The sequence below is a fragment of the Glycine max genome, chromosome 11 (genome assembly GCF_000004515.6).
Source record: "Glycine max cultivar Williams 82 chromosome 11, Glycine_max_v4.0, whole genome shotgun sequence".
Lineage (NCBI taxonomy): Eukaryota > Viridiplantae > Streptophyta > Magnoliopsida > Fabales > Fabaceae > Glycine > Glycine max.
This window is the reverse complement of record NC_038247.2, coordinates 2957159-3026139: the sequence shown is the minus strand read 5'-3', so window position 1 is coordinate 3026139 and position 68981 is coordinate 2957159. Positions and strand designations below refer to the sequence as shown.

The following is a 68981-nucleotide window of genomic DNA, read 5'->3' as shown; positions in this document are numbered from 1 at the left end:
ATGGGCCAAAGAAGACATTGGCTTTGAAGCAACAATATGGGGGCATCAACGACTTCACTACTCACTCCCCCTAACTATGAACATAAGCAACACCACAGTAAATTTTGACGTCTCAGCACAATACTGCACACTAACATGAAGATGGTGTTGGCCATGTCATAGAGTGAACCAGTACAGTGCGAGTTGTGTACACAAACTCAGCGAAAGAGATCACATTATAGCGCAGCGGCTCTTTTCTTCAGTTGGCTGTGAGTTTACTTGTTGGAACCTGTTAGACTCAGATGGGTTGTATGTAAATTCTGAAGTATCAAGCCCATACTGAATAACAACAATAATAGTGTTAGACAGTAAAAACCACATACAACACCATAATCAACTAACAAAACTAATAATAACGTGTGTATATGCATGTGTATTTTTCAATGAATCCTAGTAAAAACAATAAGAGATAGCTTAAAACAGGAAGACTAAATGAATAATTTGAAAACACTGATTGCTAACCAACAGAGTTTATTGAAACATGTCCTATGCAAAAGAGGTTTCCCGCTTTGCACTTTGTGTGACATCAGAAAAACATTAGATATACAGGTTTAGCCAATCTTTGAAGACATGAATTTAACAGAATGATGAAGATTGAAAACTTCATACATAGAATCACATGAAATTCTATAACAATGCTATTTTAATGCTTCAATATTCTTCTGAAAATGGAATAATATTATAATCAGAAAACTCTTTTAAAATTAAAATGCTTAACAAATTCATAGACCGAAAGAAACTTGTATATATAGATGATCAAAATTAAAGTTATTCCATAATCAAATGACCACTCAAAAAGTCATGTAAATTTATCTTTTAAACTTGATCATTCAAATTATATCCAATGATTAATATTCATACATTGTTTTCATTTCTTATAATATTAAATTACTATCACCTAAATAGCTCCTTTATATCTATGTATGTATGTATAAACATCCTGGGTAAAGATCATATCTATTGGCTCTTATGACCTCAACCCTGAGAAGCCAAATATCTGTGTTTGTATGGGGGAAAGGTTTGGCAACCACAAGGCTAAAAAGTCAGGATTGCACCAGACACACACAAGTATGGTACTATCCAGCACAATCCAGGATTACTCAAGTGTGTTAAGACAAAAGCCTCACATGAAAAAACGGCATAACAATATTAGATAAAGTCAACTAAAGAGAAAAGGATTGCACCTTCTCCCTCATCCGTGTACTCCATGCATCATTTCTGCTTGGACGCTGGTCAATTGTTCCAGCAACCGGTATCCCTGTTGCTGGGCCTGCTGGTAGTCTGTTGAGCAATGGCTGTTGTACTTGCTGCCTTGGATTAATGAACTCCTCATCACTATCATAATCTGCTGGCCTATTTGCAGCCCTAACAATAAGGGCTAACAGGAAAAGAAGGGCCTGCAATTTCATACACATTCCTTAGATATATGATAAGAATTCTACCAAATTTTATGTTCTACAAACATAATGATAGGAAAATTACATCACACACACGTATAAGGCTTTCATTATAATAGGCCCCTCCCCTCTTCTTCTGGTGGTAGGTAAGTGGGGATAGGATAAGACATTTTCAATAAGCTACTCAAGTACATTTGAGAACTAGAAGTAATATTGTATTATATCACAACAAACAAAGTGAGGCTTCTCACAGGCATATTGTTTGCAAAATTCCTGAATTTCAAAGTTGATTGTTACTTGACAAGCATATTTCAACCTTCTCAATCCGTGATATTTTCTCACTTTGTCTCTTCCAGGTTTCTCTTTCTCTGCTAAATATGTTGGTATCAAAACTGCATCTTCATTTTTTTGGGTCAAGAAATTAAGTCCCTAGATATACCCCTATCACTTCATTTCTCGTCAATAAAGAAAGGGGGAGATAGGGGGCAGGGGAATCCTATTGTTGAATGTCGATGACGAGTGACTCCCATGAAATTATTAACAGGATGGTGGTAATAATCAATTCATTTTCCTTGTCTTCCTGGTATCTAGATGTTCCTATCAAATATCAAATTATCAATAAAATAAACAGTGTATTCTCCTTATCAAGAGTTCAAGCATTCTCAATTTGTTATTGGTCCAATCTAGTTAAATCCTTTATAAAATGGATAGTTTGATTAGTGAATTATAATCCTAGAGACTATTTATCTGTGGGCACAAGCACAAAGACATATATGACTGCAAAACAATATAGCTTTCTTTCAATTGCCAATCATACAACTTCTTAGCTTACCTCAAAGATAACAATTCCAAGAGCAACCCATTTCATGATATTCCAATTCTCAATCAGAAATCCATATATCGCATCAAACTCTCCAGTTTTGTCAGTTGGTATTTGCTGAATTAAAATTATGAAATATAATTATAAGATGATATATACATCTTTCATTAATTTCAGATCACATATTACCACAGACAATTTTACTTACTTCTTTCCAGTTTTTGTCAAAGAATATAAAGGCTGCACATCCCAGCTCTACCAAGATCAATAATGCCACCAAAATTGAATACTTTATTGGCTTAAGGAACTTAATAACAATTCCTTTTATTAGTACGATTAATGCATATATATATGCACACACAGCTGCACATATACACAGGGAAAAAAGAGCATAAACAAATACTCATGTTTTCTTTGTATATGAGTGCAAATTTATGAGACCATGAAATATTTTTTACTGTAGCATAAGACATGCTAATAGGATACACAGCTCAGGCAGCATCCATTTCGTGCTGCAGCTCCAATACAACCAAAACAAGAAATAAGAAAGAGAACCACTCCAATACCAATAAATAAGTAAATAAACCTGCCAAAAAATGAAATAATGAATTAGAGTGAGATTGGTCTTTGTCCACTTCAAAAGTAATGAAATGTGTTGAGCATGTGCACTAACTGATTAGTGATGTACTATGAGTGAAAAATGGGGCAGTTTATCATATATAAATGTAATATATCAGTCATAACTCAAGAACGAACAAAATAATAGAAGAAATAAAAGGACAAAATACTACATGTGATATTTTATTGGTCATTTTCTTTTTCTCACACAAATAGATTAGTCAGTAAAAAAATACTACACCATAAAAAATAAAAGATAATTCAAATTCACATTTTGTGCACCATTCTAAAAAGTGCATAAATTTTATTGAAGTTTCTTTTCTTAGTCAATGGCAAGAATAATCAATGATGGACCAATTACGCCAATGAAAGGTCAAGCATGCTTAGCCTTCAACTTTACCTTTTGAAGCTCCAATTCTTTCATAACCACAAGTCCACAGTCTATTGACCAACCATTCCAAAAGTTTCACCTTGACAATCTCACTAAATGTCACCAAATTCAAACATAATGATATAGAAGTACACACTTAAAACTAGAGGTCATGCCTTAAAATCTAATTAAGAGGTCGATTCCAACTCCAAAGCCCTGTTATCTCTGGCATAAAGTACTGAATGCATTTTAACCATATTTTTTCTAAAGCAAGCTAAACTTGTTTTAACTTAACTATGCATTTCATACAATACTGATTATTACATGGTTATGAGTCATTCAAGCTAATTCCCCCCTACCCTTGGGAAAAAAAAAAGCTTTGTCAGCATGAATACAACCTGCAGCCAAACTAGATAACAGATAGCAAACTGATGCAGCAAATATAACCAAAAACTAAACCATTAGCTAGTTAAGAATAAACATAAATCAATCTATATGCCCCAAAAGTAGCAAGGAGAGAGCAGCATACATACCAAGCACGGGGCAAGTTATCAAAAAAGTCGTTGGATAGAGACACGGCCATAAGCACAGGCCGGCCAAGTTGAATCAGAGAAGAATCATCGCTTACAGGAGAAATTGCCGGCATGTTGTCATCATCTGAAGCTTTAGAGAATTCAACAAAAAGATAGATTCCATAGCCCACAATGGCAAGACCAGTGAGGGTCAATATGAAGTTAAAAAGCTTCAAAAGGCATTCCCAGCATCCCCTACATGCCATCTCTACCAATAACAGTACTTTAATCCCTCAACCACAATTCAAAAAGGAGACCAATGCCCTGTATATATTTTCTGCAGAAACAGACAGGCACATCTCTATAGTATCAGATAAGAAATAAATAGAAACTATAACATCAACGATAACACCTGCAGTTCAATTAGAATTTTAAGAGACATGATAACTTCAACTTCTCCGTTTACACTTTACTGTCTCAAAAAGACAGAAATTAATATGCATATTTGAATTTCAATTGAGAGAGCTCAAAAGTACTTCTACTCCCAAAATAACAATGTTTTCCTTCTTCATTTTGTGCACTGGAATTCAGAATTATGAATTAGAATTCGCAAAAGCAATTTCTCTAACTTTTATCCTAACATAACTTTAAATGTTTGATTTCCAAAAGACAAAAAAAGGAAAACCATTTCTAAAACGTAATAAATGCAAATTTATATCCGTAATTCCTTTTTTTCTGAAAAAAAATGCTGGCGTTGCTTAGAATGCAATTGAACCCTATACACAGTAAAGTGTAGTTCAGAAAATTAACAAGAGCTTCGGCTATTAATTAAACGAAAAATAAACAAACAAATAAATGACGAGTAGAGATGAGTGATTGGGTCTAAGCTGCCAGAACATACAGAAGAAATCGACGATTTCGGGTTGAAATTTGCCAAGGTTGGCTTTCCAACCTCTTCAGTTTGATGACAATTGTCCAAAATAGTAATTTAATTATTCCAAGTTTGGGAGACGCGCTGGGTGTCTTTGTGTTATAAAAAAATTCAAATTCTAAATCTGACACACAGCCACAAAGGATTTGATCCTATGGCTTAATAGTAGATTGGATAAATACTAACCATTGGACTACAAAGCTCATACGCCAAACATAAATATATCACTAATATTTAATAACAAAAATGACAGCAAGAATGAATAAGAGAAACAAAAAAATGACAAAATATAATAAATAATTTTAATAAAATTAAATGCATTTGTTAACCACATGTTTTTTTTTAAAAAAAATATTTGAACAACAATAAATGCTTAACTATTTAATATTTTTTTAAATGGAAAAATAATGATTATTAATTTTAAATAATAAAAATTATTTTAAAAATATTTGAATGTCTTTTTACTATATGAATAATATCATAGGGCCAAATTTGTTTATAAATATATATTTGGTAATTAAATTATTTTTAAAAAATTTTGAAATATAAAGGTTAGTTTAAATGGTGAAATATAATAAAAGAATTTTAACATAACTTGATTATTTAAGGCCTAACATAATTAAAATTATAGTTTTAGTGATTAATTTATTAATGTATTTTGATGAATATTATATTTATTAATCTTATTCTCAATAAATAAATATTTCAATTATTAATTATATAATCAATAATTTGATTGTAAAATTTTTGTTATTTTGAATTTAGCATTGGATGTTATAATATCTGAGATTTTAAAATATGCATGGCAAAGAATTATGAACCTTTAGGTACGCAATCGATCTTGTTATGACTTTGAAGGAGAATAATCGTTTGATTAAGTACGAATATTATTTTATTTTCTTAAACAAGAATGTATATACAATTATTTGTCCCGTACCTGTCTTTGTCTTATTATTCTTTTACATTTTATTTTTTTTAGAATATATAAATATATAACCCAAGAGTGTATTAATGGGGACCAATTTTTTTTACATAATTATTTAAATATTTTACTTCTAATAAATAATAAGTTTTAAAAAAATTCAATATTCAAAAACTACTAAAATTTTAAGCAATCATTAAATCAAAAAAATATTTTTCTTATATATTTTATTTTATTAATATTCTTTAATTTTAATTTTTTTTTCATCATTTTTATACAAAGGGAAACCCCTCGGATCTGTCCCTGTATATAAGCATATAATATAATGTAATATACATGTATATATATACATAAGATTTTTAAAAATATTATATATATATATATATATATATAAGAATTTATTTTTATATTTTCTAAAAAATTTAAAATACACATTGATTAGTTTTATAGTTAAATAATTTAAATTCTAATAATAATTTAATAAATAACATAAAATTATAAAAAATACTGTATGAATAATATCATAGGACCAAATTAGTTTATAAATATAAATTTATTTAATTAAATTATTTTTTTGGAAATTTTTAGTATAAAGATTACTTTAGTTGGTGAAATATACTAAAAGGATTTTAACATATCTTTATTATTAACATAAATAAAATTATAGTTTTAGTGATTAATTTATTTATGTATTTAGATGCATAATAGATTTCTAATATAATTTTCGATAAATAAACATTTCAGTTATTAGTTACAGAATCAATAATTTGATTGTAAAAGTGTTGTACTTATTTTTAATCTTATTTTCGATAAAAGTGTTGCACTATATATATATATATATATATATATATATATATATATATATATATATATATATATATATATATATATATATATTATAAAGTAATATATTGATTCTATCTTTAAATTAATTTATTCATGGTATCATAATTAAATTAATTATAATTTTTTATTGTACATATCATAATTATCATTAACAAAAGACAATTCGACTTTAGACTATTATCTATAATAAAAATACTTTTTCAATATTTCATATAATTCATATAAGTACATGCTAAGGAACTCAAATATTATTTATAGAAGACAATTAAGTTCAAGATCACTATTGACAACGAAGATCACAAATGCATTTTATTAAAAATATATTTATTAAAATTTATTTTTCAACAATATTATAAATTGAATGTTTTTAAATTCTCTTTTATTATATAAATATTCTTCAATTAGGAATGACAAAAAAAATACAAACCACATGAATCCACAAATATATATCTATGTACATGATTCTTTAAATGGTGACAGAAATATATATCTATGTACATGTCGTTACCTATTTTATTTAAAGGATTAATGTTAATTTTGGTTCATTAAATTTTATATTTGTTTCATTTTGCTACATTAAATTATAATTCATTTAATTTTGTACCTTTATATTATTGAAAGTTTCATTTTTGATATTTTTTCTTCTTCCATGCAAAATGTTAACACTCCCTCAACATTCAACTTTCAAAATAATCAATGTAAAGTAGCCGCGATTAGGGACCGCCATTATTTTTGTTTTTATTTTTAAAAAACAACTAACAAAAAATTCAACGTGACCTTTGCGATCCAAATCTTAGATTTTCAACAACTTTCCACAAACCCAAACAAATTATCAAAAAGCGCAGATCCAAATCCAGGGATCCAAAAGAATCCATCAAACCCCAAATCAACCAAAAGCCCCAAAGGCATCAAGGGAAAAAACCCTCACAACAAAAAATTTCAATCTTTGAGATAAATAAAGCAAATGGGTTAGAGAGATCCAATGATGGTCACGAAAGGGGGGGGGGGGGGGAATCCAATGATGATCATAGTGTTGGCTACGAAGCTCGTCGTGGCACCGTCGGCGTTGCATCAGGTCGCGAAGCAGCATCGCCGCCGCACCATCGTCCTCGCGGATTCGCACCAGTGTTACCAGTACTATGATGTAAACAAAGAATAAATAGCAAGATTGAGTGCAAAAGAGATACCTTATTGTTAAGGTTGAAGTTCAGGAGGGGAACGAAAAAAAAACATGGTTCAAATCAACCTAGTGACAATGGTCCACGATTTTTTGTGGACAGAAATAATCGTGGACCATTAATTTTTTCCTATGGCCTGTAATGATTTTTTTAACAGAATGGCCTGTAATGAAAATTAACAATGATTCAGTTAATAATTTAGTCAGCTTTCATTATTATGTTATTTTACTTTTTTTAGTTTAACAAAAGCTTTATAATACTATCTATATATAAAAATCATTTTTTAGAATATAAAAGCCGCCTATCAACTCCTAAACGTAAAAGTTGTTCATCATTTAAATCAATACTGCATGGCTGTTAATTATTAGGACTTAAGCTGTGGTTTTGACTCGAGTAGTTCCAACGCATGCGTGCATATACGTAAAATCAATACAACTATTAAAGCATGTTTGGAAACAATATTTTACCCTCATTTAACGTGAAAAACGTATTCACAGAAGAAGCTAGCTGTTGCTTCACGTTTTTTATCCTGTGGAATTTTTTTTTCCAAACACCCACTAATTGCAAGATCAAATTCCAAACAGAACTGTTATCCATCATGTATCGTATATGGACCCGGTGTCTAAACCGACAATACATGTAGTTGGGTTGCCATTGACCCATATAAGAATTACTATTAACCCCTACCAATTTTTAAAATCCTGGAGAAGACTATTTCATCCCTTAATTCAAATCCGCCACACCCTCTCTTTTTTTTTAAGTCAAATCAAATACACAATGAAAAGTGATTCTGCGTACAAAATTTGAAACGAAATCATGATTCTATCATTTTTTACATAGAATCACATTTCTGTTTTGTTTTTTTAATCAAAACAAATACACAATCCACGCACAATTTTTAGAATCACATTTCCATTTTATATCTTATTCGCACCCACTACACTACAATAGAAATGTGATTCCGTGGAAAGGGTATTTTTGGAAAACAAAAAGATTTCAACCACTTGTAGGAACCAATAGCAATGGAGTTGCGAGTTGGAACTCCCTTCTAATTTGGTGTATGGGCTATCAATTATCATTGGCCCACATAATTTGTGTGTAACAAGTAATACTGTTCATTTTGTTTGACCGTTAATTCAGCCGCAATAATTTTTCTTTCCGTTGACCCAAAAGAAACCTTTTTGTCCAAAATTATTTTCCATTTTTTAATGATGGATACCTATCTACTCATTATTAATAGATATTTTTATCATATTTTTCCATCAGTTGCAAATTCTCTTTCTATGCGTACGAAACATTTTCTGTTCTTTTAAGACCCAACTCTTTCATTTCAAAATTATAAGAATTATAGTTAAAAGAAAAAAAAATTATATAACTATATCGTTCGTTATTTTGTGGTGGAATTAAATGTTTAAATAGTTTAATTTAAAAATAATCAATTTTTCTAAAAACTCTTTTATTTAATTGATTAATGATGTCAATAAAGTTATTTTTTCCTGTTTTTTTTTTATGAAATTACAGCACTGGAGTCTAGATAATTATTACTTTATAAATGACGAATTAAAATAGATCCACGAATTAAGCGAAATAGTATCCAACTAGAATTTTACTCCAAACACAATTTTTTTCCGACAACGTTAAGCATTTGGCATTGTTATGTTTCACTAGCATATTCTTTTGAGAAAATAGATTATGTATGATCAGTGTAAAATAATCTTATAGCAAAGTAATCTTATATAATATTACTTTGTATTTAATTGAAATATTGACTGTCAATCTGTCATGCAATAATGAATTTTATACGATTGAAATTATGAATTTCTATAATAATTATTTTTAAAATTATATTTTAAATAAATTATAATTAATTGATAACAATAATACATCAACATTAAACTTATTTTAAAAAGAAAATAGTGATCATAAATTTAGCATGACACAGCACATAATCCAGTCCTGTAAGTAAAAAAAAAATTAGAAGAGGAATTCGTATTCTATTCTCTAAATTTGCAAAATCTTTTTTTGTTAGCATCAATCAAATATCGTAAATAAAATTGATCTCTAATCCAATAGAATTGAAAAACACCGGTTATCGATATCATAGGAAAAAAAATTCATAGCTTATGCCTCGTAGCTTAGAATTATTTTCAAAATAAATTGAGGAAAAACAAAGGGACAAACCCAAAGCGTGGTAAGTAGAAACATCTGAACAATGCACAAATTAAGTGTTGTTCTCAATGGTGAACTTAGCTGAGTGAACAAATTAAATTGGGAAAAGAACAAGTTAGCATCCACCAAAGCCAGGACTCATTTTTTATTCACAACATTATCCTAACTACCCTTTTTTCCATTATTAGACACCTCAACTAGGGGGCCCTACCCAACAACACCAACAGAACCGACATCCAATCCCTGTCATGCAATTTTTACGTGGACCCCAAAGTTGGTCACTTACAACCCAAAACCCCCCACCACCATTATTATCTTTCTTTTCAGCCACAACAAATGCGTGGCCAGTCCTCAGCTTCAACAAATGGTGCCATGCACTGCATTGAAACTTAACCTTTTTTTTAATGTTTTGTTTTGGCAAGTGGCCATGGAATAGGATCAATGTATTATTGTCCATTTGTGATGCATCATGGTGGTGTATGACCAGACCTGATGATATCATATCATATCAACCATCATCGCTCAACAGCTTAAGGAGAGACATCATGAGTGGTCGGTGTAGCGGCGGGGACCACCAGGCAAAGTAAAATGGTCCCAACTTCCAGCCAAATCTACCACTGTAGTTGCAACCTGGGAAGGAAATTTGAGAAACAAAATAATTACAAGAGTCAACAGGGCGTTGATATGTAACTGGCTGGCCCCATCATCAAAACCACTACTATGTGGGACCCGGTGGCGGGGTCGGTCGTACATCTCGACGGGGTTTAGGAGTAGAAGAACCCTTGTTGCCAAGAGGGATGCTGGGTATGCCTTGTTTGGAGAGTTCAGCCAACACACTATCCATGGAAGGAGGTTTGAGTCCTAAGGGCAATGGTAGCCATGGCTGGCTCATTGCTTCCTTCACTACCTTGTCTACCACCTCCTCTGCCTGCATGCATGCATGCATGGAACACACTATATGAGGAACACTTCATTGCATAATTTGGACCTTTTCACAAAAAGCCACCTTTTTTACGTGCAAAACTCAAACATTTGGCTAGTCCATTAAGAAATGGACAATTCAATTAGAACAAGCGAACAACCATGTGATACGATTGAGCACTCGAAGCACATTGATCTAAATTAAATACATGCATAATTAGACACAATTGGTTGTCTAGCACTCTATAAAAAGTATTTAGATAAATGGCTTTATACGACTGCTGTCATTTTAAGATACATGCTTGATACAAAATATTTGAGATATTTTCCCATCTACATACCTTGCTCGATATACAATTCTTATTATTTTTCAACTAGAGAAAAAAATTCATGACATGGTAGAAGGAACTGAAAGGAAAGTACTGCCTTACCGGATGATGCTCAAAGGAACTTCGTGGCATGCTGAATCTATAGTCAACTGCTTTAGGATTGTGCAATCCAGGTGTATTCTGTCATTTGATGAGAATATCTAATTAGCATCACTCTGGCAAATAATTTAGTTAACTAGTAAAGATAAATTATATAAATGTGGTTATATTAACATATAGAAATAGCATTGAAATTGAGTTCAATTGTTCAATTCGTAGATACTTACTTGATTGTAGGGAAAACAAGGAGCTTGAGGAGGTGGCACCAACGGGCATCCCCAAGCATCCACATGCACCTGAAACATCAAGTTAGTAAAAATTAAACTGCATCTACAATTTCTACCTAACAGACCACAAAGCAAACTGCATCAAGAATTCCGTCCGAATAGATACCCCCGGATAAGGCTTCCAGTGCCAACTTTCTGTAGGATGCCACATGGGATAACCAGGATGGCCCCAAATCTGTACACCGGCTGTTTGACTGCCAGGTTGTCCCCACATAGGATATATAGGAGCTGGAGAAAGGGTGTGATGTGAATGATATGGAGGGTATGCCATGATTGGTCTTTGCATATAATAGTTCCTTTGCATTGCATCCCCTTGATTATGCCATTTCCGATCTTCTTCCCTGGGTGCACTTTGTCTCTTGTGTATTCTATATTTCTGTTCAACATAAAGTTGTTACTAAGTCATACCTATCAGGACAAACGTAAATGGTTTATTTTTTGCTATCAGAAAGGTGTTGAAAATAAAAATAGTCATTCTACTGGCAGTTTTGGGATAGAAACTGATATATCTATAACCAGCAAGCAAAATAAGGACCTGAAGATGGCTTGCCACATTGTGCCTTGTCAAACCTTCCACTTTCATTATCTCCAATATTCTAGAAGGAATGGCTTGATCAATACCTAGTTGTTCGACAGCCTTTACAAATTTTTTATGCAGCTCAGGTGTCCAGTCTACCTGAAACCAAAACCAATAAAACCATGTAGCATAACTGTATTCAGATAATCATACTAGCAGATCATTTGTACAACCTTAAAAACAGTTATTTGGAAAAATAAGGATAAGAAACAAACAACACAAAAAGATACGATTTTACAGAAATATTTACTAAGACTCCTTGAGACCAGATCGAAGTCTTTCAGGTGAAATAACAGTTCATGGATAAGATGCACTTGAAATATATAAGAAGTTCTATAACTGCCCTTTTCAAGTTCAATAATTATTATGGATACGTAGATCATAAGATACAGATCCAAGCCTCAGAATTTTGCCCTAACCAGACAACACAGTCTATTTAAAACTGAATACAAGGAAAGGAGGTGATGATTAGAGCCATGCTGTTTTATCAAAAGCTATTTTAGTATGAAAGCCCATTGGAAGTGTCCTTCTAAGATTCACAATCATAGAGTAGTTAATATTTGACAATCCCATTATGAAATTTCGTTTACTCGCTTCATGATGATGGAGAGATGTCTGGTACAATGCTTTCATTAATAATTCAAATCATGAAGATACAACATGTAGGAAAACATTGACAGGTGAAACAAAATTTTGAAATAATTTGTACTTATATGGGCCAAACTAGTGCCATTGATATCAACTTTATGAGCATGCATTAGAAAATGGTACGGGGCAAGAAGGTGGGGAAAGGTAGTGTAAGTGTTAATGCTGGTACTTTGCAACTCAGGGAAAGAGGTTTACATCATATAGTTGTGTATATGATAAGAAGAACTAATAGTCATAATTCAGCTTACTTTCACCTTCTTCCGATTAGCTTTAATCTCACATGAATCATTAAGTACACCCGTTTTATTTGGAGATGTATTACCATCGGCATTGCTGAGAAACTTTTTATTATGTGGATTCAGTGAAACAGCGCTCTCACCCTTGGAAACATTGGCAAAATCATCTTCCTCCCTAATCAGAGTCTTATCAGGTTCCCTTGGCTGAGGAGAACTTTCGGCATTCAAATTCCCACATGAAGTTTCGACAGATTTACATTCCCTATCATGTTCCCCACTTTCTTTTTCTGTTGAGCAATTAGTCTGCTCATGGCAATCTCCATCATCCAGTAACCTTGTCCCCTGCTTTAATTGAGGGGTTGACGGAGCCGGATATTTATCACATACAGCAGACTGCTCATGGTCATTATCACTAAACCTCGACACATTCTCTAAATCAATTGAAATCCTACTTTTATCTTGTCCAATGTCTGTTTGGAGCTGCAGCATGGATTCTACAGATTCTTTGACAGGTTTTAGTGATTCAGAAAGGACATTTTCCCCAGAATTAAATGCCTGCTTGAAATTCAACCACATTAGAAACTACTTTGTTCATATTATTTTAATAATAAATGCCATCAGAATATTGCCAATGCCAACAAACCTTGTGAACAACATGCTGCCAAATATTCTTGAGCTTGTCCTCAGAGAGTGGTTTACTGAGAAACTCAACTGCACCAAGCTTAAAAAGGAAAATAGATCACTGATTAAAGAGGTATGCATCAACAATCAGGAGTATATATAATCAGATATTAACTCATATATGCATTAACTTGGGATGACTAAACCAAAAGCTTACCGCAATGCACTTCATCATGGTGTTCAGACACTGGTCCTTTGAAGTCACTACATGAAGAATTGTAAGTATCACTGGTTAGAAAATTTACAGCAAAGTAAAACAGCCTTAAAGTAACCTTTTTTCCTCATATTTCCAATGTCACATGCTACCTTGTAGATCATTTATCCATTTCAATTGTTTAAAGCTTCAAAAGGAGAGAGAGAAGTTGCCAAATTATATAAAACTAAAGCAAGCAACGATCACAAAACAAATACTACATTAAAATCAAATTGATCTTTTTCTGTTAGGAGAGGGGCAAGGGGGTCATAAAATTACAAGAATTTAAATCAGAAAAGTTACGCTTGGCTCTGTGCTTACTAATGGTAGGCAAGTCCTTTGCATTCTCAAGAAATTTGAAACCTCCAAGGCTACAGCTTGTACTCACCTACAGTTCAGATAGATGCACAAGGTTACAACAATTCACATCATCAAGGATAAATTACTAACATCTTTTTTTTTTATCTGCAAATTACTAACATTGTTAAAGAGATCAACTATAAGTACAAAGTGAGACAAAAAGTGCCAACATATTATTAAAAAAAAATGCATAAGGTGAAAAAAGTTTTCACTTATTATTAGCATTTTACAAATTACAAGATAAATGATTCCTCTGATGACAGTATGTTTTACATAGTAAAGTTTGGAAGCACCTAACTATAATCAATAGAACTATCAACTTCTTGATATTCACCTCATTTTAAACTAGCATACTAGACAACATCTATTTTTTTTCTGTTCAAATTCTACAACTAGAACATAACGATTTGTCACTTATACTGAAAACAAAGTTCATTACCTCCACTATGGCAACATGGAAGCCTTTAGGACTACTTGAGAGTGCTGACAAGGCTTCATTCTCGTCGTAGAAAGTGGAAACTGTACAGAAATTCTGAGGCTTACTTAACAAATTAAAGGAATAAAGATATAGAGAAAACAAGGAAGGGTCTAGTAGCAGATGAAAAGATAAAAGACTGCTGTAAATTTAAATGTATGAAAGTTAAATTATACTCAGGTTGGTTCTCGAGATTTAATTAATTATTTCAATTACATTTGGATTTGTGGAAACTTTAGTCTTCCATAATAAATTCCCATCTTATGCAGCCAACTAATTCGTATTCACTTGGAAATTAAAAGGCCATCAAAATCCAAATGCACCAAAAATAGAATAGATTCAGTAATTCAAAAAGTCAGATAGCTGGCCATTCTTTTATCCTTAATACCTTTAGAATTTGGACCACTTCCAGTTTTCAGAACTCTTAGGGGCATAGTCTAAAGCAAAAATGAAAAGTTATGCACCTTAAGAAACCATCTAAAGAAATACCACAAATGCTAACATCAAGCATCGAGAAAGGAGGGAAAAATCTTGAATTTTTTCTAGCCTCCAATAAAATAAAACCTCAGGCCACTATTTCCCAAAGAACCAAATAAGGGCTATCTAAAGAAGTGCCACTTCAGAAGATGCCATTCTACAAGATGGGGACCAACTTTACCCACTAATTAAGAAAAGTGGGATTAGCTAGGCCGTAATGTCAAGTGGATGAGGAAGTGAAACATACCAAAAATAAAAAAAATAAAAATTAAGAGGGAATCCAAAAACAAAATGTCTCACCCTTATAGTCCATGGCCTCAAGTTGTTCTCTTATCTCAGCAGCAGAACTACTATCTCCTTCAAGCAGAAGAACTCTAAGTCCCTTTGGGAAATCTTTCCATCCTTGTAAATCATTGGCAGTGCAAACCATAGCTGGTTTGGCATTCTTACTCGGTCCCCTACTGCAGCAACAGATCAATATTGCTCATCAACACCGAATCCCTTCTGCAAGATCCATGAGATCACAAGCTTGAATTTTCCACAGAACACAGAAAAACAAAGAAAAAAAGAGAAGCAGAAACTGCACAGAAGCTTAAACTTGTTCACATGGTAAAAAGCTTCCAAATGTGGAACACTAACATGACATCTAAACTCAGAAGTTAAACTTAAACCCAGAACAAGGTTCAGTTTGAGAGTCCCAAGTTCTGATCATTCATGAAACAACTCTTAAATAAATAAAAAAACAAAAAAAAAACAGAATATTGCTACTAATTTTTCCACCATGTTTCCTCAGAAAAAAGAAAATCAAAACTTGTACTCCATACCATAAACTGTAAAGATCTCATTTTCTAATGAAATGAAACCTTCACAGAACACTAACACAGACAAAGGCATGGGTGAGATGATTAAGACCTTCAACTACCACAGGAAAACTTGACAAGAAACAGAGTCAGGCTCAGACAGCAATGCAAAACCGTGAACCAACCCAGAAAAAGAAGCAAACAACCTCAAAGTGGCAAACATGACATGACATGCCATGCACATATTATAATACAAAAAAGGCAAAGAGAAAAAAAAACGAAAATAAAACCAACTCTCTTCTCCAAAACTGAACACATGAATCAAGGGAGAATCAGCATGCACATGAAAAGTGGTTCTTTTCAAAGCCTTTTATTTTATTGTTTCCTAGCTACTACCTTGGCTGAAAAGAAAATGCCCCCACCAAGTCTTCTGGCCAAAGTTGTGTTCTTTCTTTCTGCTGTTCTTATTCCATTGAAGACAAACAAAGCAACTAGAGTGAGTTAGGAGGTTTAACTACGGTCGTTGAAGGGTGTCTGTGACTACTGAACAGCTGTCATCGCTCCTTAATAAGAACCACGTAATAATATGCAGAAAAAAAGTCTTACAAGGCTCATTTCCAAATCTACCCTCATTTCTTACCATTTTTTTTTCTGTAAAATAATAAAAAAAAAAAAACATTAGATGTTGTTACCTATAATTTGAGTTTTTTTTTTTTTGGGTATGTTTCCTATAGTTTGAGTTGAAAATAAATGCATTGTCTTCTACTATATAAGATTTGAGTCTTCTTCTTTGTAATGAAATTTAATACTTTATTCTTGAATTTCTTACGCCAGAATAGTTTGTTCCTGTACAATGAATTTTGTCTATTTACCTCATTCTGTCTTGCATCATTACGACATATTCATTATTATATATAATTTCCTTTCATTTTCTAATAAAAGATGTATGTTAAAAGTGATTAAAAAAACATGATTTAAATATATTTTTGTTTCTAATATATATTTAATTTTTGTGTTTAATTTTTTATAAAAAAATTTCGTATTGCATTTAATATTTGAAATATTTTATTTTAAATCTGTATCGTAATGAGATATCCTTTAAATACTTGATCACATGATTCATGATTATTCAAAAATCATTAATATTTATTTTAAAATCAAATTTAAATTTAAATTTTCTTGACGATTTTAATCCGAAAATCAATTAAAGTAAAAAAACCCTTTGTCCCTCTATGAGCAATTCTCCGTCCCCTCCTCCCTTTCTTCTCTGTCTCAAATCTCTTCCTAAATCCAACACCTTGTCATCTTCAGCCGCAACAACTGCACACTCTTCTTCTCCGAGCCCCTTTTATCGTCATCAACCTCTCATCTCTTACCCTAAGCCATGCATGCTTCAACCCCCCTCAAGCTCTTCAATTCATTCCCTCTCTTCTTCAAATCTTCACCATTTCATTTTTACAAAGTTTCTCTCTCAATCCCATTACTATACACCCTCCAAAAATGCCTTATTCTTTCTATTCCCTCCCTCGCTCGCTCTCAATTAATTAAACATCATTAAGCTTATTCCTCTTAACTCCATTCCTCTGAATAGTACCACTGCAAAGTTGGTGCTTGTTCGTCTGAGAAGAAATTACAGGCCTCCTCGGCTCTAAGAAAATTATGCTCCTCCATCTTCACATACTGCGTCGTCGTCTGGTATTGTTTCTGGAACTGGAAACAATTGTTCATTCACGAAGAAGAAGGCGACGACAAAAGCCTCTCTCTGCCGGCAGGGATTGCTCCGGCTCCGGTGTCGGCGCCGAAGAGGTGTAGGGGTCGGAGACGCAATGGCAGAGGACAGGGAAAGAGTCGCGAAACCTACAACTCGGGATTCCACCGGTTGTTGGAGCAAATTTCGCAGATCGAGATCAACAGCCTCACAGATCGTTGTAGTTTTGGGGTGATTTTTTGAATTTACACCCAGGAGGAAGAAAGAAAGAGTAGACAACCAAGTGAAAGAGGAGAAGAAGAGAGGTGGAACTGGAGAGGAGAGAGAAAGAAAAATTATTTTTAATTTGATTGTAAAATAAATACAGATTTTTTTGAGTTGTCACAAATCTTAATATTAAATATTTAACTGATAGTCATTTAAATGATATAATAAAATTTAAAATAAAACTTTTTAAATATCATATAATAGAAAGAAAATTTATCAAAATCAAAATGCAAAAATGAGATATATATTAAGAATAAAAAAATATATTTAAGAAAAAAACATTTTACTCTTTGCAATTTGGTTTAAATACACTTTGTCAGTTTATGTTATGAAACAAACCAACATAGTTTTAGGAGAACGAAATCACAAGGTATCAAAGTAAAACTGAAATACTTTTTTTTTACAGAAAAACTGAAATACTTAAGAGAATGAATGTTCATATATTGCTGCAAGGAAGTTTATGTAACCGTTCAGGACAATAAAGAAAATAAAGCTTAAGATAACGTTAATTAATTACGCGAATGGATATACTTTTTTGATATCTTCCTATCACTTAAATGGCTAATTACGGAGGAAAAAAACAAAAAGCAAACAAATTTGTCTTTGTAATAACTTTTTTCAATTTTGTACAAGCTTTTCATTTTATTTTATATTTTCTTTGTGATTTTATTCTTCCTAGAAAAACTTTATTTTTACTATATTTTTTTAAAATTTGAGATTATCCAGCACAATATTTATATTATATATGTACTAATAACAATTGATATAAATAATAACAATTTATATTTTTTAACCAAATAATTTAAAATTTGAATCCTAATTGATTTTTAAATATAAAATAAATCGTATTAAAAAAAATACTCACTTTGGCGTTTCCCATCTCCCGTGAAAGTTAGTTTTTTTATGGGTCTATTTCATACCATCACCATATTCCAAGAAAAAAATATGGATCCAAAGTGTGCGGTAGTACGGTAACAATGGAAAAAAAAAAAAAAGATAATTGTATAAATTCGTAACTCAAGAAATAAAAGCACTTCCAAAATACACTGGAATTGGGTAAAATGTAATACAGTATGTCATTATTAAGTGTACCTAGCGTTAGAAAATTGCTGAAAAATACACCACATAGTTATGCCAATCTGTGGAAACAATGTAAAGCAGGGTAGATAACAATGCTAATTTTATAGAATTGACAAAAAGTTTTGAAGTCAAATCCCGTCAAATTTTACAACACATACGATTCTAACTTAATTGCTTGAGGAAGATACATACTGTTATAAATTTTTTGATATTATATTAAATCCTTACGAATAAAAAAATTATTTTAAAATTATTTATTTTAAATTTAAATAAATTGATTTATGATCACATTTTACTTAAATAAATTAAACATATCAAAAATAGTTTATAACCAATTCAAATGACCCAACATCAAGAAATTAAAAAAACTAATATAGTGATTACAAACTAATATACACGTCTTACATAAAAAAAGGTTTTTAAATTTTTCTAGTTAGTTTTTAAATTCAAAATTAAAATTGTTTTTAAACTTTGAATCAACACACAATTAAAGTGCTTTACAATAAATAAAAGGAAAAAAAGGAATAAAAATTTATCTACAAGTTGAGCCGTTTAAATGCAGAATCAAATATATTTGTTAAATACTAGCTCACCAATATTGGACTGAGGAACGAGTGGAATTGCATACCCACCACTACACATGGAATAAAGTGTTTTTAGTCAAGATATGGAAATAAATTGTAATTCTATTAATTTTTATCGGAAAAAATTAATTAATTTAAAAATTAAATACTTCATTCCCTTAATTTTTTTAATTATTAACTGAATAAAGTGTTAAATGCTTTTATGTTTTTAAAATATAAGATATAAGATGATATATTTTGGACATAGACGTCAAGAAATTAAAATCAAGAGATATAAGATTAGTTAAATAATTAAGAAGAGAAGGAGAGAAAAAATCAAGAATTTGATTATTCTTACTAACAAAAACTAATCATTAATCTTTCCTGATAAAAAAAGTTAGAGTGGAATTGCATATCCACCACTACACATGGAATAAAGTGTTTTTGAGTCAAGATATGGAAATAGATTGTAATTCTATTAATTTTTTAAAAATAAATTTAACAAATCTATCGAAAAAAATTGTAATTAATTTTAAAATTAAATAATTCATTCCCTTAATTTTTTTAATTATTAACTGAATAAAATGTTAAATACTTTTATGTTTTTAAAATATAAGATGTAAGATCATATATTTTGGGCATAAACATCAAAAAATTAAAATCAAGAAATATAAAATTGGTTAAATAATTAAGAAGGGAAAAGTGAGAGAAAGATCACGGTTTGATCTTTTTTGCTAACAAAAACAACTAATCATTAACCTTTCGTAATAAAAAAATTAAATTAATTTTTAATTTTCAAAATTATTATTTAGATTCGATTTAATTCTCTAATTTTTAAAATTAATTTAATTTGATATTTCCGTTTAAAATAAACTAATGATATTAAAAAAATATGTATTTTATAACTATTTAAGATCATTCAGTGATAATTTTAAAAAATCATAAAGTGTAATATGTTAACACCGTTAATCCAACTTATATTGTATCATTAAATTAAATTGTTTCAAAAAATTAGATACTTAAATTTAACTAAAAAAAACTAGATGACTAAATTAAATTTTTAAAAAATTAAAAGATAAAAAACTAATTTAACCTAAAAATAGAAATTTAATATTTTTATCTTAACAATTTGAAATGAAAAATGGTGATCATCCATGATGACGAGCATTTCACGCAATCCAAATGAAGAACTTTACTCAAAAATGCGCACATGCTTCTTCTTTTTTTCTCTTCCTTTCACAAAATATTAAAATGTATTATTTTTTAAAAAAAAGCTTAAAAACCTACTAAATACCAATTACCAAACCAACTCCCAAATTGAATTTGCCCCACCCCCAAAAGGTGCAAAAAGATAATATTTTTGCCTGGGCTAAGTGGTCTCTTCAAAAGACAATGATCACTATATTTTCTTTCCTACTAAATCAATGTTACAATAATTGCAAAGGGAATCTTGGAAAAAAGAAATTGCAAAAAGAAAATTGATATGACTTTTGACCTGCCTTAACAGTGTTTGGCTACCCTATTTCGTCCCATGTGACTATGATGTAAAATTTCGAGTGAGGCAAATGCTAGGGGAGTTTCCCTTTCCCCATAGACTTTTCTTAGAGTCTAATAAAACTAATCACGTCTCATAGACCAATATAGATCTTAAAAATTGACTCTCAGGTGCACATGCAATAAATCATCAAGTTGATGGATAAATATGCCATGGGGCAATGTTTTCTACTACCTGTGTAAATGATTATTTCTCACATTATATCAATACAAACACTTTACAATAATATTTTATAAATATGAAACTTGTATATCGAGTATTTTTTGTAAATTGTACTTTACAAACTTATTTAACATTTGTCTCGGCAGGAAGAAAATATTAACCAGTTATACCCCGACACTTGAAAGCCATGTGGGTACGTACGTTCAGCAGAAGAAGGGCATTTTGGTAATTAAATAGTTGGTACTTGCTAGCCCAAACTTTAAGAGTTGCTTAAACATGTCTGGGCAGTTAGTTTGTAAATTATAATGTAAGTTAATTGTAGTAATCACATGCACCTGCTTCCACTTCACTTATAGGCTTATAGCAAAGCAACCACTCAAAAAACAAGTTTGTGGTTGCAAGTTGTAACAAACAAAAAAATGGCATGTGGAAGAACATACGGTTATTTTACTGTAAAACAGAGTGAAATGTAAAGAAAAAAATTTAATAAATTTATCATATATAATAATTTAAATCTAGATAATAATATAAAATTATTTTACAATATCAATGTATAAAATTTTTCATATTAAAAATCGGGGAAAGGTCTTAAAATTTTGAAAAACAAACTTAAAAAGTAACATACATGGAATACACGATTAAATATAGTATAATTGGTTAAATTTTTTATTTATTTGACTTTAAAATTATTGTTTTTAATTATCATAATTAAGACATTTTACTCTCTAATATAATTTTGAGTTATTTCTACAAGTTTTAATTATTTAGATCGGTTATATAACTAATTCTTAATATGGAGTTTAGTCAAATTTAAAAGTTCATCTCCATCTTTCAATAATGTATTTTGTGGATATAACTTTAAAACTACTTTAAATTTAACATAAAATATAAATTAAATAAGTATTACATATGATTTTAAGAAAATGATAGAATTATTTATAAAAATAAAATAAATTTAAGAAAAGTTTTTTCTTGAGGTTTTACTTTTCGGATAACTTATTTAACTCCTATAACTATTTTTAGGCATGTTCTTAATTAAACACTTATGTCAGATGAAGAGCCTTAAAAAAAAGGTTTTAAATCTAAAAGTTTTAAAAAATTAAGTCTAAAAGTTTGGGATTACCTAAATTGAAAATGAACTTACTTATTAATAATTTAATGAATAAATTGTGTTAGTAGCTGTATGTTATTTAACAATTGGTTTATACTTAAGTTGTTTAATCTCATTTTAGTTGAAATTAGTTAGACAAAACCTTAAAAATTTATTGTATTATATCTTAGAATAACTACAAAATTCATTTTTTAATGTGAAAATCTAAAATAAAGAGTTGTGATTCCTCTAATTTAGAAAAAAAAAACAATTGATTTTCTTTTGCCACGTCACACTAAACATAACCAAACATACTATAAGTAAAATGGATATCTTTTTTTTTTTAATTTGGTTATAATTTATTCTTTCACATTAAGCATTTCATGCTAAAAAATTATTATGCTATCTTCATTATTTACTTTTTTTCCCCTCTATCTTTAATATGGATGGCAAGGCAAGTAGACTCAAACTTAATAACTAATAGGTATCCATATATCTGTCAAAAAAAAAGTATCCATATATAAAAATCATCTTAATAGGTAAGCTAACCAATTAAATGCATACAGGTCTATGGCAATTATCTATATAATTTTGTGAATGTAAGTAGGTACAAATGTATAATGCTACCAAATCTTATCCATACGTACATACTAATAAGATAAGTTTATTCCTCTTAATAAGTTGCGTTTTTTAGATCGTGAAACAAACGGTGGAAACTCCAATGTATTGTATGAAAATACTGGTTTTTCCGTACAGTTAGAATTTAAAGATTTGCAATAAATCGCTTGACTATAATTCCACTTCCACCCACTGCGATTGGATTCAATGGATTGCCTCCTTAGCTACGTGTTCATCATCTAAGTCACAAACACTCATACCAATTTAGGCATGTCACTTGTCCGGTATTACAATGACGTACAACAAATTCAGACTTCCTCATCTATCCAACTTTTTTTTATTAAAAAATATTAATTATTAGTTTTTATTAATGAGAAAATTTCAACGTATAATTTATCTTTTTTTACCACCAAAATAATTTTATATCTCGACTTATCTATCCAAGTACTCACCAATCAAACCATTAAACATTAAACCGATGTAAGATTATTTGAATTTAATTAATAATTCTGAGTTTTAATCCTAATTATAAATACACTCATAATGAAGAGTATTATCACACAAAATAAATTAGTAATCCTTTATAGTCTAATAGAATTGAAAAAAAAAAAACCTTTACTCTATGAAAAAACCCAAAACCATCGCCCACGGTTTGAAAGGGTGGATAAAAACAAAGGGCTTTGCTTATCTAATTATCTTCTCTCTGTTGCTTTTTTTATTTTTTATCTTCAAGGTAGTGGAAGTCCCACATACACGATCATTCATAGATCTTTGTCTCCTCCACCCCCTATTGTCATTGTTCAACATTGTCAAAGGCTCAATCATTTTCACTGTTTTGAGACCCAAGAGCGTTCTAGGAGCATATGCAAACACCCAGAATTAAAAAAATGGGGCCTAATTTAGGAACGTACGTGTCCTTGTCCTCTCATGGTTGATACTTGATAATTCGAATAAATTAAAGAGTCTCATTTATTTGGTTGATTTTATTGCCACATCATTACCCTGCTTTTTATTGGGCTCTTAATTTCAACTTCTTTTTCCACTTTGCTTCAGAACCACATGTGCATTGCCAACCGGGGGATTTTTATATCTCATGTTTGGTTTCCCTTTTGCTTGTTTCTGTCAGGAAATAATCTCACGGATCAAACCTTTCACTGTTGGCACAATACTGATCTTGTCGATGATGCTAGGAATGTAATAAAAAAATTAGTTTAGTCTAAGTATTTAGAATTGATTATTCATAGCAGATATAATTGAAAATTCTTGCGTGAGCGTACATGCTAGAAGCATAATACAAAATTAATACGCAATGTATGATTTTGAAATGAATGCTTCATGATATGACATTAATAACATATTAGAAAATGAATGAGACCTAACTCAATCCTTAAAAATTAGTTTTTCAAGAAAAAAATATCAAAATCTTGTAAAGAATATTTTGATTATATTCATAATGAACGTAAGACATTTTAACACAAGCTTTTTCATACCTGAAACTATAGAGTTACAGTGTAAAATTTATAAGATTTACTACACATTTATAGGTGACTCAATATCCAGATTGTAGAGACGGTGTCACAGTGAAAATACATGAATTTGTTAAATGTTATTCCTTATGCAACCACAAAGTTTGTCTTGTTTTGGTATCCCGACATAGGTAAAAGATGAATAATGTGTTTAGAAATGCTATAGAGGAAAATAAACAGAGAGATCATGAACTAGAACCTAGAAGTTATAAAATGAAGTGTAAATTCCTTCTTTCCAATTCCAAGCACGCACAGAATGAGAAAAGTTTTACTTGTTCCCTGAATAAAAGTGATATTTGAGTAATTTTTATGAATGTTTCAGTTTCAAATTACGGATTTTCACGCTCACGTTACCATGTTGTAGGTCAAAGTAGCTTGCAGTTGCGAGATGTTCTGAAACACGGCACAAGTTGAGACTTGAGAGAGAGAGAGAGAGAGAGAGAGAGTGTAGAATATAATTTTAAATTGATAAAAATAATCAGAAGATGTGCGATAAAAGCCAATAGCTAATACATGACTTATGTAAAGTAGAGAAACTAATTATTAAGGAGGTGAGCTTAATTGGTTAGTCTTATAAATTCTGTTTAGTTTCTACGATAAAAAAACTAATTAACTATGGTATTAAGTAACGAAAAAAAAAATACTAACAAACATAAATATGTATATTATCTAAACTAATAAGTAACCCAATTATATACTACAATATTAGTTTAATATTCGTTGCCGTTGTGCCAAAAAAGGAAAGAAAAAAATTTATGTATGCACGTGAATGAATTATAAACGGTCCATAGGATAGGAGCATGTGACATCAGAGGCAAAATTAATTAATTGCCTGCATTTTTTTCAAACATTTAATCTCGTGCTGGTTTTATGGCAAGAGGGGGATGTTGATTTGATTAATTGGTAACCTATAGAAAGTCGACAATAAGTTGGCTACTCGTATGTTGTAGAAAGCTTGTTGGTAGTGATGCACTGAATACTGAATAGGTTGTCTTTTTATGCATGGCATCGAAGGGATGATAGTGGGTAGGAGACAAATCAAGACCAAAAACACACTCTGGCGTTCATCAGTTTTGGGAAACTCTCCGGTTTCAAACTCAGAATCCATAAATCTAGCGGTGCAGAGATCAAAAACTCGAAAGAAAGAAAAAATAATAGAAAACGCCCACCGTGGGGCTCGAACCCACGACCACAAGGTTAAGAGCCTTGCGCTCTACCAACTGAGCTAGACGGGCTTTTAATCTTAGTTTCAACATCTTTTGTATTTATTCACTCTTAACTTATAGTTGCTACATGTTTTCACCTCCTACACCTTAGTATAATGTTAACTGTTAAGTAATAGTATTTTCTATGCTGCTTAAGGATAAATGGATAATAATGATTTTAATTCTCTCTAAAGTAAAAAGAAAGAAAAACCACTATCAGATGCAATTTTCACCCCAACCACACCTATTATTTGGCACAAATTATTCAGACCTTTTAAATTTTCTATTAACATTGAAAATAAAATTAAAACAATTCTTACTTCTAGGGTGTTTAGATATCTCCTAAAATCAATTTTGACCTTCAACATGGTTTTCAAATTAATTTCGATAAAATTAAAAGCTAATCCAAATACACTGCAGTTCTACAGCCTTCTGAATCTAAAACAAGTCTAGCTTAAAAATAATTATATTTTGTTTAGAATGAATTACTTATTACATTAAATATATTTAATGAAATACTTCTTTAATAGTCCTATAAAAAAATATTTAAACAATATAGGTAAAATGTACGAGTAATTTCATTAAATTAAAATATAGGTAAATTGCATAAAAGAAAGAAAAGAGCCAAGTATTGATATTCACTACTACAATCTTTATGAGTAATTTCAAATATTTTAAATATATATTCATTTAATAAATGAAACATTATTTTACTTGATAATATAACTAGAGATATTTAAAACCTTTAATTTTAAAAAATATCACAAATGAATTCACTTAATAAAATATCGTTTGGTTAGGGATTACAAATGCTACTTTATGTTTAGTATTTTTTAAAAAATAAAACATTGATAAAAAAAATAAGAAAAGTAAAATTCCCTTTTGAATCATTAACTAATTAAAGAAAAAAAATAGTAAACTGAAACTATGAGACGTATTACTAAATAATAAAGATAATATTTGCGTTAAAAGAATAAAAGGAGAGTATATATACGAAGGTTATCTCGTTTTTAATGATAAGGATTTAAATTATTATTATGTAAAAGTAGATTAATTTAAGAGTAAATTTGCGAAAAGAACAATAAAACAAACCGCAAATATTATAGGTTTTTTTTTATTTGATAAGTATAACAATAAATAAATAAAAGACCACGTTTTTTACGTAGATAATAAAATGAATGCTTAGGTTCATATAAAATTAACGGGCGGAACAGTCAGTAAACAGGATTAGAATATGCTAACGCCGCAAATATAATGGGTCCGAATTCGTAGTCACATCCATATGCCTTGACTTTACTACAATGTCATATAATAACATTCTTTGTATGCTATAAATATTGGATTCTTTCGCAAGAGAAAAAAATGCTTAACTAATTTAGTTAGCACTAGTACATAACTAGTTTGTCAGCCGTCAATCCAGAACCGCGGGTGTAAAGGATTTTCAAGGACGTGAGTTTCCTCCCTAAGCTATTATTACTCTATAAGACATAAGCACATTCCTTAATAAGCATGCAGATCCCATGAATCCACACTTGTTTTGGTGAAAAATGCTTCATAAAAAATGCAGGTCACACTCACAACCAATGCCGCACATATTGCCCTCTGCTGCTGTAAACATAGACAACATAAGCTTACCCAGAATTCTTTGTACAAACAAGGTAAGACAACACTTGAGTCTTCAGCTGAGTCAACTCACAAGTTTAGGCCATCACAATTTACAAGGGAAAGTAGTCACTGTTGGGAGGAGTCTCCAGATCAAAAAAGTGGTACCGTAGGCTCTGCATCAAATTGATGGCACGACAAAACAATTTTACTACATCAGGAAACAAGCATGATTTCAAACAATATGTTAATAAGATAACCACTGACCTGTTTTCATTGCAGGGTGCTGTTGATGATTCAGGTCCGTGCTTTCATTGACCATCGTTTTGCTTGCATCTCTTCTTTTCTTCATCTTTGAGGCGCTCAGAGAACCTTCTACTGTAGAGTATGGGGTAAGAAAACAATATAAATCATTAGTAATGCTTAAGAGGAGTAATCAGAATGTTAGCTTAAAATACAGCCTCGCAGCAATTCATTAGAATTTTATCAGTATATTAAATTACTCGCACACCCATGTACCTTGCCATTCCCATACCACTTTTGATTCACCCTTCACCAACTTTGGATAGCGATCTATTCGAGAATCTTCTTGAACCAATTCTTCTAACTGTCATCCCAAACAAAGTTAATAAAACAACAATCATTCGTTAAGTTACTTTAAAAATCCATTGAAATATTTAACTTTAATTACAGGACAAAGTGATTTCATCAACAGCACTTCAACAAATAGTTGGGGTCAAAGATAACCTTCATCAATCAATAAGTGGAATGAATGAAAGAAAGAAAGAATAACCAACTCTGTTGATTTACAAGGATAATGCCATAAGAAAGTGTGACATATCCTTATTGAAATCCTCAAGAATAGAATGGCTTCTATTTTCCGGTGGAAGGTTAAACAAAAGGCAAATCAAAACCAATGCTAAGGATTTTTTAATACTTTATTAAGTAATTGAAAACATTTAACAGGATATACTAAATATTTAAACAGTGCCCTTAGGGAACTCATTAGCAGAACCCTAAACAAAATGTGGATAAACATAGAGAATGAGAAAGCAGGACCCCATCACAAATAAAAATCCTAAAACTTAATTATAAAATCAGCTCATGAACAAGGGTAACTTCAGCAGAAGTCCAACTGAGGCATGGAGTCAACTAATACAGACAAAATGAATCAGCTTGTTCTGCTTTGATGACAGATTAATTATTATTACAATAAAACAGGATAATCAAGTGCAATGAATTACAAAATAACTTTGAAAGTACCTTTTTCCATAATAAAGGGTTCTTCCGCTCTCTTGGCAAAAGCAGGTGATCGCGTAACCTAGAAGCAACAACCCAGGGTTCACATTCACCATTTGCACTCTTTGACGTCAATGCATTGTCTTCAAGTATTTCACAGACCTAAAACATCAGCAACAAAGAAGTTTTAAACCGAGATGGAATCAGAATAAACGTGCAATTAGCCATCCAGTCAAAGAACCCTTGCACAAGTGCACAACAAATGTAAATGTAATTGTAGTTAACAGGAGACAAGAGCCACACAAATTTATTTATATATTTGTTTGGAAATAACCACATGATAAACTTTCTTTACCATTTGAGTTATCGGTCGACTGCATTGTTCAGAATCCTAGTTTATCCACACTCTACCAACAAAAATTAGGGAGTATGGATATTTCTTCACTAAGCTAAACCTACAGAACTGCGACAAGTATCAAATTTTAAAAAGTGGGGTATATGAACCCTATGGTTGCTGCACACAAAACTTCCCTCTTAACAGATCATACTATTTTGTTAACTCAAATTAACATAAGTATTCTATTAGAATCTATTCAAGTGCTTCCATTCCAAGCATTCTTTAACCATTGGCATTGCCCATCACAACTTCAAATTACACTTATTAAACTGGGGGGGAAATCATCAATGAAACATGTAATAATCACATGTGCCTGTGACTCTGAGTGTATCCCACTATACCTTGTCGTAAAGCTCCTCAACTCGTCTTGACATGCTTAGCTTCTGTCGTACATTCCAGCACAAAGCTGTGCATCCAACAAGCTGTTAAATCTCAACACAATTAACATGTTTACTCATCGATAACAGAAATATATGCATTAAAGTATGCCTTTTAGGAAGGGATACCATGGCACAAATGGGCAAAACAACTAGAATATGCTGTGAGATCCACTGACGAATGCAGCAGGTATATGGCTTGTAATGCTCTGCCAGCTGATCTGGACACTTGAACTCCTTCATCCTGTATGAGACATATGTGACAATGTGACATCCTAAGCAGAAGTTTTAGCCTCTTAGGAAACACGTAATTAAAAGCTCCATTTTACTTGATCAAAAAGCAAGAGAAGAGGATATACCCATGAGAGCTGTTTAACCTCGTCTCCAATAATTTGCCCATTGTCTCAACTGCCCTTTGTTTTGTATAATTATAAAGAGCATTGTCCACTTTGACATTTCCCACTGGCTCAAAATAATTCCATAAATCATCCTCATGAACCTGAGATGGGAAGTTGTAACCAGAAACACTAAGAACAACTCAGGCAGTAATATATACAGCCAAGCATACAATACAAAAAATACAAGTAAACTGCAGAATCCAAGGGATAAAAGTGAGGAAACTAACCCAAATTATTCCAGTTCCAGTGCACAAAAATTGAGCATATTTTTCACAGAGGTGATGTTCCACTCTCTCCAGCTGTGGTCAAATGCCAATCAGAAAGATACAAACAAAATGCAAAGAAGAACATGGAAAATGTAATAGACAGTATTTATTTCCCAGAACTAGTAAACCACAAAAAATCAAATTCTAGGGACGCACAAGTTTTCGAGCTGATTCATTAATATCTCCATCTTCTGCACACAAGTTCCCATGCCTTTGGTAACCCTGATGACATTCCAACTTGCCATCATTGCATTCTCCATTACTTGGACAAGGTTGACAAATATCTGTAACAATTCCAAGTCAGGAGAAACTATACACAAGAAACAAATAATTACACAGCGAGACTACAATATGAAACAGTGGGGCGAGGCTTGCATTAGAAAGTCATCACTATCCCCACCAAATTAAATAAAAGAACAAAACAATGTATAACATTTGAAAACAAACATCAAAATATATAAGAAAAACAACAACCATGCATAAAGCCATGGTATATTTCAAAGAAAAAAGGAAAACAGATGAATTTGTTCATTTTCGTCTGTAACTAACAGCTATCGACTGCTTTATCCTTATAGAATTCAGTCCTGAAAGAAGGCTATCTTATCCTAATTTTCCTTTTTCACGGTACTCATTCCCTCTGGTTCTAATATTGAATTGGACATTATTGCAAGAAAATTCAAATGCACAAAACCGCCAACGAAAAACAAATAAACAAAAAAAAGAAGGGAAAATGATACAAAATCGTCCTGAGAATACATGGAGACTTGTTCAGCGGCAGAGTGAAATTTGCTAAATCAAAGTTCAATTCAACAACCTAGACCTAGTGGAGTGGCTTGTTGAGTTGCAACATTACATGGGAGAAGATCATAGTCAGAACATACAGCAATTAGTCACAATCACACAGAGAAGCAAATGAGAGAGAGAGACCGTTACCGAGAAAGTAATCGGGAGAGTGGAGGTTTGTGTCGCAGAAGGGTTTGGAAGGGGGATGAAAGAGAGAGGTAAAGAGGAAGTTGCAGGTCCAAGCAACTAGCGATGCGAGTGCAATCACGAGAACCAGTCTAGGGAAGTCGTGTTTGGAAGGTAACAAATTCTGAGGGGGTTCTCTTCCCATCAATGACAAAGAACAACCTTCAGAATTCGAATTAGACAAACACTCCCTTGGCCGATCATTCTGCTTCATGTTTCCAGACACATCACTAAACAAACAAACCTCTACTGCTTTACTTCTCTCTTCCTTTCCTGCTTATAGCTAATTATAATCACGGTATCAGATCAGGTTTATAACACTCATACCTTAATATATTACTATTGTTTATATTAATTTACTTTAAATTAGCCTTATGATAAAGTGACTATGTATTTTATCGATGCAAAGTGACTATGTATTTTATCGATGCAAAGATCAACTAGAACATATTTACATATGCTAAACACTAATGATTTATTTTGGAAATCATCAAGATCTATTTTAGATAAGTATTTATTTTTTGATCATCTCCAAAAACAATTCTAAACTATGAGCTTATCCTAAATTCTAAACTATGAGCTTATCCTAAATGATACTATTTGTATCACCATCAAATTTTTATCGTTAAATTCATTACAAAATTACTTATAATATTTTAGACTGTAATTTAAGATAATTTAATATTAATTTCAGAATTGTTGAGTACCATTTACTCATCTATAAAAGTTGTATGATTCACCCATGAAAGGGATTACAAAATACAAAATTGGTTGTAATTATTAGAAAAAGTATGCAAAAATTGGCTATAGAGGGAAGACTTTTGTATAATCACAAAATTTGGAAGTTGAAACTCAAATTATATTTTAGTTTCCACATGCAACATCTAATTTTATTTTATTTTAGTTTTGTTTGTAATTTAAGTACATTATATTATATTAATATCTATATACTTTTTGTTTATAACTCTTTGTGATATATCTTATGCGAAATGATGCTTGAAATATTTTTGTTAGAAATTTTTTTGTTAACTTATCGTTTTGTAGAAAGATATTTTATTATATAAGATATATTGCATATTCTAATTTTATTTCATTCAATTTTCATTTACTTCTTTTTAAGATTACCTATGTTTATTTTTTGAGTTTTTACAACTTTGAGTGATAAGTTGTGTTATATATAATTATAGTTAGTAATTAAAAAAATAGATAGAATATTTTTAAAAAATTACAAAACACAATATCAGTTTCCAGAAAAATCGATATTGTTGCACAAAAACATCGATTTTTTCTAAAAATCAATATTTTTGTTTACTAACAACGTCGATTTTTTTTTAAAACTGATGTTGATAAGCAAAAAATAATATCGATTTTTCAGACAATCAATATTGTGTAGTTTAGTTAAACATCAATTTTAAAAATATCAATGTTAATATTGATATTTTTAACGTTGCTAATTTTGACGTTGATTAATAACCAATATTAAAAATCCTTAATAAACGATGTTAAAAGTTTTTTTTCTAATAGTATTTATCTATACGATTTTAATTTCTTCAATATATAATATATATTTCTTATCCAAAGTGGATGTTAATATTTAATTTCTTTAAATTTTTATAAGAAAAATACTATATTTTTTTAAAATGTCATGGAATTTGAGTCTAGTTGTTATCTCTTGAAAAATATTTTATTTTATTTTCTTAACCAATTTTCCAAAAATACCAATTAGTATTCATCAAGTTTCGTTCATATAGTTTTATGAAATAAGAATTTTGCAATTCACAAAAAAAAAAAATGCAATGATATCTAAAAGGATTATAACAACATTTATAAGGAACAAGAATGTAGGACAATGGTTTTTGTTTTGTAGTTATCCGGTGTTGACACTAATACAATTAACACGTGACCTGTGACATAATTAATTTTCTTTTCAATCCATACTCAACCACTACACATGTGGTAACACTGGACAATATAATCTCTATGTATCGTATGAGTTGTGTTCTTGCAACAAACATCATAATATGACACAAAATGCCTTGAGAATAAACCAATTAACAAGGACGAGGGAGAAAACTAGTTACTACGATTGGAATAAACACATATATTGAAAAATGAAACTTTTAATGCATGGATGAAACTATATAAGTGGGATTATTTACAAAAGTGGTTTAAAATTTGTTAGTCTATTTGATTTAAACTTGATGGTTGCAAACTAGAGATAGCTTAACTACATGGTTAAGAGTCTTATGTTATACCAATTCAGTTAAATTAATTTTAATATAGAAATAGAAAAAATAAAGCAACCTCCCTATTATATGAAATTCACATCGAAAAGGATGAATCGTTTTTGTAAAAAGATCTATTGATTATTTCTCAATTGGTCGTTTATTTTTTGCTACATAAAATCAAAATATAAATAAGATGGACATTTATTTATATGGTTTCTAAGATAATATTGATTTTAATTTTCCATAAAAAAAGAAAATAAGATGCAAATGTAAACACAATGGCATGCTTTATTTGCCTTAAAAAACAGAAATGTCACTTTTGTCTTTTTCAAACATGCACCACCTTACGAGATTTCCAATGTGGGAGTGGTAGAGCTGAGTGCCAATTAAAAATGTGACTTGATTTGATTTAAATATAAATATTTTTTACGGTTTGGTTTGATTTAATATTTTTTATTAATTTATTATGATAATGTAAAATCCAATAATTAAACTTACATCATTATTATATCATATTATTATTTTAAAAAAAACTATATTTATCTATTAAATTTTATTTAACATGTTTTAGTCTTACATCATTATTATACTATATTATTATTTAAAAAGAAATTATATTTATCTATTAAATTTTGTTTGACACATATTAACTGAAAAATAATTTTTTTTACTTATATTTAGCATTATTACAGATCTCATACTATAATCACAAAAACTTGAAAATAATACTGACTGCATAATGTTAAACATCCATTCAATAATGAAATCAATATAATTATAATATGTGATTTGTTTTAATTTCATTTCTTATCACTATGTAAAAATTGATCTAAATTACAAAAGTATGCCGTTTTTGAGTTTTTTAATTTGTGTTAGTTTTGTTTTGATCGGTTTTCGTTTTTTATTGGTTTCACTTTGGTTTTGAATACCGCCCATAGATTATAGCGCTGATTTGATTTATTATTTGACAAAACTTATTTTATCTTTTTAGAGAAAATAATAAATACTAATATTGTAATATAAAATCAGAAACTATCATGATAAATTTATTAATTTAAATAATATTATCTTTAAAGTCAAAATATTTTTTTATTAAGTAAAGATTATTATACTAATTTTTTTATTTCTTTATAAATTTTTTTTTCACATGTAGGACTACAGGTCATATATTTATACGCATGTCCATATATTTAAGAAATTCAATTTATCAAGCTTCCAAATTAAAGTTGTAAACTATAAATATATTCATAAATACATTTTGAAAAAACACCAAATAGTTACTGATTCAACTTGTAAATATTTTTTTACATACTTAAAATCATTTTTCATTAACCCTTAAAATTAACATGCATAAAGTATTATTATCATTATCAGATTAAAAAACACGGAGGGAAGATCCTGCTATGATTGGACCGCTTGATTGTTCGTTTTGTATCTGATATCTCGGTCTGAGTGGCAGATCCGCGCCGATGGTGTGAGCGAAAACGTTATTGGGGCAGAAATAAAAAACCATAGAATAGATAGAGGTACGTACGATTTTTTTCATCTGAATCTCCTTTTTCGTTTCTGTTGCTTTATCCGAATTTCTTCATCTCATCCTGTATATAAATAATATTACAGAAATTAGCGTATTATTTTTGTTTTCTGTTTATCCTCACACTATCATCTATCTGCTTGGATGAGCTTCTAGTCTGTTTATATAATTAATTTGCTCCATCGATTAAATTTCGTAATTAAATTATAGTATAAGGCGAGCGTTGCTGCTGGTTTTGTAGCTTCGAGCTGGCTATAGTCTAATAGAGTACGAAATGTGTGATAAATCTATTTATTGGGTTCTACTATCCAATTAATCAAATTGGGGAGAGTGTTGTTTTGTATTGACAATGGATGTGATTTTGTGAAACACTATTGTGCTGGCAACTGCAAGCATATGCAATGTTGTGTACGCTTTGGTTTGAGTCTTTTAGATCATTTGATGTTAGGTCTTTAAATTTCTCAGATTATGCTCTGGCTTGTAAAAATATGTTGAAATGTCATTAGATTGTTAAATTGGGGGATTCTTGTATGCCAAATTATGGTTGAATAAATGTGTTTCATACACAAACTGGGATTGCTTTTAGTTACTGGGGTTGGCTCGCAACAAAATATGGCTTTAGTTCTCTCTTTTTGACATTATTAGTTTACTTGGTTGATGTTGTTGTCTAACATGGTGTTTGACTTGCTTGTTCTTGATCTTAAGCTGTGTACTCTGTATAATCAATATAAGAATTGGTTCTGATATTATAAAGACAAACTTTTGAGTGCGTTTGTATGAATGTATACAGCATTAAGTTTACAAGATTAATTATGGTTAAAATTGATTTTAAAGTGAAGGGATCATGCCTGCATAATTTTATGTTATAAGCAAGTAAGCGGTTAAATTCTGTCAACGTAAGAGTTACTAAAAGTTGTTTCAACTCAATCATATAAACATTTACCTAAAATCAGATACTTAGTATTACAATGTGATTTTGAATGTTTGAATGTGAATCCAAAACGTACTGAATATAGATTGTCACTGTTATTTGACTCCATCTCATTTATCATGTATTTATTAGAGCTGCTTCTTCATTTAGTATTTTATTCTGATCTAATGCCCTTATAACTTGGTGCCAACGGAATTTTTGCTTCAGTTATTACTCCCTATAACATGTGGCAGTGATTTGGAGATGGCAGACTTACCAGGGTATCTTCATGCCTGTTTGAACACAGGGAAGCTTGCCTCCTTGGCAATTTTGGTGTCTGGAGGAATCGTCTTGCAAATTTTGGTCTGGATTGCATTTTATGTTCTTGTTTTATTAGTGCATAAATAGATGACAACTTCTTGGTAAAAATACCACTGTTTACTTACATCTGTCATCTGTGTTGTGTCAGGCATGTGCCTTGTATAATAACTGGTGGCCGATGCTGAGTGGTGAGTTAGAGCACCACTGAAATTTGAAACCAATTTCCAGTGTATATGTTTTTATTCTTTTCATTGATGAGATTTTTATGGGACAAGAACATCCTGGTAATTGTTTTCTCTTGCAGTGTTAACGTATGTGCTTCTTCCAATGCCTTTGCTGTTCTTTGCGGGGTCTGATGATTCTATATTTTCTGAATCTGATAATAGGTAAACTCTTATGCTTGAATATAATTAAAAAGTAAGATCATTCTACTTTTATCATACAACTTCTTAACTTAGTTTTATCTACATTCAAGTTAGATTTGGATTTTATCAGACAAGAAACTAAAAATATGGGGGATTAATCTTTCAACCTTTTCTTTTGTGGTCTTGTAAATGATGGAGCAGCTGGGTAAATTTTACTAAGTTCTTGACTGGAGCCTCAACTGTGGGAGGCATTGCCATTCCAAGCATATTAAAGCATGCTGGGGTTATCGGTTGGGGAGCCTTTGCAATGGAACTCTCTTCCTACTTTGTGTTTGGAATGGCCGTAATATGTTACCTTTGGATGAGTGGTGATGATGATTACAGTATCCTATGAGATGAGACTTTAGCGGGGCTTGCTTCGTCAGTGTAAAAATGGATTTACTCCTTTCATGTGCTATTATTGATTTCCTTGCTTTTGTGAGCTTCACTTCAACATATTTCTTTTCCCGTTTAAAATTTTTTGGCAGCCTCAACAAATCACAGTTAATGATTTGTTGATGCCCAATTGTAAAGGAGCTTTCAGCCAAATATACGGGAATTGTATGTAATAGATGATTTAATGTCTGTTAAGGAATGAGGCAGCTTGGTTGCGCCTTCTTATTGTGATTTTAAGATTGATTTTTCATTAAGCTATTTGATACCATTGGTGGAGTTCTTCTGTACACCAAGAAGGAAGATGGATTTTTCAAATGCTTCTAAAAAATTCAAATCTAAGAATTTCTTCTTCTTCTTCTCAAATATAAAAACTCATGAAATCTGACAAACGTGCACCTATACCAAAAAAGGTTATACTTTGCAAAAATATTCTTCTAAGATATTTTTCAAATTCATTTCTGAATGTAAATAAATTTTTAACGAACTTTTAAAAGTGATTCCATTCAAATACTGTAGTGACTTGCAGCGCTTACAAGGTCAAATTTCCAATTTATGTCGAATTATGTATTCTCCCCTACTCAAGAAATGCAAAATGAAAAAAAAGTATCACTTGCAATCGTGTTTGTGATTACAATATCAATAAAAATACAAACTTGAAGATATTTGTATTCATGTTTGCTTATCGCGTTATTTTTAAGTAAATAACTTGATTAGGTATGGGAATAAACAACTTAATAACTTGTTACAGCATGAAATACAGAAGATTAGGTATCGGGACAAGCAATTTAATTAAATATTTAAAAGCTCATCTCCAGAGAATATTTTATAAACAGTTTTCTTTTGTCAACAATAAACAGTTTAAAAATGAAAAAAAAAAACAGCTGAAATTGAGAAGAAAAAAAATGTCCCGACCATGTTCTAACAAGTTAAACATGATGTAACAAGTTAATTATTTATTTTTGATAGTGGAACGCAAACAAATGTACAGAAAGATACAACTAATCACGAACAAAGGTCATTCACTTGCTTTGCTCCCATTTTGGCCAAAAAGTTGTGTGCCAAACTTAACCAACCACACGCTACTTTATAAACTATAAACTTAACCAAACTCCTTTAATTTTTAACTTATAAATAAGTTCCGTAGACTATAAAGTTCTGGAAAATTAAGTTACTAAACCATGGCAGTAAATTACTAAACCAAAAATTAGAGAATTAACTGGTAACTTAAGTTTTGAGGCCAAAGGCATTTGGCACGAGAAATCTTTTGTTTTCAGCTAACCCATCCAATTTGTCCTCCCTTAAAAGTATAATCAGTTGTTTTTTACATCATTGATCCCAATGACACAACAGGGAAAACGGTGCAACTTAACATAACACTCCCAAGTAAACCGAAACATACCTAGTATTATTCTGTATGTGTGCGTTTCCAAAGTTGTTTGGACCCATGTGATAGGTATTTTGGGATTCTAACTCCATTGGGACTGTAGTAAAAAATGTCTAACCCAAATGAAAGGGGACGATTTATAATTCATCAACCTGATAAATAGTTACCACGAATAAATGGAACATAACAGTGACAGTCATGTAATATTGGGAGTAAAAAACCGAACAGGCGAAAAGAAAAGAGACACATAACATAACAAAAAGAAAAATGCGCTTAAACTCGAATGTTTTATAGCAAAAAAAAAAAAAAAGTAGATAAAATTGAATCCCACAAGCGGCAAAAGAGAGAAAAAAAGTTGGGTATCAGAATCAGAAGACCACGCGAAACTGGGGGGCGTTGGACTGAACGGCGGGGAGGATCTCCCAGCGGCAGGGCTCGAGGTCTTCGGAGACGGGGCAATAGCCGGCGAGCGTGACCTTGTCGTTGGAGGCGGCCACGGAGCCAAACTCGAAAATCGAGACGGTGGTGTTCGAGGGCCGGGGAACCTCCACGGCGCCGTTCATCCCTGGGGCCTCAGTGAGGGGTTTCGTTGAGTCTGCGCCGTTCGACTTTGCTTCAGGTTGGGCTTGGGTTTTATTCCCCTTTCGCCACCACAGTAAACCCATGCTTTCCTTTCCTTTCCTTTGCTTTGTTGTTGGCTAAGGTTGTGTTTGTGTTATCTGCTATGCCTCCTCCTCACTTTGCTTAGCTAGGGATTTTGAGCATTTCATTATGTAACGCAAACAAAACATATCCTTGTCTTGTGCCTCACTCAAATGACCTCATTGTCCTTTCGGTATTTTTTTTTTGTAACTACTGTTCCTTCCGTTTTAGATTATTCTAAAATATACGTTGTTTCACAGAATTAATATTACATTAAATATTTTTATCTAAGACTATTCTTATAGTAACAATAATATAATATATAAGAAAAGTAAATAAATTATTAATTACAAATAATTATGTATTAGAAAGTTATTTAGTATTTTTTAAAATTCAATAAATTAATCACATCCATAAATACTTTTATACTTATTCCAAAGCCTTAATATTGATATAATCCGAAATGGTACGTATTGTTTTAGGTATTATAATTAGATTAGAAGAGAAATACTAGTGGGTTACTCTGGAGTCTGGACATAAACTAGAGAGACAGAGACATTGAGAAGATCTCTATTTGTGTTCCGTCATGAACGAAGAACAATAGTCTCCGCTTCTCAGCTCAGCTTGTCGCTTTTCACTCCCTCAAGGAGTGAAGCCTATCGTATGGCACCGCGGGGTTCAGGACTATTGTTAGGATGGGGGATTGATGAAGATCTCTATTTGTGCTCGTTAACAGCTGGGGGATTGATGATTATGATGGTAGGTTGCGAAGAGGTGTTGTTAGGATGTACTCTGGGTTTGGTCTTATGGACTCTGCATGCAATGTGTTTGAAGGTAATCTGAAAGACTGTGATGATCTATGTTTCAATTCCATGATAAATGGTTATGTTCGGGCAGGTTAGCGGGAAAGAGCTCAAGAGTTGTTTGATATGATACCCATTCAGAACAAGGTTGTGTCGACTTGCATGATTGCTGGCTATCTTAGTGCTGGCCAAGTATTGAAGGCTTGGAATTTGTTTAATGACATGCCTGGTAGTGATAGGGATTCCATTGCATGGACTGAGATGATTTATGGGTATGTGCAGAATGATCTTATTGCCAAAGCCTTCTGCTTGTTTGTTGAGATGATGGCTCATGGTGTTTCTTCTATGAGTTCTACATATGCTGTTCTATTTGGAGCCATGGGTTCAGTTGCTTATCTCGATCAGGGGCGGCAATTACATGGTATGCAATTGAAGACGTGTATGAAGATGATTTGATTCTTGAGAACTCTCTAATTGCAATGCATGCAAAATGCGGGGAGATAGACGATGCATGTAGGATAGTCTCTAACATGACTTACCGGGACAAAATTTCTTGGAACACCATGATCATGGGCCTTTCCGATCATGGGAGGGCCAACGAAGCTTTAAAAGAGTATGAAACTATGCTTGAATTTGGAATTTACCCAGATGGCCTTACATTCCTTGGTGTCCTGACAGCATGTGCCCATGTGAGTCTTGTTGATAAAGGGTGGGAGACTGGGAGTTATTGCTTGCCATGGTTAATGCTTATGCTATTCAACCTGGTTTAGAGCATTATGTGTTAGTATTATCAATCTTTTGGACCGAGCAGGAAAGGTGAAGGATGCAGAGGAGTTTGTTACAATGTTAGTGACAGAGTTTAGATTGCAGGCAACAGTATGTATATATATATATATATATATATATATATATATACTTTCTCTGCATTCCCTGGATTTATGATTCAGAGTCCATGGGATTAATGTACATTTTGGCCATGATGGTACATCTGTCTGTGGCTGTTTTAAAATGCATGCTTTAATTAAGCACCATTCATACCAACTGAATGCGTGTGTTCCTTTGCAAGAGAACGTTCTATAATAAAGTATAAACAATATCCCACTTAGTATTGCAAATTTCATGGCCAACGTTACATTATTACTAAATACAAATAGAATAGAACCGTTTGCCTTCTGTTCCAAAGCGAGATTGATTGTGGACTAGTGTAATAATATTGCCCACTTTGAACAAAATTATTTAGGGAAGTAGGGGATTTAATATGGAACTCCTTGTTACATGTTTATATCAAGAAATTCCGTCAGTCACATCATTAATTCAAACTTAACGTGCACCAGCCTTGTCAAGTTCTTCCAAAGCTGCCCACAATTTTGAATCCTCATAATCCTTAATCAGAAAGGCAGGCTTTGCTTCCATCAGTAAATTCTCCGGGTTTCTTGTAGCTAAACCTATAACAGGCATCCCAGCTGCCACTCCAGCTTTTATCCCTGAAGCAGAATCCTATGACAGAAAAACAGACAGTGTGTCAAAAGCAGATCTAAAACAAGTTATTCTTTAGTTTGTCATCACAAAAATGCAGACCTCAAATACAAATGCATGATCCTTTGATGCCTTCAGAACTTCAAGTGCTTTCAAGTAGGGTTCTGGATGAGGTTTGGCATGTTCACATTCATCACCAATAATAACAGCATCAAAGAAATCTGTTAGACCAAGTTTTGAGATAATGAGTTCTGCATTTTTCCTTGGAGCATTGGTGACTGCAGCTCTCTTCAGACCATGGTTTTCAACCCATTTCCTCACTTTATCAAGGCCTTTCAAGGGATTCAGTTGCTCTGAAGCCAATCTGGATAGTCCATCAGGGAATTAACTGCTGAGGCTTCAAATGGACCACATGGGGGAAGGGTGGAGAGAAAGTAAAAGAAAGTGAACATGGTTTACCTCCGGAACATGGCTTCCTTATCTTCTACAAACTTTAAACCTCGTTCCAGATCACCAGGAAAGACAACCAAGGCAGTATCATCACTGTGCTTGCCAGAAAATGTCTCAACAAAGAATTCCTCTGTTATAGGAGCACCTCCATTAAAACCAAGCTGACAACCACCAAGAGGTTCTTGTTAGTTTACTAATAGCTATTGATCATGTACTTAGTGATGGTTATTTGGAAATATCACAAAAGGAATATTGCAACAGAACAACTATAATTATTTTCTAAATATTTTTGCATTAAAACTTTTCTTCGTCTAAGAAAAGGAACAGTACCTCTTGGAGCATTTCACGCAAAGCATAATAGTGGAGTGGATCAGAATCACAGAGAGTTCCATCAACATCAAAGAGCACTGCTTCGAGTGGAGCAAGACTGGTGAGAGAACTCATGCTGCTGGCACAACATGAAGGAAATGAGAGAAAAGTTTGGTTAATAATTAGAATTTGCGAGTATACTAAACTTTCTATCACAGACCATGTCCGAACTAACTATTCCAAAGCTATCTGAATGGTTTATATATTTGACATGCCCCCAGCCCTTTTGACTTAAAACATAGACAATATTTGAAAGAATGAGGATAGCAAGGATCCAATTTTAAACCACATGGTTACTAGTTAAAGAAGAAGACAGAAATGTGAAAATAAGGACAAAGAATTAGACATATCATAAACCTTTTGGGTGCAAAATCCAACCTCATCTCTTCCCTTGTTCTACATGACTTTGATCTCAACCAGAAAATAAAAATAAAAAACCAACAATTTTGCTTTAAAACAAAGAGGGAGGGGGTATTGATGCATGATGCATCCATCAAATATGGAAGGAGCATAATCTATGCTCTTGGGGAGTTGGAAAGAATTGATACGAGTGCGATATTTAACTAACGCTAAAGAGATTTCTGAATTCTAAATGATGGGTGGTGGCAACATACATAGAACGAACATACGTAATACATGATATTTTTTTGGTACAAACATACATGATAATAGGACGAAGAAGAAAACAACCATGTATTTGAAATTCGAAAACGAATCCCAGCTGCTATAAAACGAACAAAGATGCAAATGATAGAAGCACAAGCACAGACACCTTTCGACGCAATTCTGAGAAGAAGCCTTGGTGAGTGTTTTGAGATTGGTTTTGACGCAGACAAGGCGAATTTGTGGAGAAGGACAAAGTTTTACCTGCCACGAAGCGTCGTTAGGGAAGTAAGGGAATGTTAACAAGAAGCTGCTCATGGTTATACCGAAAAAAGAGAGATTTACTTCACCAGAAGAAGCATCGTACTTGTCGAATCCGCTAAAAAGAATCTCACTGGTCACTATGTGTTGTTTCAAGTTTATGAAAAGGTAGAGTTCACTTATTTTTACTTTTTTTCCTAGTTAGAGAAAAAAGTAAAAAAAAAAAAAAGGCTCAATTGTGCAAATTGGTCATCCAAGTATGGCAATTGTGCAATTTTTACCCCATCATCCTTCTCGTGTTAAATATGTAATAGGATTTTCGGATGATATGACATAACATGCTAGCTAACATTATTATGATGCTAGAGAAATCAAAATTATAATTAAGTCATATAAATATATATGTCAAATAACATATCATTGTTATGATATAATATGCTTAAGACTTAATTACTGTTTTAGTTCCTGAATTTGAAGTGTGTTTTTTTTTAGTTCTTGAATTTTGATAATTTATTTTTTGTCTTTAACTTAATAAATTGACACTATGATTATTTTTAAAATTTTGTGATAATTTTAAAATAAAAATTCAAGCATCTAAAAAATAAAAAATTAATTTATGACAGTTAAAAATCTCCATAAATTATCAATTTATTATACGAGAGACTAAAAGAATAATTCCTCAAAATTCAAAGACAAAAATAAAATAAAATTTAGAGACTAAAAAAAAACACCAAATTCATGGATAAAACAGTAATGCATATTCTGTCATCACAAGGTGGTGAAAGAAACTAACATATTTATAAGTACTAAAATTATATATTATTTTTTTAAGCATGTTGTCAGTGTGAAGTTTTGCATTTATTTTTCCTAAGGTGAGATGTGGTTACATCCTTTTCAGAACAGTTCGGTAAATTAGAAGACTAAAATAGGATAAAGGTTATTGGACCTTTGTGTGAAAAATCTAAATTATAGCCCAGCTCTTATGCATTGACCCTACAAAAAATATAAACCGTAAATTATTTGTGAGGGATTTGATTTTGTAAAGTAAAAACAATAGTACACTTGGGCACTGCAATTTCCTTGCCTTGACCATGCGGGTTCATAGATAACAATCACATTATTACAAAATACAAATAGAATATAACTATTTGCTCTAGGTTGCAAAGCAACACTAATTATGGACTAGTATTATAATGGGGGCCACCTACAACAAAATTATGCAGGCTAACCTATGAATTTAATATGAATCCCGCTATTTGTTTTTATCAGAAAATTATGTCAGTTGCACTAGTAATTCAAACTAAATGCACCAGCCTTGTCAAGTTCTTCCAAAGCAGCCCACAATTTTGGATCCTCATAATCCTTAATCAGAAAGGCAGGTTTTGCTTCCATCAATAAATTTTCCGGGTTACGAGTAGCTATACCAATAACAGGCATCCCAGCTGCAACTCCAGCTTTGATCCCTGAAACAGAATCCTATAACCAAAAAAAGAAATGCTGTGTCAAAAGCAGATCCAGAACAAATTATTCTTCAAGAAGGCATTACAAAAAATGCAGACCTCAAATACAAATGTGTGATCTTTTGATGCCTTCAGAGCTTCAAGACCTTTCAGGTAGGGGTCTGGATGAGGCTTGGCACGTTCACATTCACCACCAATAATAACAGCATCAAAGAAATCTGAGAGACCAAGTATTGAGATCATGAGTTCTGCATTTGCCCTTGGAGCATTGGTAACTGCAGCTCTCTTCAGCCCATGATTTTCAATCCATTTCCTCACTTTATCAAGGCCATTCAAAGGCTTCACTTGCTCTGCGGCCAATCTGGACGATCAGGGAAATGGATGAAGCTTCAAATTGACCACATGGGGGAAGGGTGGAGAGATAGAAAGTGAAAGAAAGTAAGCATTGTTTACCTCCGGAACATGGCTTCCTTATCATCAACAAACTTTAAACCTCGTTCCAGATCACCAGGAAAGAGAACCGAGGCTATATCATCATTGTGTTTGCCAGCAACAGTCTCAATAAAAAATTCCTCTGTTATAGGAACACCTTCATTAAAACCAATCTGACACCAACAGAAACTACTATTAGTTTTTTAATAGCTGTTGATCATGTGCTTAGTTGTGGTAAATTGGTGATTTATAAATACTATAAAAGGAATATTGCAACAAAAAAATGTATTTATTTTTCAATATGTTGCGTTAAAACTTTCCTACTAAGAAAAGACACACTACCTCTAGAAGCATTTCGCGGAAGGCATAGTAATGGAGTGGATCAGAATCACAAAGAGTTCCATCTATATCAAAGAGCACTGCTTCAAGTGGAGCAAGTCTAGTGAGAGAACTCTGGCTGCTGACACAACAAAAAAGTAATGAGTGACAAGTACAAGCTGTACAGCAAATGATAAAGTAAGATATGCCTATATACTAAAATTTCTATCACGAAGCACATCAAGAACAAAGTAGCCAACTATACCAAAAGCATAAGCCATTGCATACATGGTTTATATATCTAAGTAACGTGTCCCTGCAAGAGTCCTTTTGATTTAAAACATAGATAATACACAGAAGTACCTTCCCTTATCCTGAAATTTAACTTCTATTTATAAGAATGAAGATAACAAGGATCGATTTCTGGACTAAGATGTCATTGTAGAGGCTTAAATACCTTGCCATAAGCTAACTGTTTTAAAATCATAAACTGTTGGGCGAAGGCACATAACAGTTTTTATGTCTAACAATGCAAACCATATCGCATGCATATGTATGCCAGCCCCTCTGCGGCTAATCAGTTAAACAAGAAGCCAGTAATTGTGAGAATTATGACAAAGAATTTGACGTATCACACACGATGCATTATTCCCTAGTTTGCCAGATCCTAACATCAATGAACTTTTTGCGCCTACCATGCAGGGAATTGGGGCAGTGAAGTACCTTAGCACCACTTAATATTATAAGAGAATCTTAGCTAATAGTTGCCACTTACCACCTACGGTATATGATAAATCCAAGATTCATGCTTTTTTCCTTATTTTTTTTTAGGTTTTTTCTTGAGGTTCAAAATTATGAACAATCGTAAAAAAGGGCTCTTGTTTTAATTTCCAAGACGAGAAAAAGGGGGTAAATCAAACAGGATATACCTAATTTTTGGGTGCAAAATCCAACCTCCTCCTCCTCTCCCCTTTGTTCTATTATATGATATTGATCTAAACTAGAAAAAATGAATCACAAATCCATCCATTCACCAAGAAAGGATTGATCCATGTGCATGTGAAATACTATTACAACAGAACAAACCTGAAGAATATATGGAAAGTACAACTATGAATAACAATTACTCATGACAGAATGATAAGTGATTCAATAAACAAAAAGGTTTCTGACACACAAGGACATAGAAAATGGGGAACTTTTAGCAATCATCGCACACATACGTGTAAAGGAAACACAAAACACAACACAATGTCCTTGAAAATTTGAAATTGCTCTGGGTATTGCAATAAAATAAAAATGAATACATACCTAGAGACGCAATTCTCAGAAGAAACCGTCATTGTTAGTGAAACTGAAAGATGTGGTGTGTACAGAGAGAGAGAGAGAGAAAGAACAGAGGAAACGGAGAAAGGGAAGAGTCAGTTGAGCATGTTAATGTTAATGTAATGGAATCTGCCAAAAAAGCATAAAGAAAGTACATGGCGGATATGCCATGTGCTCCACCTTAACGAATAAAAATTGTAAGAGTTAATAAAAACAATTAAAACTAAATCAGTAAAAGAAAACTATTAACTTATAAGGATGCAAACCTTATTATTGGAATCAAATTTAAAATTAAAATTAAAATATAAAACTGATATTAGAAAATTGAGAAAATAATCCAGTTTTATTCAATTATAAATTCACATAAGCTTGTTAACGTTTTTAAAAAATAACTTATGTACTTTATATCATCTAATTATAAATTATTATATATAATATGTTTATTAAATTTTATAATAATTATTTTAAAATTTATATCGTTTATTTTTATTGCTTAATAATATATATGTTTTTACGTCGAAAGTACATAAAAATTAAATCCAAATGATTAATTTTTTTAAGAGAATTGTCAAGAAGTCATTTGAAAAAGAAAATAATAAGTTAAACCTTTTATAATAAAAAAATTGTCAAGAAGTCATTTGAAAAAGAAAATAATATACATAATATTACAAATAACTATATATGTCAAGTGGTATACATATAAAATAAATAAGTATTAGTACAAGTTTTGCATCTTGGTTGGATTTCAAAACATAAACAATAAAGATTGATTTGATTTGATTCAATAAAAAGCATGTTAATTTATTTCTCAATTTTTTTAAAATATATCAATTTAGTCCTTCATCGATAGGGTCGACGCCGTTAATATTATGAATTTCAATTATTGTCTTTTAAAAATCACTAGATTTATTATTATTTTTAACATAGACAAATAACAAATAATTACTTTTGCTTGAACTTTAGCCCGTTCCGTGTAAAACAAAAGTAGAAAGAAAGAAAGAAAAAGAATCAAAACGCAAGCCGAAGCAAAGCCCGTTTTAGGAGTTCCGTGCAATGATTTGGTATCAATGGTATGGACTCGTTAGGGTTAAATCCGCATGGAAATGGGATAGGCCAGTTTTCCAGTGGGCAGCCACAGCCCTAACCATAAGAACTTGAACTATGCATAATGCAAGTCGAATTATTCTGACTGCTTAAATTGATCCATGACCAAAAAACAATAATAATAATCTTAAATTGATCATAGGTCCAATTCCAAAGCCTCAAAGTGGATTCCATGTCATGGTCGATGTGGATCAAGAAATTTCTCATTCCAATCTTTTTAAACGTCGAGATGCTTAAATGTTTGTGTATATATATATATTATAGGAAGGCTTTCTTCGTACACTGGGAATAGCTAGAATTATTTTTTTTGGGTGCAACTAACTAAAATGTATATATATTAGATAATAATTAAATGTTATCCCAGTGTATGAAAATCAATTCATAACAGAAAAATTAACGGAACCAAGCAAATTACAAGGTGCTATATAGAAACATGGAGAGGAACCTCAGCAATGTCGTTTTCTTGTCCTTCCAAGGGAGTCTCCTCCTCCTCCTCCTCCTTCTGCATTCTGTCCCCCTAGCTATGATATGGAGAGGAGTTAAATCCTATGATATGTACCTTGAAGCAAATTACCTAAATTTGATATTATTGATCATGCTCTTTCAACATTATGTGATGGCTTCATGGCCAAGTGGGAACACTAGAAGATGCCTACATGAAGGGTAGAGTTATTATATCAAAGTGCAGAAGGGCCTAACTTTTCTCCTATTATTACATATATTCTCAAATTCTGAACAATTGAGTCTTTGGTTTTTACCTAGCTGTTAGGTGTTCAAAGGTCAACTGGCTCTCACATTCAAACGACTCTAGCTTTGACTAATGCCATTTGAATAGCATTAGAGTTGTTTAAAGTATTTTCCTCTCAAATTTAAAAATAAGCCACCAGAAAGCTTATCTGCTTAGGGGAATTGAGTCCATACCAGGATTTCACCTATGTGGAAATATCATTTCTATTTTGTCAACTAAAAATATCAATAGATCATATAAAAAAACAGAAAGTATTGCAGTTTAGAAAGGTCAGAAAGTGGTTTTTAGCATCATATACTCAAGTATGTGTCTTGGTAGTCTAATTAAGCGGGTAGCTGAGAAACAATTACATTTCTCATTCAGATTTCAGCATGTGAATATTTTCTTGTTTTTGTAATGCTTGTCAAAGTTGGTAAATTGACCAAATTCTCTATAAATAGTAGAAATGTGATTCGTTCCATGCATCACCTAAGTGTCCTTACTCACCATATATCTTCCCCTTTTACACATATGGCGCTTTATCTTTTCTGTCGTCTTTTTGCTATCACCTTAATTTTCATGCAAACTCTGGCGGATACTTCATGCACTGATTGTTTCATTCATTCTCGGGCAGCATATTATCCAAATTCTGAAGAACACGGAACGGATGGTAAGAAGTTAAACTGATAAGACGATATTGAAAAAAGTAAACTAATTAAAACTGTTGTCTCAATTTTCTTGTTGAATTCATTGCAGTAGGTGCATGTGGGTTTGGTTCCTTTGGGGCTACAGTCAATGGTGGAGATGTCTCAGCTGCATCTTCTCTTTATCGAAATGGTGTTGGCTGTGGTGCCTGTTACCAGGTGAGTACTCAACTGCTTATTAAGCTAGCTACTACCATTACTACATTACGTTTGAAGAGAATTAATTCTATAAAATATTTATGTTGTGCCTAGCCATGCATTGTGGTCATAAGCCGTAAACTTATATGCAAGTTAATTTTCATGAGAAGGAAACCATTTGAACCTCCCCCGTAATTAGTCCCACATCGTATAATATTAGAAAAAGTTTACTCTTTATAAACATTATTCAGCCACAGATAGATGTGTTCGTGAAAAGGAGAGATGGTTGGCATCTCCCCTGACAGGGATGGGAACAGCCTTCGGGCTTTCCTGTTAACACATCCGGTTAAGGCTACCCACCTATTGGTGGATCTCTAACCCAATTTTTTTTCTAACCCCACCATGTTTTAGCCCACTCCTTTAAACAGATTTGTTCTCATTGGCTGAAATTTTTTGATATTTCTCGAAAGAGTTTGAAACTGATATTATCTCGCTACGTTGTACTATGGAATTTGATCAATAATCAATAGGTGAGGTGTACCAACAGTGCCTATTGCTCAGAAAATGGTGTAAATGCAGTTATAACCGACCAAGGTTCAAGTGATAACACTGATTTCATTCTTAGCAAACATGCCTTTAGCCGGATGGCTCAAACCACTGATGCAGCTGCTTCTCTATTAGCCCTTGGTGTGGTTGATATTGAATATAGACGGTAACATAAAAAAAACTCTCATCATATAACAATAAGGTGTTACATGCAATATTTGCCTTTTTTTTTTTTTTACTTAACTGAGGCTTTTATCTTTCTATCTCTCTCCAGTGTTGCATGCAGCTTCCCAGATAAAAACATAACAATCAAGATAGATGAGAGCAGCAACAACCCTTATTACTTGGCTTTTGTCATTTGGTATCAACAAGGAAGGAGAGACATAACTGCTGTGCAGCTCTGTGAGGTACTATCCGACAATTAACTCCTTTGTCTTGTGATAACTAAGTCGCAATTTTGTTTAATCTTTACACCAAATTAACTCAATTCTTTAATAAGATAACTTTCGTAAGGACATGTGTAAAACGTGAATACTAAATATAATTTACTAAATCATATTTTCAACTAAATAACATTTGCTTGCTATATTGAAATCACAAGAGATCAATCGATTACCCAACTTTTTTTTTATCAAATTATAGGAAACTATCCCTTTCTTTTATTCATTACAAGTACAAATTCTCAATTGAATTATAGTACTATTAGTTGGGGGAAAACATTGAAGACAATCAACCCCTTTCAGGTAGGGAAACAGTGCTAGTGACATGCAATGACAATTAATGACTGTAATCTCTTTACTGTGTGCAGACTCAAAACTTTGTGTGCAAGTTACTGGATAGGAGCCATGGAGCGGTGTGGACTACTACCTCTCCACCAAGAGGACCTTTGTCTTTAAGGATGTTGTTTAGTGATGAAGAAGAGGAAGAAGAAACATGGCTTGTTCCTGTTAATAACATACCCGGAGACTGGAAGGCTGGTGAAACATACGATTCAGGGATACAAGTGAACCAATAGAGAATTTAACAGCAAAACAAATTCATTAATATGGCATACTATTTATGATTTTATTTTTCTCCCAATAAGTAGTGATGGCATACTATGCATGTCACCCAATTCCATTGTATTGAATGCTTCATTTTTACATCTCTAATCATACAAACTTAATAAAAATGTTGAAACACTTGACAGATCACTTGTTTTTACTCCATGTAGCATTCATTTGTCGATACTGAGCCAACTAGACTCGTCATATATATTATTAATAATAACTCAGAAGCTAGACCAGAGGGAAATGCCGTCATTGCTTCAATGCATCTCAGTATGAAAACCAACAGAAACAAAATGAGTATTAATATCTTGAGATCAGAGTTAACCTCTGCAAAGATAACTAGTTAAAAATTAATGAGACAACGAATTTTATTTTTAAAATCTATGCAACATTCTTAGAACACTGATTAGGACTTAGGAGAATGAAGCATTTTCCAAGTTCACCAAGTCAGGAAACAACTTAAGCTTTTAGGAGAGTTCTTTGACATGGTATCAGAACTGCTCAGGAGCTCCATCTTTTTCCACCCCATTGATCTAAATAAAGTTGAATTGGGCAGGCATGTTAGAGATATAAATTAGCTAGGCATTCATGGGCCTCTACCTACAACCTTAAGCTTTGCTCATTGACAAAAAGGTCAATTTTCCATCCACTTAGATACCATAATTGAAATTATTGTCTCCCTAAAATTCTCAATTCACTTCCCTTTCGGTCCTGTTTCACCAAAGAACACCAGCTTGTACTTTTCAAGAGCGGACACTGGCGCCATTTTCACTGATCACCAGCTTGTACTACAAATAAATTTCTTTTTTCTGTGTGTAGATTTAAAATAAGATGAATAACATTAACTTCATGTACATCAATTTAATAATACAAAAAGTATGTTTAATCAATTAACGAGTACACATATATGGTGGCAGTCTTAGTTAATCCAAAAACACTAGGCAATTTCTTTTCATATCTTCACACTGTACATATATACTACTGGAAAACTCATAAGTAGTTTGCCAGATATTTGCTCAACATTTATTTTACTTTTTTGTGAATCCCTCTTCAGTCTTCATGCTGTTTGTCACAGTTTCTACAGAAAGTCGAGAAGGAAAAGCAATGAATAATGCTTTCTTTTTTCAGTACATAACAAACCAAACCCTTCAAATATTTCTTCTTTTTTGGTACAGATTACTAATGTCTTTCACCCGAGACAATCCTAATCGTGTCAGGTAAGACAAAATGCAGCTATAAACATATGACTCAAATTTGAGACATCTGTTGCTGAAAAAATTCCATGCTAGTTTATCCACGCTCGACGGTTTCAATGATTTCTTTGGTAGTTTACCCAAACAGCTGGAATCCCTGTGACAACTCCAGAGGAGCCATCACCGGCCACCGGCACCCCGGTTACCGCAGACAATGACATAGAATTCAAATTACAAGAAGAATGTTCTGCCACTTTCACCCTCACCGAAATGTTTATAACCCCATTTCTCCTAACTTTACCGTCCCACAACCTATAGCTCAAGAAATGCAATTGATTTTCGGGCATATAGCCTCCAATGAAATCAGAAACCGGTATTTGTGCCACGCCAACACTGTTAGACCCTGATGAAGACGTTTTGCACTTCACTTCAACGGTTATGAACCTTGCATGCAATGGCACGTCCATCACAACTTTCTCATTCCACGAAGGGTAACTTCCACCCTCTAAATCCACTTTCGTGGCAGCACTTGTGTCATCGCTACTAGCGTCGGATTGAACCGTCACAAATGTACTCCCTCTAATGGATTTTCTATTCATTTGGAGGTTTTCTGCTGACAGAATCGTCATCTCTACAGTTCTTGACATCGTAATATGTTAGTATATATGTATGTATAAGGTAAGACGTGTGGGAATGTTGGAGTTTGAATTTTGAAATGTTTGAGTTGAGATTTGAGGAAGAGAGAGAGAGTTAAATACGTGAGTTTTTGAGAAACATGAGAGAAAGAAGAGAGAAAGAAAGAGGTTGCTTCTGTTTAATGTTGAAGTACTTTCTCGTGTCTTTGAATATGAGCCGTTATGAGTTATTACGACAACATATGGCGCGTGTTTTGGAAGGTTGACGGAGTAAGGATGTTTTTACGAGGCGAACGTTAGAAAAAAAAAAAAAAAAGAAGTCTGTGGCCGTTAACTTCACGGCAGGATCTACGAGGAAGTTTCAACCCTGTTGGGAGGAAGTTTCAACTTTCTATAGTTGCCGGAAATTTATAGTCTATAATATATTAATTAATTAATTAATAATTATTATACTGCACCTCGAGGTCGAAGGTTCCTTTATTCTTTATTTAGTATATTTAGCTTAAGAATAAAGAAAAATTCTAAGGAAAAGAGGTAGGTATCCTAACGGCTAAGACTTGATTGCAATTTATTAAATAATATTAGTTTGATTTTAAACAACTGGGTATATGATTATGTAATTTATTTGCTACGTTTCTTTATTAATTATACTCTCAAATAAAATAAAATAAAACTAGAAAAAGAATCTTTTTTATTTGACGGTATTATATTTATTTTTAATTATAATGCTTTCTGAAGTTGGATGACTTTTAGCGAAAAGTGGAAAACCCTTGAGAATTGAGATGTTTGATATGCTGGCAGAGCGCTTGTTTTTAATTGGTTATGGTTCTGCTCCAAAATCCCTTTGCTAAGTAAATTCCAAGGGAGAAAGTTCCATCTTTTGTTGTGTTTTTTAATTTTTCCTTTAATGGGAAGTTTCTTCCAAACCAGTTCAACTGCCCTTGTTGCTCTGAAACACAACAGGCTTGACTGTTTCTTTGTGGACAACGAAGGATAGGTAGACAGAGAAATACCCGGAAGCTTACTAGCTTGGAGCCTATTATCTCACGTGTTCTTGCTCTAACCCAATTTTTTTTCATACCCCACCACACCATGTTTTTTGACACAATATTTTTGGGGTTATTTCTGCCATTTTTGGTTATCAAACGTATTGACTAAGTTGTACTTTGGTTGGTCAATATAATCAACAGGTGAGGTGTACCAACAGTGCCAAATGGCTCAAACCACTGATGCAGCTGCTTCTCTATTAGCCCTTGGCGTGGTTGACATTGAATAATAGACGCTAATATTATAACCCATTGCTTCCACGAGCTGTATATATGCCCGTTGTTTCTGGGACGGAGCTCTCTAAGGTGACTTAGACACCACTTGTTAGCATTGTCTTAACAACAACAACAACGAAATCTTGTCTCATTATAGGAGATCAACTACATGAATCATATGACCTCACGATTAAAAACTAAAATTTTAGGAATATTACTAAGCCTGAGATCTCTCTTGATTTCCTCCAACGCATTTTTTTTTTGTCTCCCTCTTCCTTTTCACAAGAATAAAAATCATGCAATCTATTCTATCTATGGTTAAATGCGATTGGGAATTAGTATTTCAGAGATAAAACTAAAAGGGGAAAGGGTCCGATTACTGGGACTGAGGGGCATCACATCATGCATAAATCACATTTTTCCTTTCTATATTTCCTCGGGTTTGGACATCTTGACTTACTACAGTTACAAGAATTCTTCCAAAAAAAAAAAAAAAAACCAAGACTTACAGTTACAAGGGGAGTTGTTAATAATAATCTAAGCAAGCAAATTTTGATCAAGGCAAAGTTTAGATGACATTTCAGCATTGACGAGCATCTTTAAGACCAGCTTTAAGATCTGCTATCCCTTCCCCCAAAACAGTACACACAGGAAAGATGGGAACACCCTGGACCCTTTCTCTTTAACTCTTTATACACTTCATCTGCACCTTCCTCATCAGTCTTATTTGCAACTATCAAGGATGGCCGATTGGATAAACCGTCCTGATGGTACTCTAGCTCTAGAATTAAGTTTCTCAGCTGTTCCCATGGTGGAATTCCCTTCCATTTAAAGCGGCGGCCAAGTCTACCACATAAGCAAGAACCTTTGTGCATTTTGTGTTGCCCAGAAATGCATGTCCGAGTCCATGATTTTGGTGTGCACCTTTTATAAGTCCAGGAATATCAGCCACAGTTATTGAGAGATCATCATAGTCTAGATTCCCCAAATTTGGCCTAAGAGTAGTGAAGGCATAGTCACCAACAGCAGGCTTAGCCCTTGATATAGCCCCAAGTAAAGTGCTTTTACCAGCATTAGCCGACAAAGCTCACATCAGCAATACTCTTGAGTTTTAATATAAGAAGAGTCTCAGAAGCAGGTGAACCTGCATGCAGAGAGGAGAGATCACTGTCAGGGTCCTGAACAGTCACAGGCTTCCTTGAATCTTTGGAACAAGACACATTGCCCAGACCACCCTCTCCTCCATGAGCAATGACAATTTGTTGACCTTCTTCTGTTAACTCAGCAACATTGTATAGTATCTCTTGTTTCTCTCCTATATCCTCTGTTCCAAATTCAGGAGCTCCATTAGAAGTGGAAAGTTGAGAAAATACATCTGTTGATGCAACTTGTCTTGATTTTTCAGATTTCTTAACATCTGTTTCTTCATCTTGTGATGAGGAGCACCAAGTAATTCGTATTGCTTTGACTGGAAACTTGTAACACTGGAGGTAGAACCATTGCTAGGGTCAGGAACATCATCAACAAGTGCTCCGGGAATATCCCAAGGGTCTACATCTGTTGAGGATTGAGTTTTGACAACAGATGGAATATCACCATTAACGAGATGAAGTACAGTGCCAATCGATACACACGCGGTTAACCTATAAATAAAGCATATGATTTTGGAATGAACTTGCAGTTCTGTATTGCAAACATGGCCAAATAAGAGAGAAGAAAACTACTATTTTTTTTAAAGCAAAAACAAAAAAAAAAAGGTGAACATCAATTACCTTATCAGCACCCCTGCTACCATCAACATTTTTTATGATCCAGGTCCTCCTTTCTCAGCTATCTATCGGACACCATTAGTGTCACCAATCTTTTAGACAAGAAAAATTTCATCATTTCACAAAATATTGTGGCAGAACTGCAGAAGATACAAGCGCATACCAGGTGATGCTGCAAACCACTGAAGTCCCAAACTCTGGGAGAGCATTACAGAATCACATCACCACCTCTCCCCCCATTGCCACCTACGTTAAACACAGACACCAAAGTAGCATTGTCATAACCTCCGTTGCACAGCATCCACATTTCTTAACATCAATCTCATAATAGTACTCGTGATAGCACATTTCAAACTGCTCAACAATTACATTATAAAAAATAAAAAATGATTGCAACAACAAATCTGATACCATAAAACACTAAATTTTTTAAAAAAATAATAATTAACGCTAAACACCTAGTTTCAAATTGTGGTTGAAGACCACAATTACAGCTGCAATATTACAGTTTTGAAAGTCTCTACTACCTAACTGCAGTTGTATTGGACCGCAATTTCTGTAATCACAAGTTCAAAACACAACAGCATCAGCAATTCAAAACCTTGGGTTATACGTCATAACAAAGACGTAAAGAAAACACACCATCAGATCTTCCCTTGCGCAAGATAGAACAACCATTACCTCCATCACCTGCTTTTGCAAACATTTTACACTGGTCCACCATTCTTCTCTCCAACAAACAAATACCCAAAACCCAATGCAGTGCTTAGAAACTTAAAATAAATCACAATTTGTCCCTTTTTTGTGTAAAAAAAAGAGTTGAGGATCAACCTGCAAAGGAGCAAGCTTAGACTTGTTCTGAGGAATATCAGAGTAACGAGCGTAGAGTGTAACGGACCATCTAGATATACACCTCTGAGTAAAAGCTTCCGTATGTTTAATCACAGTAGCCTTGTCCTCCAGCGCGACGACTAGCCTTGTTGCGGAGCAGTTTAAGGGAGCGGTTGTCGCGGCTGCAATCGTGGCGGAGCAGTGCGGCACGATTAAGTTTAAGTGTTCTAAAAAATTTTCGCATAAAATGTCCTTAAAAGTCTAAAAGACAATGAACCTTTGCAGATCTGAGAAACATACATTTCAAACAGATATCACAAAGCAAAAAGATGCAGAACTTCAAGATAAGGAACATTCAGCAAGCACATCCGCCGGACTGAGGTTGAGATTGATAACCACCAAAAGATCTTAGGTCCACGTCGACCATATCTTCTTGTTTTGTGGAGGATAGTGTTTCCATTCCAGGTAATGCAGCAGCAATTTTTCGAAAGAGGGCCTGAATATAGGTTGGCATGTCAATACACAATAATTCAAAACATGGAAAAATGTAAAACATGCATGGATTGCATGCAAATGAAGGTGATCTGATAACTGAAACAGTTAGCCTTCTGAAAGCCATCACAACTGCAACAAGTAGGATTGGCCCTGTTGGTTTGAACAAGAGAAGCATACACCAGGGATATCTATACACGGTCTACCTAGACATGTGTTTAACTACATATAAAAATATGGTTAATTTTTTTTACAAGTGGATAAGGCTAGAGTAAATGAATGCGAGTATATACAATTAGCAATGCGTGGTTAATAGTGTCATGAGGTAAAAAAATGTCTAATGATAGTTAATTTTGTTTCACAAGTGGTTAATAATATCATAAGATTATTAACCATCACACATAGTTTATATGGATGTGATTTACAATCCCACATTTGAACCATTTCCAAATAATATATATCCCGCGACCGAGACCATGGAAGAGTTATATAGTTCATGCAAGAATTTTTTTTCCAAGGTTAATCAGAAAGAGAAAGTACATGTGTGCTGGGATCAATGGGCATAGAATTGCTCTTAATCATTACATGATGACAGTAAACAAGTAAGTTATTGCATAATTATGCAAAAGAAGGACGAGGCTTACCTTTATATTAAACCCAGCTTTGGCACTAGCTTCAATAAACATGACGTTCAGTTCACGAGACTTAGCTTCCCCTTCCTCTGTAGAGACTTGCCTATAGACTCATGATGAGTGAAATTGTGTAAATTTAAAAGAACACTTTTACAAGACATGAAAACAACAACGTAAAGCAAACATGGAACATCTCAAGTGCCAAACAATTCAAGCAAGCAAATCATTCTACCATTATTACCTCTTATTGACAAGGTCAGTTTTGTTCCCAACATGAACAATAATAGCATCACTGCCTCTCTCAATGCGCACCTCTTCAATCCACCTTGATGTGTTTAGGAAAGTTTGACGGCCTATTTCATAAGAAAAATGAGTAGTTAGAAGCAACCTTCAAAGACTTCTAGTGACTATTGAAATCATGTACAGAGATCCAAGAAGGTGACTATGGATAATAGAATAGACTGCAGCAGTTAGAGAAGGTTAATTTTAGAGAAAGTTCCAGTTCTTCACAATGTTTCAGTTAATTTACGCAGGTAACTCCAGACTCTGAGGAACATGTCTTGTTCTCTAGGTTTTAGGAGTCTTTGTATTCACTCATTTGGTCATATACTCAGAATAAGAGGAGAGGATTCTGCTTCCTGGGATGTGGAATATTAGCATTTTGCTTCTGTCCAAAATAGTGATGTTTTGGGCACATTCTCTTGAGAAAACTTAATTATAATTTTTTTAACATCACTTAATTATAATTATAAAGCAAAAGCAGCAAAAAGAAAGGAATAGGTGAAGGGAAACACCCTAAATAGCATACTTGCAACATCATATGCGATGACGTACAGCAACAGATGAGTCCCTAATGTAGCTTGGAATAAGACTTCTAAATCTTTCCTGTCCAGCTGTGTCCCTGTTGCCACACATCACAGACATGGAAAAAAATAAAGGTTTTGTGGGGGAAAAGATTAAAAACAAAATATTAAATGATGAAGGAATCCTGCCTAAAAGTTGCAATTAGACAAAACAAACTTCATGGACCTCACTCTGATTAACCAATACACAGCAATTTTTTACACTTGAAGTAATAAAGCTAAACAAGATACAAATAGTAATTGATATTAGAATTCTTTAAAATAAAATTAACTGACTGAGAGAATTCCTATCAGCCCCTAAGAATTTATATTTAAATCTGATTGCAAGTCAAATCCTAATTAAAAGATAACTCCTGAATTATAGGATAAGGGAATCCCTTCCCTTTTCGCCCCTAATACCATTATTTTCATTTCTGATAGAATTTCCAACATGCGACATCTTACCACAGCTGCAGCCGAACAGTTCGATCTTCAACATACAGAGGTTTTTGATAAAAAAAAATCAATACCAATTGTGGCCTGTTTGAAAAATTAATAATAATTTTAAGAACAGGCAAGAGAAAATGACAAAAATGGATATGGTGCAAAAATTTCCAAGCGCATGATGCTTATAAGACAACCTAGAAGAATTATAATTATTATATGCACAAATGAGGAAACAATTGACAAAAATGCCTTAAATAATGCGGATTGATTGAAATATGCACCGCAAGTTCGTAATGTGTACTGTAAACTGTAATAAAGTTGAAGAATAACTGGATAACACTGACAGACATAACATTTAAATATATTAACTGCTGGTTATGCATGATTTCACTTTGCTAATGGAAAAGGAAGTAAAAGTAGGAGAATACATATATTGTTTTGCATCATTGTAAAATGAAGTGAAGAGAAAGAACAAAAATTTTCAAGTGAATCCTTTTCGTATATCCTCAAATAAACAGTAAGAAAAGGCAAGCCAGACAAGATTAGTTGCAAGATATAAATATTTACAGAACTTAATTCGTAAGTTCTCACGTTACTCCCTAACTACAACACAAATATCAAAATCAGAAGTCTTAGAGACATAAAGTCGTTCATGGGCTTCTATGGTTCTACCTCACAACTTTGGATTTTAGGAGAGTTGAATTGATCATATTAGAGATATAAAGCCAGAGGTATTCATTTCATAGACTTCTACTAACTACCACCTTAAGGCTTTGTTCATTGACAAAAAGGTAATATTTTCCATTCACTTAGATACCATGATTGAAATTATTCTCTCCCTACAACTTTCAATTCCTTCACCTTTCTGTCCTGTTTCACCTTACATTTGTTATAAATTAGCAGTTTTTATTGTTGACAGAATATCATCAATCATTACAAATTGAAACCCATGATCCCAAAGGAAAACCGTGATCTATCATCATATGACAGATTCAGATCAATCATCATTCATAATGGTTAGCAGTGCAGCATTTGTTGTCATTGATCAGAGCAAACACTTGAAACATAAAAAGTGATCTGATCACACCTGATAAGTGTTGTCAAATTTGTCATACATGAAGCGAGTGATGATGCTGGTTTTCCCACAGACTGATCACCCAAGAACACTGATGCCATTTTCACTGATTCCCCCGACACAACACAAGTCACCTCAATTCAACAAAATGCCGCTTCTCATTCAGATTTCCTCATTTCTCTCTCAACCAAGATCAACTTATTTTTGTTAGTGTAATTTAACCAAAAATCTAATAATTATTTTGGTGCACTATAATTAAACTTCTTTTTGCTATGGGTAGATAATAATAATAACAATAATAATAATAATAATATTGTTTAATCTATATGCATTGTCACCTGAATCATCAACAAATCAAAAATAATGTTAAAACTAAACTTTTTTTTATGCGCCGAATTTTATTTGAATTAACGATATAAAATTATTTACATTTATTTGCGCCTTTTTTTCGGAATTACATTTATTTATTTATTTGCACATAATGACGAGAAAAGCTATCATTCTCTCCTACTTAACGTGTCTAAACTCATTTAATTGTTTATCCAAAAACTAACTTAACAAAACTCTCGTATGTGTTTGATTTTATGTTAAAGAATTAATTTAGAGTTCATAATCAATTTTAAGTAAATTTTCACATGTTAGATTACAAGATATCATAATTAATTCTAAATACAAAATTAATTGAGTTGACACAACTTAAATAAAAAAAAATATAGTGAATTTTACTTTTCTAACTCAATTTTATAAAAAAAACATCGACATCTCTTCAAAAGTAAAATCAATCTATTCAAAACACAAATTAAATTCAGTACTGGATTCAATCAAATTGAGTTGTTACTCGGTCTTTCAGATTCAATTGGTTGGGGACGTCCATTTAAGTATTGTGATTGCATCGATGCAACTGATCAGTACTCATTTTGGTCAGATTTTGCCGGCGCACTAGCAAGATGGAAAACCGTGACACCATGAACAAGTTAAACACAAACATACGTCAATCCAGATGAACAAGTTAAATTTTAAACATATCACACGTTTTACAGGGTACAATGAACACAATTCAATTTTGGGTTGGGTACCTTTACTACATTATGCCGTTCAAAAAAAAAAAATTCATTAGTACACATTATAGGCAAAAAACCAACTAACAACAGAAATTGTCTAGACAGAACTTTTATCAACCCCTACCCTGATCCGCTTATATATTCTTTCATCTTTTCATATAATGCTGTAGAAGACTATAGAAAAACCCGCATAAAACAAAAAGCATGACACAAAAAGGTGGACCGCACATGATAAAGTATACTTAACAAGCACATCCACTTGACTGAGGTTGAGACTGAGCACTGCCATTTGTAGACTTTAAGTTTACATCAACCATGTCTTCTTGTTTTGCAGAAGATAGTGTTTCCATTCCAGGTAGTGCTGCAGCAATTTTTCGAAATAGGGCCTGTACAAATGTTGGATAACAAAATACATGGTAAGTTAGAAGCAAGAGAAATATTAGAACCATATATAAGGATCTCAGTTACTTCCACGAAAGAGAGGGAGGGAGATCATGCAGAAAACTGCAGGTTGAAACAAAATTGACAAATGCAAGCAATTTGAAGCGAATGATTAGAACAGTAGTAAGTAGTAGACCACGTCAATATTCAAAGGTACTAAGTAGATCACATCCATATTCAGAGGTCCAAATACATGTGTACAGAGTCCAACCATCGCAATTAGCATGACTCATTTCACTCTGGCAAAAACGGAGAATTCAATGATAATGTATAGAAAGAGAAAAAGTGGGAAGCAAGGTTTACCTTTATATTAAACCCAGCCTTAGCACTAGTTTCAATGAACATGACATTGAGCTCACGTGCTTTTGCTTCCCCTTCCTCTATAGAGACTTGTCTGCAGACACACACAAAGAAGATGGTTGGTAAAAACAAAACAGTAAATTTCAGATTGTAACACTAGCATGTCTCCAGAATGATATAGCAAGAACATACTATACTATGCCTATGAATTGTTTTTGCCAGTCGTTCCTAATTTGAGTCTCCCTAAATTCATTCCAACATTCTTCTCTTCATTACTAATTACCTTTTCTCGACAAGATCAGTTTTGTTCCCAACAAGAACAATAATGACATCACTGCCTCTCTCTGTTCGCACCTCTTCAATCCACTTTGCAGTATTTAGGAAAGTCTGCCGGCCTATACAACAAAAATATCAAATTTATCAGAAAGTTTTCTTGACAGAGCTCTTGAGTCTTGACAGACACTTATGCCAACTTATTATTCAAATCATGTGAGAGAGATAACAAATGGAATTTGGATGCCATGGCTTGCTATAAAAGGTTATACAGCAAGAGTTATAGAGCCTATTCATTGTATCATTCTGCTACTTACCTATGGTTCAAACAAAAAAAATGACATCCTGCTACCACAGCACACAGTATTTAAAAATAATGTGAAGTTCATAGCTTAACAGGCAAAATCGAAGTGTTTCAATATGTAAACAATAAGAAGCAAAAATAGCAACTTCGATCAGATTAACTTTTATTAAAAGACAAAACCATGTAAGATAGCATCAAATAGTGGGCAATAGTAAAAGGTGAAAAGAAAGCGAATCCCAAATGACGTACTTGCAACATCATATACAATAACAGCTACAGATGAGTCCCTAATGTAGCTTGGAATAAGACTTCTAAATCTTTCCTGGCCAGCTGTATCCCTGTCGAAAACATGAAAAGATGAACATTAGGAACACCGGGAGAAAAAAAAAAAACTCCACCAGTCAAAAGAAGGTGTGTCATTAATTGAACTAAAACCCAACCATGCACATCCAATACCGATACAAATATATTGTCAACGTATGAAAAAACATCAATACAAAGGAAACACTCAAAAAAGTACAGATGGTAGAAGCATGAAGTATGCATGGAAGTTTCAGGTTTAGAAATAGAAATATATCGAGCTAAAAAATATAAATATAGTAAAAGCTTAAGAACAAGAATGGTTAAAAAACTTAAAAACCTAAAAAATGATGATATGTGAAAGGATATAAGAAATGAAGGATAAAACTCAGCATAGCTGTGAATCATTGAAGTCGAAAGAAATATCAAAATTTCATGTGTATAAATTCAGAAATCTAAAGATAAGTAGTAAACCCTGATGTAAGTTGTAACATGGTCCTATTAGTATTAATCATTATACAACTTTCAGGGAAAGAGGAAACTGAGGGATCCCTCCCTAAAAACCCACAAATTTAATTTGGGATAAACATAAGTAAACTTAATTCATGTCAGCAGAAGCAAAATGTGATCACTGAGACCAACTGGAAAGTGAACCCTCACATTCAGGCGAAATATAATATAATTATAAGAGTTTAATGCCTATGCATTGATAATGTAAAACAGTTATACACAGTTATCCAATCACAAATCACCATTTGAATTACTTTATAATTATTTTAAAAGTCAACAAACTTACATGATAGGTTGTAATTGGATGACTATGTAAAAATATTTACACTGTCAGTGTATAACCCTTTTCTCTGATTATAATGTCACTAAGTACTTTCTCTCATCCTATCATCACCTGTATTCAGAATAAAATGGGAGGAAACTATCCCACCCATGATTTCCTACTTCTTCCAATCCTTTCTTAAAAGCCCTTTCATTTCCTGAGCAATTTATACTATGAGATGTTGGTCCTGTATCTTACCACAACTGCAGTCGAACAGTTCGATCTTCGAGATACATAGTTTTTGATAGAAAATCAATACCAATTGTAGCCTGCATGAGAAAAATCAATATCAACTTGAATTCAACAAAAATGTGCTAGTAAAATGAAGCTAAAGAAATAAAAATACACACAGGCCACAGTCAAAGAAGCTGCGTGCCTATTTATTATGCTTGGAAAAAAATTTCAACCTGAACTAAACTGGATTATAAGAAGTTAAGCACACCATGAAAAGACAACTCTGCATACAGAGAGTAATGAAAAAAAAAACATAATTCTCAAGGCAAAATTGAGCCCAACAAGTCGGTAACATAGTCATAATTGATCAAATTAAATGACTAATAATAGATATAAAGCAGAAATAGACCGCTAATTCATTTTGTTATCAAGTTCCTTATACACAATAATATAGCAGCCATAGTTCTCGGTAGTGAGTCAGTAAATAGGTTGCGTATTGCCAATTTTGGTTGAATAATTTCTTGGTACAAGTTTTAGCCTGTGTTTATCAAAAAGTAGTCTAAACTCTAAAAAGCAAAGAGGAACATACGAAAAGTCAAAGTGAATAAGCTGAATCAACAGTAGGATTCATAATCAAATCTAGATCATAGTGTTGAGTTGTACCTTATGCTTTTAAATAAAATAAAAAAATATTATTATAATGATCATTCAGCATAACAGTTTGCTGGATAGACTAGACTGCAAGGAACGGCAAATCAAATTAAAAAGCAGGGATAAATCTGAATCGTACGAAGCCAATATAACTTAATCAAGTCAAACAGCGAAAAGTGAAGGTTTACGAAGTGGTTTTAGCCATAAAGAGCTAACTTAGGAGTTCTCGATGCGGTTTAGGATTGGATCTGAGGGTTAGGGTTAGGGAGAAACGTACCTGATAGGTGTTATCGAATTTATCGTACATGAAGCGAGTGATGATGCTGGTTTTGCCCACGGATTGGTCACCCAAGAAGACGAGCTTGTACTTGGCTAAAGCTGAAACAGACGCCATTTCAGGAATCTGAAGAAGCCGAGAAAAACCCCTGGCCTTAGGGGTCAGGGTTGATCTCGGATTCTGGGCGAGAGGAACAAGAAGACGCAGAGCAGAAGGATTTAACTAATGCAGGGACATGGGTTATTTAATGGGATCGCATCAACGGAACCCCACAAATATAAATAAAATAAAATTCAACCCCAGCTCCGCAAATTTTATTTTTTATTTTAAAAATAAATAAATAAATCTATTTTTATTGACAAATATTAATTTATTAATTTTATTAAAAACATGAGTAAAAGATGTTCAAATTGATTACCTTTCTCTCTTTTTTTCGCTCATAACCCCTTCTCAATCCTCAAATTCACCTTGTATCTCCTAAATAAATCTAATTCTTTGTAACTTTTCACCTATTGTCAAATTAAATAATAAAATATATGTTACAAAAAAAACAACATATTAATATGTTTTCAATTTATAGCATTTAACTATATTAGAGAGTTTGGTATAAAAAAAACTATATCAAAGAGTATGTATTTTGTTGACTAACAATCAAAAGTAGAAGCTATTTGATTTAAAAATAATATAAATATATTTATTTTCTGAAAATAAATAATGAAATATATATTTTTTATTCATGCAAAGTACTTCATTATTCTTACGTATAACAGAATCAAAGAAAAAGCTTCATGATAAAGAAAAATTAATTGAATCAGCTAATATAAAATGCAAATCAAATATAATGATGAAGATAAAAATATGTATTGGCACAACAAAAAAATACAGATATTTACATAAATTCTAGTGTTCATATGATAGTATCTTATCTTACCTTATCTTTATGTTTTTTTTACCAGTTTAAAAGTATCATAGGAGAAGATTCGGCTTATATGATAGAAATTTTGTTGACGAATTATATAGACCAAAGATTTAAGCCAACGAAACATAAATACATTGAAACATAAATGCATATTGAGTTTTATATATGAAAACTAGAAAATCTATTAAGTTTGAGACTAATAGTATACGTAAAGTATTTTTGATTTTGTATAATTCGTATACATACTTTGGGGAGCAGACCAATGATTTTTATTTGGTACGGTTCGTATAATTTCTAATTATTTAATAAGCTGATTTAAAATGACTGGTTTGATTTCTTTGATGTCTTAATGTTTAATTTCATGTCTAATACAAATGTCATAGGTAATGTAGTTAAAAAGGACGACATGAAAGAGACAAACACAAATGGTGAAATTAAAAAAGAAAGCAATGGATGTCATGCTAGAAGACTAGGAGTTGGAGTAATACAAAAGGTGACTAACTCTTGAGTTCCTTTCTCTAACCTTTTCAAAACTACACAATTTTTATAATTATCTCTAAAGAAATAGTAGTAGCTTACAATATTTTTTGTATGGCAAAGCCTCACAGTGCTGACACGAGGAGACGACCAAAGCTAGGTGTCATTACTAGACTACGGTGTAACTGTAACTAGAAAGTGGACAACCCTTCCAAGTTTGTGCATTACTTAACACCTCAACACACGCATATGCGTATGCATATGCTATTTTAGTTTCAAGTGCAAGCACAAAGCAAAAGCACTGGAGAAGAAACATGTCGGCAGCGCAGGTAGATCCACATGACAAAATGAGAGCCAGAGACGTGAACAAAGTGGCTCGGGGTGAACAAGCTCCAAGGCCAGCTCATGAATTTGGCACCGTTTCTCCACCCCCTCCTCCCTCTTCAACCCACAGTATTGATACCAAGAGGAACAAAAAGGTAACCTATACACATCTTATTTTATGCAAGAGATTTTAATGTTCCAAACACCTTATTAACATTTATTATTTTTTCTTTATCTCTCGTTTTATTATGTATGTTATATTTAGTGAACCTGTATGATTCGGCCCTTTGTAAACTAGGACTGAGTTGGTCTCAAGTGAACCTGTACGAGGTGTTGCTATTTAAGTGTCAATCGTCCTTCTCGAGAAATATCTCAATCGAACAATCCACGGTTCTACAAACACTAAGTCAATAAGGTCGTGGGTACTTAAGTGTTAATTGTCCCTTTCGAGCCTTTCTAGGTTGGACGGTCCAATACCTATATTCGTCTCTATCCTATCTCCAAGTTTATCTACGGTGTCCACGAATCATTTTTCTTTCTATAAAACTTCTATAACTTGTTATGGAAGTTTGAAGTACGGAATATACTACATTTCATACAATTAATTATATTAAACATCATTTTTTACAACATTCATTATACAAAAATTTATGTACACCTCTGAGTTTCTAATAAGGAAAATTGATATAAAAGTTTTTATGAATAAACACGGGCACAAAAAGACTAATTTCCCGTGCCTTAAGAAAAAGTCTTTACTGTTTGGAAGTGTTTCATTGTTTTTTGTTTTGACAGTGGAAAGTTTTTCATTGTTGATTATGATATTTTTAGCAAAATATATTCTAATTTGGTTCGATTGTAACGTGTTTCTTGAATTTGAAAAGGAAAAAAAACAACTGAAGCATTACAAAAATTGAAAAAATTGCGGTTACTCAAACTAAAGTTTATATGTACGAAAAATGGTTTTTTTGCACAATATAAAAAAGCACTCCTAAGGATAATCAATTTTTTTTTCTAATTTACATTCGAACAGTTTTAAAATTTTTCAATTTTTAAAAGAGTAACACGAACAAAAAGAATTGTTCACAGCATAGCTCTAGCATATTGTGATTAATAAGTTGGCCTCTTTGTTTGTGTGCAAACAGGATGAAAAGCCAAGCATAGCTGAAAACGGTGCAGAATTAGCAAACAGTACTGATTATAAAACGCGTCAATGTTATGTAAAATATGTGGAGTATAACAGGCAAGTCTAGATGCTTTTGTGTCTCTCTCAAGAATCATAATTCAGAACCAATTGCTATACAGATATATATCTAATTATGTAGCATGTGTGGTGTAATCAGATGCATTCAGCAGAAGGGCGAAAAGGCAACCGATTGCGAGAAACTTGGCACGCATTTTAGGTCCTTCTGTCCAACCGAATGGGTGAGTGCTGAGCAACAAATTAGAAGTCAAAACTTCTTTTCTCAACTTATTCATTAATAAAACACTTTTTGTTATGTCATTGTGGCGTGAGAGTCTCTTCTAGTGTTGGCACGTATTTTAGGTCTTAGCCGGTTAATTCATTATTTTTTTTTTTTTTTTTTGGTGTTTTGCAGATTGCTGAATGGGATAAAGAAAGAGAAGAGGGGAAATTCCCTGCAGAAATATAGGCAGGAAACATACTTTTTATTTTAACAGGAAAAAAGTTGCCAATTGACCATTGGCAAATAAGTGAAATTACTCTGCATCTTCTTTCAGTCTTTCTGTATTATGTATTTTTCTTTTCGCTTGTTTCAGAGTATGTCATAATAATAGTATATTGATGCATCCACCTCGCACATCTTATAGCTTGTGTTTTGATCCACGATGAATGGAAGTTCTAATGCATAAAAGTAGAAGCAAAGTAAGATCATCTCGTTAAATATGAATTTTGTTTAACTCGGACTGATATGTAATATTAAACACACTTAATAATCAATCTTGGTGCATCTTCCCCTGTTGGCTTTGTGGTTACTAGACATATTCTAAAACCACCATCAAAGCGTGGGTTCAAATGCGACACATAATCAACAACAAAAAAATCAATCTTCCTTATATAAAGTATTAAGGGTCTCCATGGTTAAACCGATTGAGTAATTAGATAAAAATTCACATCATGTTTTTATATAAGACATTTATTTTCTACAACACATAATGATATGATGAAAATTTGAAGAGAGAAATCAAATACACAAATAATGCTATCAGGATTGTTTGGTAATAACTAATAACCCATAACCCATTTATAGCAAGTGAAATATGTGAGGTATTTTTTTTAGCGAAAGTAATTTATTGCATTTCATTCATGATAATTGCACTAATACAAATGAGAATATGCTTAAAAACTTGAATGTTAGCATGGAACCTAAGCAAGGTTGTGGACTACTTTGGTTTGCCTTATTAAATTTACCCTTCAGTTTAGGAAATGACACAAAAGAGAGTTTGCCTTCTAAATTCACCATTGAGTTTGGGAAATTACACAAAAGAGAATGACATTTTACAAAAAGATTGTGAAATTCTATAAATATTGTGTTTTGGGGTGTTTAGCCGTCAGCAACGGATTTACAGTACATCTGAAGAATAAAGTTCCTGAATATCCAAATCAGCTAGCCGAAATAGTTTGTAAGAGGGCCCAAGCTTCTGCTTCTCTTGGGTCAGGAATTCCTGCCGTTGATATTGTTTTGGCCTTGATAAAATGTCCTTGATCATCACGCAAAACCATCACAACACATAAAATGTGAGGTATCTAACGAGTTGAAATAATCACATAAGTTTTATATTTAATTTTGCCCATTAATAGTGAAATTTACGAGTTGACTTTTTTAATAAATATTTTTCATAACAAATTTAAAATTTAATTTTTTACTACATGTTTAAAGAAGTTACTTGTTAGTCATGCTACACACTTAAAAAAATCTATTGATTATTATTTAACCTTTTCATGTTTTCTAATTAGTCCA

At 32.6% G+C, this 68981-nt stretch overlaps 11 protein-coding genes, 2 non-coding genes and 2 pseudogenes across 33 annotated transcripts in view; 4 read left to right on the top strand and 11 right to left on the bottom strand.

Annotated features, from left to right (window-relative positions):
- Positions 1-4877, bottom strand: part of LOC100815033 (tobamovirus multiplication protein 2A) — a 5036-nt gene extending 159 nt beyond the window's left edge. Inside the window, exons 1-7 of the mRNA XM_003539107.5 lie at positions 4658-4877; positions 3778-4093; positions 2743-2842; positions 2465-2545; positions 2269-2373; positions 1224-1436; positions 1-318 (exon numbers count right to left, since the gene is read on the bottom strand). The exon at positions 1-318 is cut by the window's left edge and continues 159 nt beyond it. Of these exons, the coding sequence (XP_003539155.1) occupies positions 211-318; positions 1224-1436; positions 2269-2373; positions 2465-2545; positions 2743-2842; positions 3778-4022 (852 nt within the window). The 5' untranslated portion in view covers positions 4023-4093; positions 4658-4877 and the 3' untranslated portion in view covers positions 1-210. The remainder of the gene's footprint in view (positions 319-1223; positions 1437-2268; positions 2374-2464; positions 2546-2742; positions 2843-3777; positions 4094-4657) is intronic.
- A 4948-nt stretch (positions 4878-9825) lies between these two features.
- Positions 9826-16481, bottom strand: LOC100784905 (two-component response regulator-like APRR2). Of its 5 annotated transcripts, none has more exons than XM_006590540.4 (12): positions 16282-16481; positions 15386-15589; positions 14573-14652; positions 14095-14161; positions 13738-13784; positions 13543-13620; positions 12918-13454; positions 11974-12114; positions 11545-11814; positions 11379-11447; positions 11155-11232; positions 9826-10730 (listed from the first exon to the last, which is right to left on the bottom strand). In XM_006590540.4, exons 2-12 carry the CDS (start codon positions 15513-15515, stop codon positions 10521-10523), a joined length of 1707 nt encoding a protein of 568 aa, XP_006590603.1. In that variant the 5' UTR covers positions 15516-15589; positions 16282-16481; the 3' UTR covers positions 9826-10520. The 5 variants fall into 5 exon arrangements, with proteins under 5 accessions (XP_006590603.1, XP_014619307.1, XP_003538769.1 ...); XM_014763821.3 differs by having other exon boundaries at positions 12912-13454; positions 15386-15546; positions 16282-16475; XM_003538721.5 differs by having other exon boundaries at positions 12912-13454; positions 16282-16469.
- A 9135-nt stretch (positions 16482-25616) lies between these two features.
- On the bottom strand, positions 25617-25689 carry TRNAK-CUU (transfer RNA lysine (anticodon CUU)). Its single transcript has one exon. It is a non-coding gene; the product is annotated as a tRNA-Lys (tRNA).
- Positions 25690-26924: 1235 nt separating this feature from the next.
- LOC100784375 (uncharacterized) lies at positions 26925-31320 on the bottom strand. Of its 4 annotated transcripts, none has more exons than XR_416647.4 (11): positions 30872-31311; positions 30095-30222; positions 29900-29971; positions 29634-29773; positions 29404-29518; positions 29239-29319; positions 28525-28662; positions 27781-27868; positions 27529-27639; positions 27356-27437; positions 26925-27267 (listed from the first exon to the last, which is right to left on the bottom strand). XR_416647.4 is itself a non-coding variant. In XM_014763820.3 (10 exons), exons 1-10 carry the CDS (start codon positions 31119-31121, stop codon positions 27415-27417), a joined length of 1143 nt encoding a protein of 380 aa, XP_014619306.1. In that variant the 5' UTR covers positions 31122-31320; the 3' UTR covers positions 26925-27414. The 4 variants fall into 4 exon arrangements, 2 of the variants coding, with proteins under 2 accessions (XP_014619306.1, XP_003538768.1); XR_416648.4 differs by having other exon boundaries at positions 26925-27264; XM_014763820.3 differs by having other exon boundaries at positions 26925-27437; positions 27529-27636; positions 30872-31320.
- A 3220-nt stretch (positions 31321-34540) lies between these two features.
- Positions 34541-36895, top strand: LOC100306202 (uncharacterized). Its single transcript, NM_001248419.2, is given in 5 exon segments — positions 34541-34661; positions 35808-35942; positions 36049-36088; positions 36205-36286; positions 36467-36895. Coding segments are annotated over 4 exon segments (414 nt in total). The 5' UTR covers positions 34541-34661; positions 35808-35843; the 3' UTR covers positions 36660-36895.
- Positions 36896-38198: 1303 nt separating this feature from the next.
- Positions 38199-38991, bottom strand: LOC100808080 (uncharacterized). The gene has a single exon (XM_003539100.4). It carries the CDS (start codon positions 38747-38749, stop codon positions 38453-38455), a length of 297 nt encoding a protein of 98 aa, XP_003539148.1. The 5' UTR covers positions 38750-38991; the 3' UTR covers positions 38199-38452.
- Positions 38992-40609: 1618 nt separating this feature from the next.
- LOC100805421 (haloacid dehalogenase-like hydrolase domain-containing protein Sgpp) lies at positions 40610-42837 on the bottom strand. Of its 12 annotated transcripts, none has more exons than XM_006590538.4 (6): positions 42773-42837; positions 42597-42691; positions 41786-41903; positions 41465-41616; positions 41108-41369; positions 40610-41026 (listed from the first exon to the last, which is right to left on the bottom strand). In XM_006590538.4, the coding sequence occupies exons 3-6, from the start codon at positions 41897-41899 to the stop codon at positions 40850-40852; spliced, it is 705 nt and encodes a 234-aa protein (XP_006590601.1). In that variant the 5' UTR covers positions 41900-41903; positions 42597-42691; positions 42773-42837; the 3' UTR covers positions 40610-40849. The 12 variants fall into 12 exon arrangements, with proteins under 12 accessions (XP_006590601.1, XP_014619302.1, XP_003539144.1 ...); XM_014763816.3 differs by having other exon boundaries at positions 41786-41900; positions 42778-42837; XM_003539096.3 differs by having other exon boundaries at positions 41786-41900; positions 42773-42818.
- Positions 42838-43675: 838 nt separating this feature from the next.
- Positions 43676-46417, bottom strand: LOC100802762 (phosphatase YqaB-like). 2 transcript variants are annotated; one of them, NM_001255770.3, is made up of 5 exons: positions 46210-46417; positions 44923-45037; positions 44602-44753; positions 44248-44509; positions 43676-44164 (listed from the first exon to the last, which is right to left on the bottom strand). In NM_001255770.3, exons 1-5 carry the CDS (start codon positions 46239-46241, stop codon positions 43976-43978), a joined length of 750 nt encoding a protein of 249 aa, NP_001242699.2. In that variant the 5' UTR covers positions 46242-46417; the 3' UTR covers positions 43676-43975. The 2 variants fall into 2 exon arrangements, with proteins under 2 accessions (NP_001242699.2, XP_006590329.1); XM_006590266.4 differs by having other exon boundaries at positions 43696-44164; positions 44923-45040; positions 46210-46397.
- Positions 46418-48501: 2084 nt separating this feature from the next.
- LOC100783848 (expansin-like B1) lies at positions 48502-51207 on the top strand. Its single transcript, XM_003538719.4, has 5 exons — positions 48502-48725; positions 48812-48918; positions 49428-49609; positions 49718-49850; positions 50252-51207. The coding sequence occupies exons 1-5, from the start codon at positions 48536-48538 to the stop codon at positions 50456-50458; spliced, it is 819 nt and encodes a 272-aa protein (XP_003538767.2). The 5' UTR covers positions 48502-48535; the 3' UTR covers positions 50459-51207.
- LOC112998422 (U6atac minor spliceosomal RNA) lies at positions 49161-49287 on the top strand. Its single transcript, XR_003263523.1, has one exon. It is a non-coding gene; the product is annotated as a U6atac minor spliceosomal RNA (small nuclear RNA).
- A 177-nt stretch (positions 51208-51384) lies between the features above and the next one.
- LOC100527030 (C2 domain-containing protein) lies at positions 51385-52398 on the bottom strand. The gene has a single exon (NM_001250639.2). The coding sequence runs from the start codon at positions 52330-52332 to the stop codon at positions 51802-51804; it is 531 nt and encodes a 176-aa protein (NP_001237568.2). The 5' UTR covers positions 52333-52398; the 3' UTR covers positions 51385-51801.
- Positions 52399-53982: 1584 nt separating this feature from the next.
- LOC100783308 (probable GTP-binding protein OBGM, mitochondrial) lies at positions 53983-55497 on the bottom strand (annotated as a pseudogene).
- A 725-nt stretch (positions 55498-56222) lies between these two features.
- Positions 56223-60512, bottom strand: LOC100782773 (ras-related protein RABH1b-like; annotated as a pseudogene).
- Positions 60513-60657: 145 nt separating this feature from the next.
- Positions 60658-64562, bottom strand: LOC100795325 (ras-related protein RABH1b). The gene is made up of 6 exons (XM_003539085.5): positions 64284-64562; positions 63380-63450; positions 62299-62387; positions 61756-61867; positions 61476-61566; positions 60658-61117 (listed from the first exon to the last, which is right to left on the bottom strand). The coding sequence occupies exons 1-6, from the start codon at positions 64398-64400 to the stop codon at positions 60974-60976; spliced, it is 624 nt and encodes a 207-aa protein (XP_003539133.2). The 5' UTR covers positions 64401-64562; the 3' UTR covers positions 60658-60973.
- A 1059-nt stretch (positions 64563-65621) lies between these two features.
- LOC102665439 (cytochrome c oxidase subunit 6b-2) lies at positions 65622-67809 on the top strand. Of its 2 annotated transcripts, none has more exons than XM_006590533.4 (4): positions 65622-66158; positions 67146-67243; positions 67344-67425; positions 67599-67809. In XM_006590533.4, the coding sequence occupies exons 1-4, from the start codon at positions 65994-65996 to the stop codon at positions 67650-67652; spliced, it is 399 nt and encodes a 132-aa protein (XP_006590596.1). In that variant the 5' UTR covers positions 65622-65993; the 3' UTR covers positions 67653-67809. The 2 variants fall into 2 exon arrangements, with proteins under 2 accessions (XP_006590596.1, XP_025980142.1); XM_026124357.2 differs by having other exon boundaries at positions 67326-67425.
- Positions 67810-68981: the final 1172 nt, after the last annotated feature.

Coding starts and splice junctions, on each gene's coding strand:
- LOC100784905 (XM_014763821.3), bottom strand. CDS start 15,515: ATGGTTTGCACTGCCAATGATTTACAAGGATGGAAAGATTTCCCAAAG. Junction 14,653..15,385: donor TGAGGCCATGGACTATAAGG/GTGAGACATTTT, acceptor ATTTCTGTACAG/TTTCCACTTTCTACGACGAG. Junction 13,455..13,542: donor GGCAGCATGTTGTTCACAAG/GTTTGTTGGCAT, acceptor AATTTCAAGCAG/GCATTTAATTCTGGGGAAAA.
- LOC100784375 (XM_003538720.5), bottom strand. CDS start 31,121: ATGAAGCAGAATGATCGGCCAAGGGAGTGTTTGTCTAATTCGAATTCT. Junction 27,869..28,524: donor ACCCTTTATTATGGAAAAAG/GTACTTTCAAAG, acceptor TTGGGATGACAG/TTAGAAGAATTGGTTCAAGA. Junction 27,640..27,780: donor AGTGGTATGGGAATGGCAAG/GTACATGGGTGT, acceptor CATACTCTACAG/TAGAAGGTTCTCTGAGCGCC.
- LOC100808080 (XM_003539100.4), bottom strand. CDS start 38,749: ATGGGTTTACTGTGGTGGCGAAAGGGGAATAAAACCCAAGCCCAACCT.
- LOC100805421 (XM_006590534.2), bottom strand. CDS start 42,745: ATGAGCAGCTTCTTGTTAACATTCCCTTACTTCCCTAACGACGCTTCG. Junction 41,904..42,596: donor TCTCAGAATTGCGTCGAAAG/GTGTCTGTGCTT, acceptor ATGTTGTGCCAG/CAGCATGAGTTCTCTCACCA. Junction 41,617..41,785: donor TGCGTGAAATGCTCCAAGAG/GTACTGTTCCTT, acceptor GGTGGTTGTCAG/CTTGGTTTTAATGGAGGTGC.
- LOC100802762 (XM_006590266.4), bottom strand. CDS start 46,241: ATGACGGTTTCTTCTGAGAATTGCGTCTCTAG. Junction 44,754..44,922: donor TCCGCGAAATGCTTCTAGAG/GTAGTGTGTCTT, acceptor TGTTGGTGTCAG/ATTGGTTTTAATGAAGGTGT. Junction 44,165..44,247: donor ATCACACATTTGTATTTGAG/GTCTGCATTTTT, acceptor TTTTGGTTATAG/GATTCTGTTTCAGGGATCAA.
- LOC100783848 (XM_003538719.4), top strand. CDS start 48,536: ATGCATCACCTAAGTGTCCTTACTCACCATATATCTTCCCCTTTTACA. Junction 48,919..49,427: donor GCTGTGGTGCCTGTTACCAG/GTGAGTACTCAA, acceptor AATAATCAATAG/GTGAGGTGTACCAACAGTGC. Junction 49,610..49,717: donor GTTGATATTGAATATAGACG/GTAACATAAAAA, acceptor ATCTCTCTCCAG/TGTTGCATGCAGCTTCCCAG.
- LOC100527030 (NM_001250639.2), bottom strand. CDS start 52,332: ATGTCAAGAACTGTAGAGATGACGATTCTGTCAGCAGAAAACCTCCAA.
- LOC100795325 (XM_003539085.5), bottom strand. CDS start 64,400: ATGGCGTCTGTTTCAGCTTTAGCCAAGTACAAGCTCGTCTTCTTGGGT. Junction 61,868..62,298: donor TATTGTATATGATGTTGCAA/GTACGTCATTTG, acceptor TTTGTTGTATAG/GCCGGCAGACTTTCCTAAAT. Junction 61,118..61,475: donor AGGCTGGGTTTAATATAAAG/GTAAACCTTGCT, acceptor ACATTTGTACAG/GCCCTATTTCGAAAAATTGC.
- LOC102665439 (XM_026124357.2), top strand. CDS start 65,994: ATGTCGGCAGCGCAGGTAGATCCACATGACAAAATGAGAGCCAGAGAC. Junction 67,244..67,325: donor AAATATGTGGAGTATAACAG/GCAAGTCTAGAT, acceptor CTAATTATGTAG/CATGTGTGGTGTAATCAGAT. Junction 67,426..67,598: donor CCTTCTGTCCAACCGAATGG/GTGAGTGCTGAG, acceptor GGTGTTTTGCAG/ATTGCTGAATGGGATAAAGA.